The sequence below is a fragment of the Hyla sarda genome, chromosome 10, assembly GCF_029499605.1.
Source record: "Hyla sarda isolate aHylSar1 chromosome 10, aHylSar1.hap1, whole genome shotgun sequence".
In the NCBI taxonomy this organism is placed as follows: domain Eukaryota; kingdom Metazoa; phylum Chordata; class Amphibia; order Anura; family Hylidae; genus Hyla; species Hyla sarda.
The window spans coordinates 9,523,939-9,584,886 of NC_079198.1; the positions used below are offsets into that span (position 1 = coordinate 9,523,939).

A 60,948-nucleotide genomic window follows, 5' to 3' on the forward strand; every position below is an offset into this window, starting at 1 on the left:
CAGTGCTCACGGAATCCGTGCAAAGAATGAACATGTTCTTTCTTTGTGCGGAACAATTTCAGCAGCAGAATTGTCCGCCGCTGAAATTCCGCAGTGTGAACGGGTCTCACGGAGACCAATTCACACTAATTTAAGTTCACACCGTGGAGTTCCGCTCATGGAATTCTGCGGGAATTCCGTAGTGTGAACACACCCTTAGGAGGAATCATTTGATTCCTCATACAGATCAATATGGTTCCATAGAACCATATTGATCTGTGTGCTCTGTGCTCGATTGATAAAGCCCTGGCCCTGCCGCAGCAGCAGGAGAGGTAAGCCCTCCAGCTACCTCCGCTGTGGATCTCGCTGTGGGGGGGCGATCCACCCCACTGGACCACCAGGGAGCGTTTAAATGTCCCTTTAGACGCCGCAGTCAACTTTGAAAGCGGCGATCTAAAAGGTTAATAGCCGGCCGTGTCAGGGTTAATAGGAGCCCACGTCATACAACGGTTGCCGGCTCGTCCTTCGTCAGCAATCGATTAAAGAAGTGTTGCAATATGGTGAAGTCATTCCTGAGAAACCCTTGGTGAGTGTTTGGGCGACCATCATCCTGCTGAGAAATGCCAGTCGCATCTCCTGCCAACGCATGAAACCACAGGAACTGTTAGTGTCCCTCGTATTACTACTAGTAGTGACCATCTTTCTTATGCGATGTCTCAGGTCGGGCAGTGTGTTGCTCCACAGCAAAGATGGAATTGTAGCGCTCACCACCAGGCCTCCATACTCAACCCGGTTGTCATTGGATCCCAAACTTAACTTGAACTTGTTTCTAAAGACAATACAGTTCAAGCCCATGGCAGTCCAGGTTTCTTGTTTGAGACACCACAGCAAACGAAGGTAAAGGCTGTCAATGGCAGGAGAGGTAATGGGCTCTGTTACAGCATAATTCCTTTTGCTAAGCACAAGACAGGGGTGTTTAAAGGGGTACTCCACTTTCCGGCACCAGTTGATTTAAAAAAAATAGTTTTCCAGTGGAGTACCCCTTTAATGCTACCACATTTGCACAGAGCTGTGTCGACCACCGCACAAAGTGGTGGCCGACATTCCCCTCCATGCATCTCTATCGGAGATAAGATGATGATTTATTGTAAAACATATTATTTTATTTAAGAAAAATAGCATGCAATTACAAAATATCAACACATTTATTTAAAAAAAAACATTTATTTATGTTAAGAAACCATTTTAAAAATTAAAAATAGCTAAAAGTTACCTGAGGACCTAAACATGAAAGTGATCTGTTTTTCAATCTGAAAACCATTAAAGTCCCCCAAACAGTTTCCACCTTGTTTGTTTTGGCATGTTTTGCCCCAGAAATACAGTATGTGCGGCAGATTACATTAGGTGGCAAATACATTAGGTGGCAAATATGCCTTTTGACCTAAACACGCCCACTTGTCAGGTCTTTAAGTCTCAGGTCGATGCTGGTTGTCGTGGTAGGCAGGAAATGTGCAAACCACTGTTCCTGTCTACTTGGCGATCTGCCCCAGGCAACGGGCCCCAAACTGGGCGACGTTCCCTACACTGAGGAAGTGTTAGACATAAGATTGGTGAAACAAGAAAGGCAATTATCAGATGTGTCGGGGACAATCTCGGCTGCGGCACCCCAGACATCCAGTGCACGGAGCGAACTTTGCTCTGTTGCGGAGGCTTGTGACGTCACTGTCACGCCCCACTCTTGATTTCACGGCCATGCCCCCTCAATGCAAGTCTATGGGAGGGGGCGTGACGAAGTCACGCCCCCTCCCATAGACTTGCATTGAGGGGGCGTGGCAGTGACTTCACGAGCAGGGTGCGACCATGACGTCACGAGCCTCCAGTGCCGAACCTGACGCTCGAAATGAACGTCGGGTGCCGCACGGAGATTGCGGGGGGTCCCCAGCAGCTCGACCCCCTCGATTAGACATCTTATCCCCTATGCTTTATAGGGGTTAAGATGTCTAGGGGAAGAGTACCCCTTTAAGGTTGCATAGTCCACATTATGTTTATGATCTTGTTGCTTTAAAGGGGTTATCCAGGAAAAAACTTTTTTTTTTTTTTTTTTTTTTATATATCAACTGTTAAACAGATTTTTACATTACTTCTATTAAAAAATGTTAATCCTTTCAGTACTTATGAGCTTCTGAAGTTAAGGTTGTTCTTTTCTGTCTAAGTGCTCTCTGATGACACGGGAACCGCCCAGTTTAGAAGCAAATCCCCATAGCAAATCTCTTTTAAACTGGGCGGTTCCCGAGACAGGTGTCATCAGAGTGCACTTAGACAGAAAGAACAACCTTAACTTCAGAAGCTCATAAGTACTGAAAGGATTAAGATATTTTAATAGAAGTAATTTACAAATCTTTTTAACTTTCTGGAGCCAGTTGATATATATATATATTTAAAAGTTTTTTCCAGGAATACCCCTTTAAACATGGGAGATTTCTTAATATTCAACTTAAATTTTTTTGGCTATGGGACCTGTGAAAAAAGTAACAGTCTACTGAGATGTATGAGAGGATCAGATGGAGCGCTGCGTGGGGCCACAAGATGCCTATAGGCTCAGTTACTGCTAGCCTTTTCCGTAGTCTGGGATAAAATAACCAAGATGAAGAACAAAGGATGTGCTGGCTGAAGAATAAGTATCTTAGATGTGTAACCATCAGTTGTATCATTTGTGATGAGCAGTAGGACCCATCGGGTTCACTTGGGTTGTTCTTAGATAACAAGTCACTTGTGTTCACTGTGGATATCCTCCTGGTGGTTTGTTCTCTGCTGTACAGATCTCACTGATCATACGGATCCTGGTCCACAGAGACAAAGCAGAAGACAAGCTTGGTTGTGGGGCGCGGACTGACAGACGTGGTCAGAAGACAAAGTGATAATAGACAAACACTTAATAGAAAACGTGGACGGCTACTTACTCAACTATTGCTGTAAATAGCACAATTCTCTTTAACATGCACCTTCACTGAAGACCTAAAATAATAATACATATTAGTACAATATATCAGTCTCAAAAGGGGTCAAGGCCATATTCATCTATCTAATCTATCTATCTATCTCATATCTATCTCATATCTATCTATCTATCTATCTATCTATCTCATATCTATCTCATATCTATCTCATATCTATCTATCTAATATCTATTTATCCATCTATCTATCTCATATCTATCTATCTCATATCTATCTCATATCTATTTATCTATCTCATTTCTATCTATCTATCTATCTATCTATCTAGCGATCTCATATCTTTCTCATATCTATCTATCTCATATCTATCTATCTATCTGTCTCATATCTATCTATCTATCTTTCTCATATCTATCTATCTATCTATCTCATATCTATCTATCTATCTCATATCTATCTATGTCATATCTATCTCATATCTATCTATCTATCTCATATCTATCTATCTAATATCTATCTAATATCTATGTATCCATCTATCTATCTATCTCACATCTATCTATCTCTTCTATCTATCTATCTATCTATGTCATATCTATCTATCTATCTATCTCGGATCTATCTGTCTATCTATCTATCTAGACAAAGAATACAGCAGCACACTGCCAGCACAAGGATATAGGTGAAACATGAACATGCAGTTAAAACATGGAGAGCTATACAGCTATGGTGTAATATATGCAAATGTGAAACTATGAAATAGTGAGGCACTTAGCTCGCAAATTTGTCTCCGTCGGCGGTCAAATAGCTTGGACCATCCCACCGCGATAAGGTGGCCTCATTGGGACGGACCCTACACTGTGAATATGCCTCTGTGTGAACAGTTCAATAAGCATGGCAGGGTCCACCTGATAGAGGTGGAGACAAATTTGCAAGCTAAGTGCCTCACTATCTCATAGTTTCACATTTGCATCTATTACACCATAGCTGTATAGTCTCCATGTTTTAACTGCATATTCATGTTTCACCTATATCCTTGTGCTGGCAGTGTGCTGCTGCATTCTTCTGTTGCTAGATAGATAGATATGAGATAGATAGATAGATAGATAGATAGATAGAACCTATATCTTTGTGCTGGCAGTGTGCTGCTGCATTCTTCTGTTGCTGTATATCTAGCCTAGTAGCGTGCACCTGTAGGCCAGGTCCATATAATAGTTTGGTATCAACTAAAGTGCTGTCTGACTTATTCTTTGTCTGTATTGCACATACGGGGGAGGGGCTACCTCCATGTTGGCCTTGCCCCCCACCCACCTCTATCAGGTGTGTATATAAGGTGTCTTGGATGTTCCAGACCCTGCCATGCTTACTGAACTGTTCACACAGAGGCATATTCACAGTGTAGGGTCCGTCCCAATGAGGCCACCTTATCGCGGGGGGACGGTCCAAGCTATTTGACCGCCGGCGGAGACAAATTTGCGAGCTAAGTGCCTCACTATCTCATAGTTTCACATTTGCATCTATTACACCATAGCTGTATAGCTCTCCATGTTTTAACTGCATATTCATGTTTCATCTATATCTTTGTGCTGGCAGTGTGCTGCTGTATTCTTCTGTTGCTGTCTATCTATCTATCTATCTATCTATCTATCTCATATCTATCTATTTATCTATCTATTGCCACATTTGTCTATCAGAGTCTGTCCAGAGTAGGAGTAAATCCCCATAGAAAACCTCTCCTGCTCTGGACAGTTCCTGACATGGACAGAGGTGTCAGCAGAGAGCACTGTGGTCAGACTGTAAAGTACTATACAACTTCCTGTGAAGCATACAGCAGCTGATAAGTACTGGGAGGCTTAAAGTAATTTGAAAATCTGTATAACTTTCAGGCACCAGTGGATTTGAAAACATTCTTCCAGCTTAGCCTGTGATTTGCAGCAGGCTGTCACTGAATCCTGTTTCCAAGAGTAAGGGGAGAGGACGGGTGAGTACCTGCCCCCTTTAAAGGAATTTTTTTTTGGGGGGGGGGGGGGGGGCGGTGTAGTTTAGTCCTCTAGGTTAAGACATCAGATGTCTGACCGCAGGGGTAACGCCACTGGGGACCCCCACAATCTTGCATTCATTCGGCTGCACGCCGCGCTGCCAGCTCACAAGCTGCCGGGTGCCGACAATGGGGCCGGAGTATAGTGATGTCACGACCCCATCCCCGTGTAACGTCCTCTCATAATGCCACCTCATGATTTGATAGCACGACCCCTCAATACAAGTCTATGGGAGGGGATATGGCGGCTGCTACGCCCCCCTCTCATAGACTTGCATTCAGGGGGCGTGACGTGACATCATCTTATGTCCCAACACTTTAATGGGAGTTACAGATACAACCTGAAGAAGAAACTTACATTGATCCCATTGAATCCGGTTGAGTTTTGCGACCACTCTGGATATTTTCATACTGTTTTTGTTCTATTAATGTTTTATCCTTCTCCATTGTGTTCTGATGAAAAAAAAGAGACAACTAAAGACTTAGGTATGTAAGGGCTTGATCATATACTTTATTTCTATCATTATCGCATAATTAGAAGACATTTAGGTCATGTTCACACACAGTAAAAGTGGTCATATTTTTGCAGTAGATGGCTAAAAAGCTGCCTGTTTTGTTTTTGTTTTTTTCTTTTGGACCATTTTGGGCATTTACAGCTCAAGATGAAGCTCAAACACAGAAATTGAACAAAGTTATGTTAGTAATTGACTAGTCTTAGGGTCTATTCACATGGCGGAATTCCTTCTGAAATGAAAGCCCAATATACTTCTATGGGATTCCGCGAGCGGGATTTCTGAAGTGTCAGCAGAAGTGCAGAACCCCATAGGAGTGTATTGGGCTTTCATTTTAGGCGGAATTCTGCTGTGTGAATAGACCCTTAGTCTACAATAATATACAGTGTAAAAGACTTAATAGAGAAGCACTTACACTGGAGAGATTCCCGGCAGCTGTTCTTTGTTTTGGGGACCCCAGACAACGGGAATTGCAGGTTTGTCTATTAAAACAATAAAATAACAAAATACAATACATAGTCAAAAACTTGGGGGTACTCCACTGGAAAACATTATATATATATATACATACATATACATATATATATATACATACATATACATATATATATATACATACATATACATACATATACATATACATACATACATATACATATACATACATACATACATATATATATATATATATATATATATATATATATATATCTCAATCAACTGGTGCCAGAGAATAAAACAGATTTGTAAATTACTTTTATTTAAAAATCTTAACCTTTCCAGTACTTATCAGCTGCTGTATGTTCCAGAGGAAGTTCTTTTCTTTTTGAATTTCCGTTCTGTCTGTCTGACCACAGTGCTCTCTGCTGACACCTCTGTCCATGTCAGGAACTGCCAGAGTACAAGTAAATCCCCATAGGAAACCACTCCTGCTCTGGGCAGTTCCTAAAATGGACAGAGGTGTCAGCAGAGATCACTGTGTTAATAGAAGTAATTTACAAATCTGTTTTACTTTCTGGCACAAGTTGATTTAAGAAAAAAAAAAAGTTCTACCAGGGGAGTACCCCTTTAAAACATAGACTATTCTTATGATAAATCTTATCTCTGTGTCTCTTATTGTCTTTTTTTTAATTTACCGTAAACATAAAATATAGATGGTCAGATTAATAACTAGAAAGAGAATTCCAGCAACCGTCCTCAAAATCAGAGGTAAATTCACTTTATGGCCTGAAACAAAGCAGAAAAATGTATTACATAAAGAGCCTCCAAAAGATTCCTTCATTAGAAATGGTCTCCTGTTTTGTGGATATAACTCCCTTACAGATATAGAAACATTTGATTATTTATTTTTTTGTAATTTTTTTTTTTTTTGCGCTATCAATTGTACTTTGTAATGATACCTTTCATTTTACCATAAAATGTATGGCACAACCAAAAATATGTTATCTGTGGCAGGAAATGTAAAAGAAAAATGCAATTCTGCTAATTTTGGGGGGTTTCGTTTTTACGGAGTGCACTTTACGGTAAAACTGATAATTCAATGGGTAAATACAAAAATCAGCAATTTTGGACTTTGGTATGTTCTTACATTTACACCTATCACCGCACAAGATCGTTAACACCATATTTTAATAGTTTGGATATTCTACATGTGGCAAAAAAGGGTAATTTATTTTTTTATTGGGAGAGGTGCTTAATTATATAAAAAAAAAAATATATATATATATATATATATATATATATATATATATATATATATATATATATAAAAATAAAGTCCCCTCGAGGAACAATTTAGTATAGAAATCCCTCAATTGCTATTACTGTTCAGTGCTATGCACTGACAGCAGACAATACAAGATGATCCTCAAAGAGTGGCATGGAGCAGGTGAGGAGACCTCCGGACGCCATTTTCACTCATTGGACCCCCACCGTTACACTGCGAGGGGTCAGATGAGTGTCAATAAAGCCGTGCAACTGTTTTAGATGCTGTGATCAGAATAGATCATGACATCTAAAGGGTTAATGGTGGGCATCAGTGTGATCGCTGATGTCTGGCGTAGGCAGTGTTGTCACGGGTGCTGATAGCACCAGGCGTCCGCAGCCTATGAAGCAAGCACAACTACTGAATCGAACCCTGATTTATAAGGCTCAGGGTCTCTGACTCCTTCTGTACCCCTGATGACAGCAGGGACAATAATGAGAAGGTTAGTGCTAGCCATTTTGAAGGCTAATGCTAAGCCCTGGCTTAGTAATGGACTCTGTCTATAAGCTGGCTCCATTACTAGGCCAAAAATAAGTAAGAAAAATGACACACACACAGATATATATATATATATATATATATATATATATATAGTAAGTACACTACTTACAGAGACACCATTTCTGGTGTTGGAAGTTTCAAAGGCCATTAGCATTTCACTGAGCATTCTGGGAAAAGGAATATGCAAAGCAGCTCATCACATCATCTTCACAACTTTAAAGGGGTACTCCGGTGGAAAGCAATTTACTTTGAATCAACTGGTGCCAGAAAGTTATACAGATTTGGGAACTGTCCAGAGTTGGAGCAAATCCCCGTAGCAAACCTATGCTGCTCTGGACAGTTCCTGACATGGACAGAGGTGTCAGCAGAGAGCACTGTAGTCAGACAGAAAAGAAATTCCAAAAAGTAAATACAATTCTCTGTAGTAAAAAGCAGCTGATAAGTACTGAAAGGATTAAGATTTTTTAACAGAAGTAATTTACAAATCTGTATAACTTTCTGGCACCAGTTGATTTAAAGGAAATTGTTTTCCACCGGAGTACCCCTTTAAACTTATGAAGGTGATGTGAAGCTGCTTAGCATATTCCTTTTCCCAGAATGCCCAGTGGAGTGCTAATGGCCTTTGAAACTCCACACACCAGAAATGGTGTCTCTGTAAGGAGAGAACTTCTCTCACCAGCCAAGCCAGAACACCCAACTTTGTACTGATGAGGGGCAAGACCCCGAAACAATGTTATCTGCAGATGAGTCCTCTTCCCTTCTGGGAGACTTCTGGCTTGTCATAAACTCCCAAAGAGTTTCTGAAACTCTGTAACTGGAGCTAAAGCTGAGGTTTAGGGAACGCTACAGGGTTTACACTTAGTGAGAGAAGGTCATAAACTCAAGTTGCTGGTAATGTCATCACAAAATTAAAGGGGTACTCCGCCCCTAGACATCTTATCCCCTATCCAATTCGCTCTGCTCGTAATGATGGGCAATACAGGGGCCGGAGCATCGTTACGTCACGTCCCACCCCCTCAATACAAGTCTATGTGAGTGGGCATGGCGGTCGTCACCCCCCCCTGCCATAGACTTGCATTAAGGGGGTGGACCGTGATGTCACGAGGGGCGGAGCCATGACGTCACGCTGCTCCGTCCTCTGTATCGCCCGCCATTACGCACAGAGCGAACTCGCTCTGTGCAGTAATTATAGCGCGGTGCCACAGTGGCGATCCCGGGGGTCCCCAGCAGTGGGACCCCGGCGATCTGACATCTTATCCCCTATCCTTTGGATTGGGGATAAGATGTCTAGGGGCGGAGTACCCCTTTAACTATACATGTTTAGTTTGGAGATGAGAGTGGACACATCTGTAGTTGATCGGCGGAGGTCTCACCCCCACTGATCACCTAGATAGCCTTAATGGGGTTATCCAGGAATAGAAAAACACAGCTACTTTCTTTCAAAAACCACTCCCCGTCTGTCTCCAGGTTGGGTGTGGTTCTGCAGCTCAGTTCCATTGAAGTGAATGGAGCCAAGTGGTAATACCATACCCAACCTGGAGACAGACGTGGAGCTGTTTTTGAAAGAAATTAGCTCTGTTTTTCTATTCCTGGATAACCCCTTTAATCCTATAGATCAGGTTTATTTAGCTAACCTGACCTTCATATGTAAGGACTTATTTTATCTGTACACATTTTTAGCTTATTTTTGCATTTCTTTCTTCTTTTACCTCTAATTTCAGAAAAGACACCGCTGAATTTCAGGCTGGAAAATTCCAAACAGAATTCTGCTTGCAAGAATTCCCTTATTGTTTTCTATGGGATTCTGCAGCACCATTCAAACTGCAGACTTTCAGCATAAAAAAATCCGCTGCAGAAATTAAATATTCCGGACCCACTGAAGGAATGAACATGTTACTTATTTCAGTGGAATTTATTGCCTTCAATGGTGAAGGGGCATGTTCACGTGGACCTAGCCCTGAGGGATTTTGGCAGCATTTGCTGCAGATCATATCTCAACCTGGAATATTTTATATATTAAATTTTTTTTTTTTTAAACAACTGGTGCCAGAAAGTAAAACAGATGTGTAAATGACTTCTATTAAAAAATCTAAATCCTTCCAGTACTTATCAGCTGCTGTATGCTCCACAGGAAGTTCTTTTTTGAATTTATTTTCTGTCTGACCACAGTGCTCTCTGCTGACATCTCTGTCCATTTTAGGAACTGTCCAGAGTAGGAGCAAATCCCAACAGCAAACCTCTCCTGCTCTGGACAGTTCCTAAAATGGACAGATGTGTCAGCAGAGAGCACTGTGGTCAGACTGAAAGGAAATAAAAGAAAAAAACTGAACTTTCTGTGGAGTATACAGCAACTGATAAGTACTGGAAGGATTAAGATTTTTAAATAAAAGTAATTTACAAATCTGTTAAACTTTCTGGCACAAGTTGATAAAAAAATGTTTTCCAGTGGAGTGCCTATTAAAGAGGTACTCCGCTGCTCAGCGATTGGAACAAACTGTTCCTAATGCTGGAGTCGGCGCCAGGAGCTCGTGATGTCATAGCCCTGCCCCCTCATGATGTCACGCCCCCTCCCATAGACTTGCATTGAGGGGGGCGTGATGTCATGAGGGGGCGGGGCTATGACTTCACAAGTTCCCGGCGCCAGCTTCAGCGGTCAAAACAGTTTGTTCCAAATGCTGAGCAGCAGAGTACCCCTTTAACAATGGAACATTCTACAGTGTGGACAGGATCTTACTCCTATCATCACTAACATTTTATACAGATCTCTTCCGAGGAGGAATCTCCAGCCCTGTTGTGGGCGATACATGAATACCGCCCGTAGGTATCGTTACTGTGTAGGGTCATAGTCTTCCCCGTCTCGTTGTGCAATATAGATCCATCCTTCATCCAGGTGTAGTGAGATACATCCGGTCGGCTGCTTAGGAAATCACATGTCAGTTCTGTGAATTTACTTTCATCCTTTACTGTGATGTGAACTCCAGCTGCTGCGTCTACAAAAGGAAGAAAACTATATAAAAATCTATAATAAATGTAAACTACATGAAAAATCTATAATAAATGTAAACTACATGAAAAATCTATAATAAATGTAAACTATATAAAAAATCTATAATAAATATAAACTATATAAAAAATCTATAATAAATATAAACTATATGAAAAATCTATAATAAATATAAACTATATAAAAAATCTATAATAAATGTAAACTACATGAAAAATCTATAATAAATGTAAACTATATGAAAAATCTATAATATATGTAAACTACATGAAAAATCTATAATATATGTAAACTACATGAAAAATCTATAATAAATGTAAACTACATGAAAAATCTATAATAAATGTAAACTATATAAAAAATCTATAATAAATGTAAACTATATGAAAAATCTATAATAAATGTAAACTATATGAAAAATCTATAATAAATGTAAACTATATAAAAAATCTATAATAAATGTAAACTGCATGAAAAATCTATAATAAATGTAAACTATATAAAAAAATCTATTATAAATGTAAACTATGTAAAAAATCTATAATAAATGTAAACTATATGAAAAATCTATAATAAATGTAAACTACATGAAAAATCTATAATAAATGTAAACTACATGAAAAATCTATAATAAATGTAAACTACATTAAAAATCTATAATAAATGTAAACTGCATGAAAAATCTATAATAAATGTAAACTATATAAAAAAATCTATTATAAATGTAAACTATGTAAAAAATCTATAATAAATGTAAACTATATGAAAAATCTATAATAAATGTAAACTACATGAAAAATCTATAATAAATGTAAACTACATGAAAAATCTATAATAAATGTAAACTACATTAAAAATCTATAATAAATGTAAACTATATGAAAAAGCTATAATATATGTAAACTACATGAAAAATCTATAATAAATGTAAACTACATAAAAAATATATGATAAATGTAAACTACATGAAAAATCTATAATAAATGTAAACTACATGAAAAATCTATAAATGTAAACTACATGAAAAATCTATAATAAATGTAAACTATATAAAAAAAATTATAATAGATGTAAACTATGTAAAAAATCTATAATAAATGTAAACTATATGAAAAATCTATAATAAATGTAAACTACATTAAAATCTATAATAAATATAAACTATATAAAAAATCTATAATAAATGTAAACTGCATGAAAGCATGAAAAATCTATAATAACTGTAAACTACATGAAAAATGTATAATAAATGTAAACTATGTAAAAAAATCTATAATAAATGTAAACTATATGAAAAATCTATAATAAATGTAAACTACATGAAAAATCTATAATAAATGTACACTATATGAAAAATCCATAATAATTGTAAACTATATGAAAAATCTATAATAATTGTAAACTATATGAAAAATCTATAATAAATGTAAACTACATGAAAAATCTATAATAAATGTAAACTATATGAAAAATCCATAATAATTGTAAACTACATGAAAAATCTATAATAAAAGTAAACGTCATAAAAAATCTATAAAATGTAAACTTGCAACAAAAACAGCCGCACTTTACTAGAGTTTTGCCCAGACCAATCCTCTCTACATGATAGCTTTAATTGCATTGAGGGGGGGGGGGGTGACCATGACTTCACGACCCCCGCAGCTCTCACCCAGCGTTCGGAACTAAATGAACGCTGGGGCAGTGGAGTACCCCTTTAAAGGAGTACTGCAGCTTTAGTGTCTGATCGCGGGGGGTCAGAACACTGGGACACTCTCGATCTCCTGTACGGGGTTCTGGCTCCTCCCATACAGGAGGTGTGTTGATGGCAGTGTGATGCAGCGGCCGACACGCCCCCTCCATGTATCTCTATGGGCAGAGATGTAGCGTTTGTGCATCCCTACCTCTCTCATGAAGCCGAATAGAGGGGGCATGTCTGTCGACCTCTTAGTGTGGTCAACGACACAAGAATTAGCTGCACAGAGCCGGGGCCCCGTACAGGAGATTGCGAGGGGTCCCAGCAGTCATTCTAGAGCACCCCTCTATAGCACCCCTCTATGGAACCCCTCTCTATATATTGCTATATGGTATTAGTGGTAATGTTACCAAGTTAAATAGTTTTTAAGGTTGAAAAGAGTTAAACCTATATCCCTATTTGATCCAGAGGAAGAACCAGGGGAAAAACCTATAAAGAAAATATCAATTGCTCCAGACTGAGGGAAGATTCCTTCCCGACTTCACATATCAAAAATTAAAATAAATCACTGAATCAATGTTTTATCCCCATAAATCTAGTATTTATCACCTGTAATATTATATTTTCCCAGAAAAACATCCAGGCCACCCCTTTAACTTGTTTATTGAGACATCACAACATCAAGTGGCAGAGAGTTCCATAGTCTCACTGCTCTTACAGTAAAGAATCCTCCATCACAACATCATGTGGCAGAGTGTTCCATAGTCTCACTGCTCTTACAGTAAAGAATCCTCCATTACAACATTACGTGTAGAGAGTTCCATGGTCTCACTGCTCTTACAGTAAAGAATACTCCATTACAACATTACGTGTAGAGAGTTCCATGGTCTCACTGCTCTTACAGTAAAGAATCTCTGTCTGTGATGATGGTGAAACCTTCTTTCCTCTAGATGTAGAGATAAGATAAGACGTCTTTTCTCCAAACTGAATAACCCCCAAGTGATCACCTGTCTTGGTCCTGTAATCCTCCCATATATATCATTATTATCTTTGTCGCCTCCTCTGCACCTTTTCCACTTCAGCCATGTCCTTCTTATATACAGGCATCTTTACTAATACAAATTATTACAGTGTTCTGTTTGTTTAATGTTGGTTATATACATACATAGTACTCGTATCTTCATCAGGGCTGATTCTCCTCTCCCCACAGGATTTATAGCAGCACAGGAATAGGGCTCCATGGGGGAGATTCATAAAAACCCGTCCAGAGGAAAAGTAGCCCAGTTGCCCATAGCAACCAATCAGCTCGCTTCTTTCATTTTTAACATGGCCTCTGCAAAATGAAAGAAGCCATCTGATTGGTTGCTATGGGTAACTGCACCACTCTTCCTCTAAACAGGTTTTGAGAAATCTCCCCTCATGTTCCCGGTCACTTTCCTCACTGTGATCTCCCGTCCTGTATACTCTAATCTGGTTTACTCTTCCCCTTTGTACCATTCATACTCAGATACATCAGGATTGGAGACGCTGTTACACTGTTACTAGAGATGAGCAAACTTACAGTAAATTCGATTCGTCACGAACTTCTCGGCTCGGCAGTTGATGACGTATCCTGCATAAATTAGTTCAGCCTTCAGGTGCTCCGGTGGGCTGGAAAAGGTGGATACAGTCCTAGGAAAGAGTCTCCTAGGACTGTATCCACCTTTTCCAGCCCACCGGAGCACCGGAAAGCTGAACTAATTTATGCAGGATAAGGCATCAACTGCCGAGCCAAGAAGTTTGTGACGAATCGAATTTACTGTAAGTTCACTCATCTCTAATTGTTACATTACATCTCGGTCACTTCCTTCACACAATCCTGAGCTCTACAGGCAGTTATTTCCTCTTCATTACTTAATTTTTGCTCGGATATACATTGTCAGCTGTGAGACCTTATATAGACAGGGCTGTGCCTTCCAAAATTCTCAATTTACCACAGGTGACTCCGATCAAGGTGGAGCAATACATTTCCTTTTACCGTATTTTTCGCCCTATAGGACGCACCGGCGTATAAGACGCACCCAATTTATAGGTGCAGAATCTAAAAAAATAAAGATTCTGAACCCAACAGTGGTCTTCAACCTGCGGACCTCCAGATGTTGCAAAACTACAACTCCCAGCATGCCCGGACAGCCGTTGGCTGTCCGGGCATGCTGGGAGTTGTAGTTTTGCAACATCTGGAGGTCCGCAGGTTGAAGACCACTGTTGGGTTCAGAATCTTTATTTTTTTAGATTCTGCACCTATAAATTGGGTGCGTCTAATACGCCGGTATCTCTATATACTTACATAATACAGGTATCTCTATATACTTACATAATACAGGTATATCTATATACTTACATAATACAGGTATATCTATATACTTACATAATACAGGTATCTCTGTATACTTACATAATACAGGTATCTCTATATACTTACATAATACAGGTATCTCTATATACTTACATAATACAGGTATCTCTATATACTTACATAGTACAGGTATATCTATATACTTACATAGTACAGGTATCTCTATATACTTACATAATACAGGTATCTCTATATATTTACATAATACAGGTATCTCTATATACTTACATAGTACAGGTATCTCTATATACTTACATAATACAGGTATCTCTATATACTTACATAGTACAGGTATCTCTATATACTTACATAATACAGGTATCTCTATATACTTACATAATACAGGTATCTCTATATACTTACATAATACAGGTATCTCTATATACTTACATAGTACAGGTATCTCTATATACTTACATAATACAGGTATCTCTATATACTTACATAATACAGGTATCTCTATATACTTACATAATACAGGTATCTCTATATACTTACATAATACAGGTATCTCTATATACTTACATAATACAAGTATCTCTATATACTTACATAGTACAGGTATCTCTATATACTTACATAATACAGGTATCTCTCTATACTTACATAATACAGGTATCTCTATATACTTACATAGTACAGGTATCTCTATATACTTACATAATACAGGTATCTCTATATACTTACATAATACAGGTATCTCTATATACTTACATAATACATGTATCTCTATATACTTACATAGTACAGGTATCTCTATATACTTACATAATACAGGTATCTCTATATACTTACATAGTACAGGTATCTCTATATACTTACATAATACAGGTATCTCTATATACTTACATAGTACAGGTATCTATATATACTTACATAATACAGGTATCTCTATATCCTTACATAATACAGGTATCTCTATATACTTACATAATACAGGAATCTCTATATACTTACATAGTACAGGTATCTCTATATACTTACATAATACAGGTATCTCTATATACTTACATAGTACAGGTATCTCTATATACTTACATAATACAGGTATCTCTATATACTTACATAGTACAGGTATCTCTATATACTTACATAATACAGGTATCTCTATATACTTACATAATACAGGTATCTCTATATACTTACATAGTACAGATATCTCTATATACTTACATAATACAGGTATCTCTATATACTTACATAATACAGGTATCTCTATATACTTACATAGTACAGGTATCTCTATATACTTACATAGTACAGGTATCTCTATATACTTACATAGTACAGGTATCTCTATATACTTACATAGTACAGGTATCTCTATATACTTACATAGTACAGGTATCTCTATATACTTACATAATACAGGTATCTCTATATACTTACATAATACAGGTATCTCTATATACTTACATAATACAGGTATCTCTATATACTTACATAGTACAGGTATCTCTATATACTCACATAATACAGGTATCTCTATATACTTACATAGTACAGGTATCTCTATATACTTACATAGTACAGGTATCTCTATATACTTACATAGTACAGGTATCTCTATATACTTACATAATACAGGTATCTCTATATACTTACATAGTACAAGTATCTCTATATACTTACATAATACAGGTATCTCTATATACTTACATAATACAGGTATCTCTATATACTTACATAATACAGGTATATCTATATACTTACATAGTACAGGTATCTCCATCAGGGCTGATTCTCCTCTCCCCACTGTATTTATAGCAGCACAGGAATAGGGCTCCATGTTCCCGGTCACTTTCCCCACTATGATCTCCCGTCCTGTATACTCTAATCTGGTTTTCTTTTTCCCTTTGTACCATTCATACTCAGATACATCAGGATTAGATACGCTCTTACACTGTAAAGTCACATCACTTCCTTCCATTACTCCATCCCTCCCAATGACGGTGACGGTCACAGTTTTAGGAGAATCTGTGGAATGAAATGTAAAAGATGCAGCGACACATAAGAATTCTATCAATAAAAAAAAACTGTAGGAAAACAATATTAGTGATTTGCTTATTAAAGTGGTTATTCAGTGAGAGGGTGGAGTTTTGGGAACTATGGGGGTGGGGCACGGAACACGGAAGCCCGCACACAGCGTTCGGAGTAATGAACTTACGGACGCTGCGAGCGGAGCTCCGGAAGGCAGGGCAGTGGAGAACCCCTTTAACAGCTGGCGACGCTTTCTAGTTGTAATACACAATTCTGTGGAGCAAAAAATAAATAAAAGTACCCCCTCCAAAAAACAATGGCAAAATTGTTCTTTTTTATTGTTCCCTCCCCCAAAAAAATAAAAACAATAATGCAACTTACCCAAAATCTCATATGGCTTCAATGAGGGAAACAAAGTTATGACACTGTCCTTAAGCGGTTAACCCCTTAAGGACTCAGCCCATTTTGGCCTTAAGGACTCAGACAATTTAATTTTTACGTTTTCATTTTTTCCTCCTCGCCTTCTAAAAATCATAACTCTTTTATATTTTCATCCACAGACTAGTATGAGGGCTTGTTTTTTGCGCGACCAGTTGTCCTTTGTAATGACATCACTCATTATATCATAAAATGTATGGCGCAACCAAAAAACACTATTTTTGTGGGGAAATTAAAACGAAAAACGCAATTTTGCTAATTTTGGAAGGTTTTGTTTTCACGCCGTACAATTTCTGGTAAAAATGACATGTGTTCTTTATTCTGAGGGTCAATACGATTAAAATGATACCCATTATTATATACTTTTATATTATTGTTGCGCTTAAAAAAAATCACAAACTTTTTAACCAAATTAGTACGTTTATAATCCGTTTATTTTGATGACCTATAACTTTTTTATTTTTCAGTATAAGCGGCGGTATGGGGGCTCATTTTATGCGCCATGATCTGTACTTTTTTTTGATACCACATTTGTATATAAAAAACTTTTAATACATTTTTTATAATTTTTTTTTTAATAAAATGTATTAAAAAAGTAGGAATTTTGGACTTTTTAAATTTTTTTTCGTTCACGCCGTTCACCGTACGGGATCATTAACATTTTATTTTAATAGTTCGGACATTTACGCACGCGGCGATACCAAATATGTCTATAAAAAATGTTTTTTACGCTTTTTGGGGGTAAAATAGGAAAAAACGGACGTTTTACTTTTTTATTGGGGGAGGGGATTTTTCACTTTTTTTTTACTTTTACTTTTACATTTTTTTACATTTTTTTTTACACTTGAATAGTCCCCATAGGGGACTATTCATAGCAATACCATGATTGCTAATACTGATCTGTTCTATGTATAGGACATAGAACAGATCAGTGTTATCGGTCATCTCCTGCTCTGGTCTGCTCGATCACAGACCAGAGCAGGAGACGCCGGGAGCCGCACGGAGGAAGGTGAGGGGACCTCCGTGCGGCGTTATGAATGATCGGATCCCCGCAGCAGCGCTGCGGGCGATCCGATCGTTCATTTTAATCGCGAACTCCCGCAGATGCCGGGATCTGTATTGATCCCGGCACCTGAGGGGTTAATGGCGGACGCCCGCGAGATCGCGGGCGTCGGCCATTGCCGGCGGGTCCCTGGCTGCGATCAGCAGCCGGGATCAGCCGCGCATGACACGGGCATCGCTCCGATGCCCGCGGTTATGCTTAGGACGTAAATGTACGTCCTGGTGCGTTAAGTACCACCTCACCAGGACGTACATTTACGTCCTGCGTCCTTAAGGGGTTAAAGGGTACCCCTCATCAAAAAAAAAAACTTTTGATATATTATAGATTAATGTATGCAGAATAATTTTACAATTGCATGTTATTAAAAAAAATGCTTCTTTCTATTTAATTTTCCCCTTTGAAGAAATGACCACTAGGGGTCTCCCTACCAGTCCTGGCAGCGAGCATTTCAGACTCATGCTGGAGTCCTAAACACTACGAGCTGCCAGTCTGCTTTGTTCACAAAGGAGAACACTCAGAGCTGCCAGCCTGCTTTGTTCACAGCCTGTTTGGCTGTGAACAAAGCAGGCTGGCAGCTCTGAGTGTTTAGGACTCCAGCACGAGTCAGAAATGCTTGGTGACAGGACTGATCGGGAAAAATACAATAGAAAGAAGCATATTTTTCATTAACATGCTATTGGAAAGTTATTCAACATTCATTCATCTAAAATATATCAAAAGTTTATTTGATGAGAGGTCCCCTTTAAATGTTATTGTAGTAAACTATAATACTTACAGGAGATGCTCAGCTTTCTTGATTTTGTTCGTATTCCTCCAGGATATGTCAACGTGCACCGAACATCACTCCCATCATCCACATCTGAAGGGATAAATGTAAGAGATGATTCTTCTCTCCATTGTCCTCTATAAATCTCCTTTGACCGATTTGTAACCTCCCCGGGTTTGTTCCATTGTATAGTAGGAGGACGGGAGCCGCATGTGTGATGTACAGAACATTCTACAATAATCCCCTCTCCACTTTCTTTTCCCGATATATCAATATTTCCTGGAGAACCTAAAAAATGTATCATAAAATATTACATCAAATTAAAAAAAAAAAACTTACTTTCAGTTTAAAGGGATATTCTGAGTTAAATATACCGTATTTTTCGCCCTATAGGACGCACCGGCGTATAAGACGCACCCAATTTATAGGTGCAAAATCAAAAAAAAATTAAAGATTTTGAACAAAATAGTGGTCTTCAACCTGCGTACCTCCAGATGTTGCAAAACTACAACTCCCAGCATGCCCGGACAGCCAACGGCTGTCCGGGCATGCTGGGAGTTGTAGTTTTGCAACATCTGGAGGTCGGCAGATTGAAGACCACTGTATAGGAGGTAATACTCACGTGTCGCCGCCGCTCCGGACCCGTCCCCGCTGCCCTGGATGTCGCTCCATCGCTGTCGCCGTGTCCCCGTCGCTCCGGAACGTCTCTGCTGCCGGCCGGGTATCCTCGCTCTCCGTCGCCGCCATCACGTCGTTACGCACGCCGACACACGTACGTGATGACGAGGAAGGAGAGCGCCGGCCATACAGAGGATCCCTGAACGGAGAAGACACCGAGGAGGCAGGTAAGGTCCCTCCCGGTGTCCTGTAAGCACTAACCCGGCTGTTCAGTCGTGTTTTTCGGGACCGCCGCGGTGAAATCGCGGCGGTCCCGAACAGCCCGACTGAACAGTCGGGTTAGTGTCACTTTCGCTTCAGACGCGGCAGTCAGCTTTGATCGCTGCGTCTGAAGGGTTAATACAGGGCATCACCGCGATCGGTGATGTCCTGTATTAGCTGCGGGTCCCGGCCGTTGATGGCCGCAGGGACCGCCGCGATAGGGGTGTATTCACCGTATAAGACGCACCGACTTTCCCCCCCCCCAGTTTTGGGGAAGAAAAAGTGCGTCTTATACAGCAAAAAATACGGTACTTATCCCCTTTACACAGGATAAGGGATGTTTCAGATTGTAGGGGTCTGACTGCTGGGACCCTCCCCAATCTCCAGATCTTCTCTGTGGGAGCTGCCAGAAGTAGCAGTAGTTGTACTCATAGGGACTTCATCCAACCACATACGGCTTGTGGGTTTTCTGTTTCTTACAAAGAAATCACTTATTAGTATTAATAAAACCTTTACCCTTCACAGAGAGATAAACAATCCCACCGTCTTTTTCATATGCATTTGTGTTTTTATCTTCTGCAATTCCTGGATAATAATGTCTGTTTCCGTCTTCTCTCCTCACAGGGTCTATCCTCAGGGTACAGTCCTGTCCTGGGACCAGTGAGGTTCTACCGCTGTATTCCTCCAGTACTAAAGATGGATACTTGGTGTTTAGGATCTCTGGATAACGTATGGCATTAAATAAGTACCATACAGTGCTGGACGGTCCTGAGGTCCCCGGATCATATGTACAAGGAATCTCCACACAGGAGCCAATCAGAGCAGTGACTTCATCAGGGAACGTCCACCGCTGACCTTCAGAACCCAGATAGAAGCCTGGAGACAATGATAGTGTTGAGCGTAAATATTCAAAATGCTAATTTTTTATGCGAATATCAGCACTTCCCGATTTTGCGAATATTTAGAATAAAGTGATGTATATTCATAATGCCGAATATTTTTTTAGGCGAATATATGCAAATATTCGCGAATATCGGCACTTCCAGTCAGAGGACACTGATCGAATGCGAATTTCCTAACAAATTTTTGCATGGGAAAAAAAAATTAACATAGCGAACATGCGAATTTCGGGAATTTAGGACAAATATTCGTACATATATTTGCGGAATATTGCGAATTTGAATATGGCCTATGCAGCTCATCACTAGACAATGACAGGACATGAGGTCGGGGGTCACAATGTTTCTTTCTATCTGGTTACATTTGCAGAGTTTCTGTTACCTTGAAAGACGATGAGAAGAAACATCTGATTTATTCCAGACATTCTCTACAGCTTGTTGGTGACATCCACATCTATTCATGGACTCATCTCCTGCCAGATCTGAGGAACAAATGTGTCACAATACAGGAGAAAACCTCACATATTACAATGGTTACAATTACTATAAGCTTTGTTATATACAGTACATACAGCATCTATTATCAGAGCCGCCAGGGGAATCATACCAGTTCTGTACATTCTCTACACTAATCACTAGGTATTAAAGGGGTACTCCGCGCCTATCCAAAGGATAGGGGATAATATGTCTGATAGCGGGGGTCCTGCCGCTGGGGACCCCCCACAATCTTGGCTGCGGCACCCCAGACATCCGGCACGCGGAGCAAACTTTGCCTGTGCCAGATGACTGGCGCTGCGGGGCGGAGGTTCGTGACGGCAGGTCACGCCTCGCTCGTGACATCATGACCATGCCCCCACAATGCAAGCTCCCTCCAATAGAATTGCATTGAAGGGGCGGGGCGTGACGCCATGAGGGGGCTGGAACAAAGTTACATGTGTGCACAGACAGAAGCTAGAGTGAAATGGGAAACAGAAAGTCAAATTAGCAGCCAGGGCTGGAAGGCTGAGCAGGTTAGAATTAACCCCTCCTAGCTGCCCGTTGGTCCAGGCCTGTAACTCTTAAATGACCAGAGAGCAACATGAGCAGCCTGGCCAGGTGTGATCATTACAACAACAGATTATTCATTTTATTACTAAACACCCTGCAGCTGGGTTATTCTTTAAATAATGTGATTAAAGGAGAAATGGCGCCCAAAACTTTTATGTCCCCCTGTGCCCGTGCTGCAAAAACTAAAAAAACAAACTGTAACTCACCTTCCTACGTTCCCCCGTTGCGCTGATATCGGCGTCCTGGTCTTCTGGGGCTCCTCAGCTCCCTGCTTTTTAGGCTCAGAACGTCACACTGCACACCACGACACCGCGCTCCTTACATGACAGTGCGCTCAGCCTATCACTGACCGAGGCAGAACATCGCTGCGGCCGACGATACACTGATCGCAGTGTGACAATCCGAGCCTAAGAAGCACGGAGCCGAGCAGCGCCAAAGGATCGGGACGCCGATATCGGCGCAATGGGGAAATGTAGGAAGGTGAGTTAAAGTTTTTTTTGTTTTTGTTTTTGCAGCACGGGCACAGAGGAACTTAAAGGGGTACTTGAGTGGAAAAAAATGTGTTCAAACCAACTGGTGCCAGAAAGTTATCCATATTTGTAAATTACTTCTATCTAAAATCTTAACCCTTCTGGTACTTATTAGTTGCTGTATGCTACAGATATACTACTCAGGAACTTGTGTAGTTCTTTCCAGTCTGACCACAGTGCTCTCTGCTGACACCTCTGTCCAGGTCAGGAACTGCCCGGAGCAGGAGAGGTTTTCTATTGGGATTTGCTCCTGCTCTGGACAGTTCCTGACACGAACCGAGGTGTCAGCAGAGAGCACTGTGGTCAGACTGGAAAGAACTTCACAAATTTCTCTGTAGTATACAGCAGCTGGTAATTACTGGAATGATTCAAATTTTACTAATCTTTACAAAACTTTCTGGCACCAGTTGATTTGAAAACATTTGTTTTCCACTTGTTTCCATGAAAGTTCCCCTTTAAAAGTTTTGGCCCGCATGTCTCCTTTAAAGGGGAACTCCAGTACATAAGTACTAATCCCATATCCACAGGATAGGGGATAAGTGTCTGATCGCGGGGGGGGGGGGGGGGGGGTCCCAGCCATCATACCTGCCCATCCCCGATCACACACATATCCCCTATCCTGAAGATCTCCTGCCCGACACCCTGGCTCCCCCCAGGCACAGAGCGACCTCCCCTCTGTGGATGGATTATTGTCGACCATCGCACGAAACACGCCCCTCCATGTATCTCTATGGAAAAATGTTAAGAGACATGAACACTGAATCTCTGGCTCAGGAGGGGGATGCAGTTGCTAAATATAATTGATTTAATTGAAGTTTAAATTTAATTAAAAATTTAAGTAAAAAAAATGCATGTGTTTACCCTATTTTTTGATAACCAGCCAGATACAAACCAAGCAGTAACAGACTGGTGCACAGCAAGAAACGTTTTTCTGCTCTTGGTTGGAAGACCCCGTAAATGTTGGAAATTGGCAGCAGGGAAAAACTTTCATATTTAACAGTAACTAGAAGACAGACAGGAGGATGGGAGAGGGGGAGGAGGGGGATGCAATTTGCTAAATATCATTGATTTAAAGTTTAAATGTCATTAAAAATTAAAGCTATAAAACAACATGATCTTATTACTTACATGTCGTGTCTCTCACTGTGATTTCTAAGAAAGCAGTAAAGTAAGACGCTGCTCTCTTCTCTATTTGGCATTTTGGGAAGTGAAGATATGAATTTAAGGAAGTGAAATTTGTGACACTTACCTTCTGCAAGTTGATGTATTTTTTTTACCTTGATAAGACGACTGTTATTGTGGTGAGCATTTTAAATCTTCAGAGGTGAAAACTCTGCCCCTTTTTTGGTTTTCCCTTTATCACACATTGTTTTAAAGCAAAACAAGTAAGGGGGTGCAAGCTAAGCAAAAAACAAATACAAAATATTATCTCAAAGACTGAAAGGCGGCCAACACCACTGTGCTACACATCCACACATCCAAAATCAGCTCAGGATACCGGACCCAGGTGTGTCAATCTGGCAATGGCGAGGTGGCGCTACACGCCTAAGAATTCACAGCAATTAATGTGACATCCCACAAAAAGAGAAAAATAAGCGGAGCACTCACCGTTCCAATTGCGGGCAGACCAGCTTCAGGAATCCGCAGACCACATCGGTCCAAGCAGGGAGGAGACAGATGGATCCGGGGGGGGGTTCAGGCGTCAAGCCACGGACCGTATCACGCCCCTTGGCGCTTCGTCAGGCCGCTAAGAGCGGCCTGACGAAGCGCCTAGGGGCGTGATACGGTCCGTGGCCCGACGTCTGAACTCCCCCCGGATCCATCTTCCGCCTCCCTGCTTGGATCGATATGGTCTGCGAATTCCTGAAGCTTGTCTGCCCGCAATTGGAGCGGTGAGTGCTCCGTTTTTTTCTCTCTTTGTGTGGGATGAAAAAACAAATACAGTTTGTAAAAGATTATAAAACTCGTGGTCATCTTGTATAAGCCATTTATGCAATGTGCATTAGACATGGGTAAATCAACACTTTGCAGGTGAATAGTGTCATTCAATGCCCAAATTCTTGGTGTGACTTGGTGGCCAGTTTATACATTCAGATCAATAGGGTTCTAGAGTTCCCAGATAAGTAGTGTCCTATGTTTCCCTGATTCTTTGAGTCATACTGTTCCTAGACCAATAGTGTTTAAAACTGATTAAAGATCAAACAAGCAATTTGGTTCCCAGATTAATCAATCATACAGTACGCAGATCATAAGTGTCCTATAGTGCCCAGATATATAGTGTATTGCAGTTCCCAGATTAATAGTGCTATATAGTGCCCAAATCAATACCTTTACCCACTGCCCAGATAACTGTGTATATATCTATTTATTGTGTTATATACAGTGCCCTAATATTGTTATTTATTGCCATCAAGAGGCATAAATTACTGAAATCAATATTGGCATCTGGTGCCCAGATTAATGGTGTAATACAGTGCCCAGATTCATGGCATAATACAGTGCCCAGATCAACAGTTGTACAGTTCCAAAAGTATCATATGGTCCATGACAACTGACGATTAAAGACCAAAGAGAACTTTTTCGAAAACAAGTTGTTTAAAAAGAGTTGTTTAAAGGGAAATGCAGTCCAATCTGCAGGCATCATGGTGTAGAGAATACAAGGATTAGGAAGGAAAAACGGGGCAATGCCAGGTACTCAGCTACTTGGTTTATTTAAAAAAAAAAAAAAAAGCCAATTAACCTATCACACACCAACGCTATACAAAGTGTTCAACAATAAATACACATTTACATACCACAATGAGGAGCCCAAAACTCAACAACACATCTAAAAGCAGTCCCCTGTACATATAAAACAGTGAACACAATAACTAAAGCCTAAAAAGGGGGGGGGGGGTAAAGTTTTTTTTTTATATATATATAAATATATTTAAACAAAAATGCATGTGGTTACCCATTTTTTCATAACCAGCCAGATACAAACCAAGCAGTAGCAGCCTGGTGCACAGCAATAAATATTTTCTGCTCTTGGTTGGGCGACCCCGTAAATGTTGGAAATTGGCGGCAGGGAAAGCTTGCTGTGTAGTATGGGTGGGGAGTTACTGGACCATGGGAATCTATTTTAATAAGCTGGTGATGCATATAGCATCCCTAGCTTACTGTATGTAAGCACTTTTTAGGCCGAAGCAAACCTGCCAATGTTTGACTTTGTTTGGAATATTTCTCAAAATACTGACCAAGCCTAGATTCTATGGGCAAGTTCACTCAACAGTATTCCCTAGAGTACATAATTTAAAAGGGTATTCCGGCTTTATACATCTTATCCCTATCCAAAAGATAGGGGATAAGATGTATGATTGCAGGGGTCCCGCCGTTGTGCACAGAATGCCGGGGGCTGCACCGAGATCATGGGGGTCCCCATCGGTGGGACCCCTGTGATCATACATCTTATCCCCCCTATCCTTTGGATAGGGGATAAGATATATAACCCCAGAATACCCCTTTAAGTTGTTTCTATGAGCCAATATGATGCCTTCCCAATGTGCACTGCTTGTTCAATAAACAAAAATTGTGTAAATGGCTTCAAGGAATTCATAGGTCAAAGGGAACTGCAGTGTCCCCATTGTGGAAAAGCGGAACAGCAGCCTGAGCACTAATGAGAAAGGAGAAGGAAGTCAACCACAGAAGAAAATTAATAGAAGATAAACAGTAGTTATGCATTTCTCACGTGACTAATGCTGTAATTGTGATTTGTGACTATTATTTTTTTTATACTCATTTACAAAATAAATACCAGACCAAAAAGAAGTTGTTAAATAGACAATTAAAAAGGAAGAAATTTTCTCCAAAGTCAGGCGCTTGTCCCAATAAAAAGTTATCTTTATTCCGTCAGGAAAGACATAAAAAGTAGGTATAAAAAGCACTTTCAACGCTTTTCTAGCTCGGACTGAGCTCTTTATCAAGACGTGCAAAGAAGAAGTTGTTGGACTCTAATGAAACTTTCTATGTGTGAATGTAATAATGATATATGAAAGTGATTATGATTTTAAACTAAAAATCTTAAACTAAATCCATAGCCCATCCTTTCCCTTTCGCCAACCTATTTATTTGTCTAAATATCATTCATTAGCTATATAGAGCAGTTCCCCACTTTCAGCTGTCACTTACATGCAGGGAGTGAGAGAAAGATGTCCTAATCTGATCCTGCTTGTCTTTGTGTAAACCCCTCACTGAGACCTAGCCCCCACCCTCCTGGAAGACAAACACCATGTGATTTCTGTCTTCACAGCCACAGCTCCTCTCCCCCTCCCCCTCCCCCTCCCTCTTCCTCTTCCTGTGTAAGGGACTTGCTGGCAGAGAAACAGCCCAGTGTCTCCTCGGCACATAACACTGCTCTTTTTCTGCTGTAGATCTTATTACTGACTGCTGCCATTCAGAGCATAGCATGATTTATTGCTGTGGGGAAGGATAGTTTGAAAGAAAAGACATGTACAGTGTGTGCTGCTCCCTGTGTGTTTAGAAAAACACAGCATGTACACAGATAGTAAAAGAAATTGGGTGACAGCCATTACACAGAGCTGCACTGACTGCTGGGAGTTGTATTCTGGGCTACAAGCAAGGAAAAAGAATGTTTAGGAGACAACAGGGGCCAAATGAACTGGAAAAGCACAAGGATAAATACAGGGGACACAGAACAGGTATTGTGGGGGCTGTGGGGCATTTCTATTTTTCTTAACTTCCCCGAAGCCCCCATTTAATGGGGAAAACTCTTCAATAGAAAAAAGGCTCTAGTGCCCTGTTGGGCACCTCTAGCCTTGATGCAAGATAAGATACAGTTGGTCATGGAAGCATAAATGTTCTATATGCCATCCTACAACAAATTTGCCCACAGATATCACTGCTGAGCTTGTAAATCCTGCCCAATCGTAAGTTGCCGATGCTGGCATTAGTGCTGGTCCAATAATAATACGGGGGGGAGATTTATCAAAACCTGTCCAGAGGAAAAGTTGCTCAGTTGTCCATAGAAACCAACCAGATCGCTTCTTTCATTTTTAACAAGGCCTCTGCAAAATGAAAGAAGTGATCTGATTGGTTGCTATGGGCAACTCAGCAACTTTTCCTCTGGACAGATTTTGATAAATCTCCCTTATGGTGATTTGGCAGATCAAGAGAGTGTTGCAATTTGGTGGAGACAATTCTGAGAAGCCAACTGTGGGCGACCATTATCCTGCTGAAAAATGCCAGTTGCATATCCTGCCAACACTTGCAACCACATAAACTGTTAGTGTCCTTCATATCACTACTAGGAATGACCAACTGTCTTAAAGGAGCCTTCTGCCCCTAGACACCTTATCCAAAGGATAGAGGATAATATATCTGATCGCGGGGGTCCCGCAGCTGGGGCCCCCGCAATTTCTGTGCAGCACCCGTCGTTCATTTAGAACGCTGGGTGTGAGCAGCGGGGGTAGTGACATCATGGCCATGCCCCTTGTGACGTCACACCATGCTCCTTAATGCGGCCACCACACCCCCTCTCATAGACTTACATTGAGGGGCTCTGGTGTGACATCACAAGGGGTGTGGCCGTGACGTGACGCTTGGGAAGTGGAGTACCCCTTTAAACAATGTCTCAGGTCGGGCATTGTGTCCTCACCACCAGGTCTTCATACTTGACCCTACTGTTGTCTTGCCCCAAACAGAACCTGAATTTGTTGCTAAAGATAATATAGTTCCAGCCCATAGCAGCCAAGGTTTCTTGTTCATGATATCACTGCAAAAGAAGTCAACGGTGGCTTTCTGTTAATGGCAGGACAGCTAAGGAGCAAAATAAACCTTTATACATCTTATTCCCCCTATCCAAAGGATAGGGGATAAGATGTATGATCACAGGGGTCCCACCGCTGGGGACCCCCGCGATCTCGGTGGAGCCACTGAAATTCTGTGTAGAGCGCTACCTCCGAGACGGGGACGTGATGTCACGCCACGCCCCCTCCATTCATGTCTATGGGAGGGGGCGTGGTGGCCGTCATGCCCCCTCCCATAGACATGAATGGAGGGGGCGTGGCGTGAGGGTGACATCATGTCCCCATCTCAGAGGTAGCGCCCAGCACAGAATACCGGGGGCTGCACCGAGATTGCAGGGGTCCCCAGCGGCGGGACTCTGCGATCATACATCTTATCCCCTATCGTTTGGATAGGGGATAAGATGCATAAAGCCGAAATACCCCTTGACATCTAAATATATAATATTTTGTATAATTATTTTTAAACTCTTCCTCCAACACACTTTTTACCCCTAAGGTAGCTTATAGTCATGGGCCTATTACACCTACGGGTAAATCTGGCCTTGGCCACAACAGAACAGTCAATTATTACATTTGCTTTTCCAGGAAATGGAATCAGTTTTTGGGGTGGGAGTAGGGAGGTTTCTTGAGTTTATAGAGAACAAACATAACATTCCTTTTTTACTTTTATTTTTTTATTAAGTAAATTAATTAAGCAAATGATTGGACGGTTTTCCCATTTTTCTTATGCGTGTTCTCATGTTGGTTTCCTGCACCCACATGTCCTCCCATGGCGACATATTTGGAGTTCATAGGCTGTAACAGAAGATATAAGGAATTTATTTTGATTTGCATTACACAATAACATCACTGATCACAATGCAGTAGAATAATAGATAATGTATACCAAAGATCTGGTTAGATTTCGATATGTTTTTTTTTATTTTTATTAATTGTTTTATGTTAATTTTTGTTATTCTCTTGCTTATGCCCAATTTTATATTCCACTGTTCTTTTTTTCCACCCTTGATGAGTTGTGAATATGTGATATGTTTAGCCAAGGAAGGGCAAAGGTTATCTAAGGAGCAAAATGCACCTACTACATGTGCAGCCTCAGGTATTGGATCCATTGCTGGGCACTGTATGAGATAGATGGGTAATCTGTGGGTTTCCTACAAGTCCCTCAGTCAATGCTTGACTGTATAATAACATATTGTTATAATTGGAGCGATTGTCTCATGAAGTAGTACATCCTATTATTACATTTGCATGCGTAATGATCATCTGATCGCTAGACTTTCTTCAAACTTTCACCCCTTAACCCCTTAATGACCAAGCCCATTTTCACCTCAAGGACCAGGCCAATTTTATTTTAGCGTTTTCGTTTTTTTCCTCCTCGCCTTCTAAAATCCATAACTCCTTTATATTTCCATCTACAGACCCATATAAGGGCTTGTTTTTTGCGTGACCAATTGTACTTTGTAATGAAACCTCTCATTTTACCATAAAATGTATTGCGAACCCAAAAAAAAAAAAATTTTAGGGAGGAAATTTAAATGAAAACCAAAATTTTGCACATTTTGGAGGGTTTTGTTTTCACACTGTAAACTTACGGTAAAAATGATATGTGTTCTTTATTCTGTGGGTCAATGCGATTAAAATGATACCCATGGCTAGATACTTTTATATTTTTGTACCGCTTAAAAAAAATCAAAAACTTTTTGTACAAAATCAGTAATCTAAAATTGACCTATTTTGGCCACCTATAACTTTTTCACTTTTCCGTATATAGGGCGGTATGAGGACTAATTTTTTGCGCCGTCATCTGTACTTTTTTTAAATATCACACTTGCATATATAAAACTTTTAGATAATTTTTCATAAATAATTTTTTTTATAAAATGTGACAAAAAAGCAGGATTTGTGGACCTTTAAAATTGTTTACGTTTACGCCATTCACCGTACGGGATCATTAACATTATATTTTGATAGTTCGGACATTTACGCACGCGACGATACCAAATATGTTTATAAAAAAAAATCTTTACACTTTTTGGGGGTAAAATGGGAAAAACTGACAATTTTCATTTTTATTGGGGAGGGGATTTTTCTAATTTTTTTTATTTTTTTTTTTTAAATTTTTCAACTTTTTTTTTACACTTTTTATGTCCCCATAGGAGACTATCTATAGCAATCGTTTGATTGCTAATACTGTGCAGTGCTATGCATAGGACACAGCACTGCTCAGTATTATCGGTGATCTTCTGCTCTGGTCTGCTCGATCGCAGACCAGAGCAGAAGACCCCGGGAGACAGCGGGAGCTAGGTAAGGGGACCTCCGGCTGTCATGCTGGGTGATCGGTTCCCCGCGGCAGCGCTGCGGGCGATCCAATCATCCAATCAAAGTGCCGCAGATGCCGTGATCTGTATTGATCACGGCATCGGAGGGGTTAATGGCGGACATCCGCGCGATCGCGGATGTCGGCCATTACCGCCGGGTCCCCGGCTGCTGCTAGCAGCCGGAACCTGCCGTGTATGATCCGTGTATGCATCGGAAGGGTGCTCGCGGTCATACACAGGACGTAAATGTACGTCCTGGTGCGGGAAGTCCCGCCAAGCCAGGACGTACATTTACGTCCGTGGTCGTTAAGGGGTTAAGGACGGACCCATTTTTTACCTTAAAGGAAATCTGTCAGTAGTATCACCCGCACTAAACCTGTTACACAGACTTGTAGTGCAGGTGATGCTGATTCAAACATTAATCACACTGTTTAGATTCGCCCAGCTGTTCCTCCACAAATGGCATTTTTCTATATATGCTAATGAGGCCCTTGGGGCATGGGCGGAGCTCCCATCTGAGGTTCGGGCACCCTGAAGTCATCTTCGCCGGGCGGACACTGCACCCGGCTCATGAATATTTATAAACCCCCCTCCCTGCTCCTTCGGCCGTGTTATAGTACTGCGCATGCGTCGCTTATTGTGTCCTCCCGGAAGCGCCGTTCCCTCGGCATCACAGCTGCAGACGTTGTTGCACTGTAAGCAACGCATGCGCAGTACTATAACGCGGCCGGAGGAGCAGAGAGGGGGTTTATGAATATTAATGAGCCAAGTGCATTGGCCATCCGGCGAAGATCAGAGCTCCACCCATGCCCCATTAGCATATATCGAAAAACCCAATATGTGGCGGAACGGCTGGGCGAATCTACACAATGTGAGTAACGTTTTAATCAGCATCAGCCGCACTACAAGCCTGTGTAACAGATTTACTGCGGGTGATACTACTGACAGATTTCTTTTAATGACCAGGCTCTTTTTTTATTTTATTTTTTATTTGACATGTGTCTTTTTCAATGGTAATAACTTTAGAACGCTTTTTCTGAGCGGAGCAATTCTGAGTTTGTTTTTTCGGGACATATTGTACTTTATATAAGTGGTGCATTTTTGCTGACATTTTTGCATTTTTTGTGGGTCATTACGATTACGGTGATACCATTTTATATGGCTTTCTATGTTCTTTTTCCTTTTCTGAGCAAAATTATTTTTCTGCCATTCATTTTCCAACAGAATGTTTTTTTTTTTTTTTTTCGTCCGACGCCATTGAGCGAGGGCTTATTTCTTGCGGGATGAGCTGTACTTTTTAGTGGTATCATTTTTTGCAACATGTGCTACCTTTTTATCTTTTTTATTCCACTTTTTGTACCAAAATTGGTGAATTTTGCTCTTTTATTTTTATTTTTTTTCACGGCGTTCACCGTGCAGGATAATTTACATTATAGTTTTATAGTACACATATGTATATGTCCTATAGCAGGAAGGGGTTAAGAATGTAAGGTGATAAAATTCTGCCATCTGGACTGATGTAAAGACTCCATCAAGAGACTGACTATTGGCATCAATATATTCCCTATTTATTTGGCTACGGCAGTAGAGTGAGGGTTCTTCAGTTCCACACAAGTCACATGTTATATTTTTACACGTACCCTTAATTCTTCATAATCTTCTGCAATATCGTTTTTCACAAGATCAGAATATGTTGCATCTGGAGACTCAACAACCTAAAAAAATAAAAAATAAAAGGCATGCATATGTGGCCAGTATTAAATGGGCACTATCATTAAAACAAAATTTTGCTATTGCAATCCTTATGGTAAATAAAAAAAAAAATTCTATGTTTTATTTATGTTTAAAAAAAATCTGCCACTAGGTGTCCCCCTACTTGTCCGGAGCACATTCCCCCCCCCCCCCCCCCCCCCATCTCTTGCTCAGACTTTGAACTCCTGCTGACCTGGCAGAAGTCCAAAGTCAGGAAATGAAGTCTGGAGTCCTGAGGGGTGTGTGTGTGCAGCCTTGGCCAATCATAGCTCATTTCACACTGAACTGCTCTGGGCTGTGTGTAGCAGAGTGAGGGAGGAAGTTCTCCCCTGTATGGCTTCAGATGATGTCACAGCCTGCTGTGGAGCCCATTGTGTACCTATAACATTCTAAAACAAAACTCTGGTTTTGGATGGCCCAATAAAAAGGAAAGGACTTTTTTCACCCTCTAAATGGAGTATCCATTCGGTGGTCTCTTCTTCGTCTTGTAAATGGGGGCATGGAGAGGTCCATGTAATCCCTCTAAGCCAATCAGCTAAGGGAGCAACACTAATAAGAATACAGTGGTCCCTCAAGTTACAATATTAATCGGTTCCAGGGCGACCATTGTATGTTGAGACCATTGTATGTTGAGACCAGAACTCTATGGAAACCTGGAAATTGGTTCTGAAGCCACCAAAATGTCATCCAAATATAGGAAAAAGTGAGGATTAAAGAAAAATAAGTAAATAACTAATAGAGATATAGCAAATCCTTACATATAAAAGTAAGAAAGATCTGCTGGGATCTGTAATCACTGTCTATGTCAGTGTTTCCCAACCAGGGTGCCTCCAGCTGTTGCAAAACTACAACTCCCAGCATGCCCGGACAGCCGTTGGCTGTCCGGGCATGCTGGGAGTTGTAGTTTTGCAAAAGCTGGAGGCACCCTGGTTGGGAAACAATGATTTATGTAGAGGACAGAAGCTTCTTCAGGGTCCCAGATGGAGCCACCATTACTTGGTGTCCAAAAGGAGCAGCTAACCCTGGCACAGGTAAGGAGTAGTACAGAACTTGTAGTTCCTCCCTGTACTGTAGGGGGTGCTACCAGACACCAGTCAGTGCATACACTTCAGTAATACAGGTAAAGAGTACAGAACATGTAATACCTCCCAGTACTGTAGGGGGCGCTACCAGACAGCCAGTCAGTGCATACACTTCAGTAATACAGGTAAAGAGTACAGAACATGTAATACCTCCCTATACTATAGGGGGCGCTACCAGACACCAGTCAGTGCATGCACTTCAGTAATACAGGTAAAGAGTACAGAACATGTAATACCACCCTGTACTGTAGGGGGTGCTACCAGACACCAGTCAGTGCATACACTTCAGTAATACAGGTAAAGAGTACAGAACATGTAATACCTCCCTGTACTGTAGTGGGCACTACCAGACACCAGTCAGTGCATACACTTCAGTAATACAGGTAAAGAGTACAGAACATGTAATACCTCCCTGTACTGTAGGGGGCGCTACCAGACACCAGTCAGTACATACACTTCAGTAATAGAGGTAAAGAGTACAGAACATGTAATACCTCCCTGTACTGTAGGGGGCGCTACCAGACACCAGTCAGTACATACACTTCAGTAATAGAGGTGGTTTACCAGTGAATGCCCATTCTAATTGGTCAGTTCCTCCAGATCTGGATGGTCTGTATATTGTATGTTGAGTCTGGTTTCAAGTTACAATGGTCCAGAAAAGACCATTGTATGTTGAAACTATTGTATGTTGAGGCCATTGTAAGTTGAGGGATCACTGTACAATGGTTGGCTGGTTGTGACCTCCCCTGCCCCCATCCTCCTCCTATCCGGGTCACCGTGTGTAGACCTTATAATCTGTTCTCTAATTTATCATTTTAAAACATATTATGTAATATATAAACCATTTTAGGGTCACTTACCTCCCTGCTTGTCCCTTTCCGGCATCTTTTTCTATTAAAGAAAAAAAAATGTAAATTCTTAAAGCTAATACATTCTGTAATTGATTGAAAGCAAGAAGAAAAGAAGAAGGAAACATAATGGCCCCGATTTACTATTGTAAACCCCGACCTGTTTTGCCGGGTTGGGCACAATAATTTGGTACATTGTGCCCCAAATTGTGTCTGCGCCCGAATTTGTGCCAAAATATTTACAAACCCGTCCAACTCTTCATTTTACTCTGAAAACCCCAAAAGGGGCGCGGCTGCCGGGAAAGGGGCGTGGTCATCTGGAAAAGGAAGGTTTAAAAATAAACATATTTATTGTAGGGTCACATGTAGAGATGAGCGAACTTACAGTAAATTCGATTCGTCACGAACTTCTCGGCTCGGCAGTTGATGACTTTTCCTGCGTAAATTAGTTCAGCTTTCAGGTGCTCCGGTGGACTGGAAAAGGTGGATACATTCCTAGGAAAGAGTCTCCTAGGACTGTATCCACCTTTTCCAGCCCACCGGAGCACCGGAAAGCTGAACTAATTTATGCAGGAAAAGTTATCAACTGCCGAGCCGAGAAGTTCGTGACGAATCGAATTTACTGTAAGTTCGCTCATCTCTAGTCACATGTAACAGATGACCTGACCCATACTGTGACCCGACCCATAGCTGTGACTAAAAGCTCCGCCCCCTGGCCTGCTCGCAGCAACAATCCGCTCACCGCACGTACTCGGAGCAGCCACGATGTCTGAGTATACTGTACATTGGCGCAGCGACTCACAGGCCCTGTGTTGCTGCTCTGAGCGGTGGATCACTGCGAGCAGGTCAGGGGGCAGTAGGGAGGAGCTCGGAGCTTTAAGTCACAGCTGGAGGCACACTATGGGTCACATCACTGGTGATTTCGCAGCATGAAATACGCTGCGGATTCCTTACGTGTGACCATACGCTTACTAAGGTTCCACAGAAAATGCGGTAGATTTGTGCTCTGAGAAAACAGCTCAGAGCATATGTAAAAAAAAAAGTTCAAAACGTAGCGAATGTAGTAAATATCGTGGGAAAAAACCTGTAGGGAATAAAAATCCACAAAGATTTTTATTAATGTATTATATTTATTATATGACATTATTTATGATATATTTATTAATGTATTAATTATTTCCCTGGCATTTCTTCCAGCAGATGGCGCTGCATGAATACAACACAATGCCAGTGTCAAGAATGCGTCTCTATCAGAACTGTGGGTGCTGAAGTAGGAGTCCCAATCCGTAATAATATGTGAGAGAAGACTTAGCACACCAAACATTTCATCTGCATTTATTCAATAAAGTTTGGTGAGCTAAGTCTTCTCTTCAGGGGCGAACATATCGGCTTTGCAGCCAGTTTAGCTGCACAGGGGCCCAGCGTGTGAGGGGGCTTGCCGCCCTTTCCAGGGCTGGCCCTACAATGGGACCCAGTGGAACCATTGGCACTTTGCTGCCCCTTTTTTTTTTAGTAGGTTCATGGGTCAGGGCCGGCCCTGCCACTGCACATAATAGCGCAGTGAGACAGTGAGTCTGCAGTCGGCCAACTCGGGTCTGACGAGGGACGTCGCATAAGTGACGTACCTCCGCAAACCCGCGCAGGATGACGCCAGTGACATCACTCGTCAGGCCACCACTGGAGAGGAGAAGTGCTGCGCAGGCCAGGTAAGTGTGTCTATGTGTGTGTCTGTGTGCGTGTGTGTTTGTGTGTTTGTGTGTTGGGGGGACGGCTATGCTACCTAATGTGAGGAACTATGCTACCTAATGTGGGGAAACTATGGTGCCTAATGTGGGGAAACTATGCTACCTAATGTGGGGGGAACTGATACCTAATGTGGGGAACCTATGCTACCTAATGTGGGGGGAACTGCCGCATACCTAATGATGCAGATTAATGTGAGTTGCAGTGCAATTGTATGGCATAGTACTTTTTTATCTTCTTTCTTTCTTTTTTTTTTGGGGGGGGGCAGCATTTCACTCTTTGACCCAGGCAGCACAAGGTCTTGGGCCGTCCCTGGCCCTTTCATACTAGTGAGTTCTTCTGGAAGCGCTCACTTATATGCAGGAGGGGCGGTCTCCTCCCTGGTCTCCTCCAGACTGACTGAGTGCAGCGCGCACTATAACCTGACGCTGTACGCAGTCAGGTCATGTGACTGTGCAGCGCGGGTTGTTGGAGACTGTCAGGGAAGGTGCTCACTTCAGGACACACGGCGGACATGGAGAGCAGCGGAGCAGGTCTGTCACTGTCTCAGAGCATCGATTAGAGGGGCCTGAATGAGCTGCAGCATATGGGGGGAATAATAAATAATTATTAGGGGGGGGGGTCCTCCTGAGCAACTGATATGGTTGGGGACCCCCCTGAGCAAGTGACATATGGTGGCTCACCTGAGTAAGTGACATGTGAAGGGGGGGAGGGTTCCTGAACAAGCACATTCTTTGCACAGGGCCCCTCTGAGGTCTGTGTCCGCCCCTGCTTCTCTTACATATAACACAATGCCATACACATGTAACAATACTCATGAAGTTAATGTGGTGTCCCGGTACCGTATTGCATACCGTACCTTGGTTAGGGGTCCCCAAAGTCAGAGTTCCTAGAAACTGTGGGCTTCCGCTTCTCTAGTCATCCCCTAGTCACCCCTCAAATAGTTAATATATTTCTAAAATAAATGTAAATACTGTATAGAAAGTGTATACTTACCTTGCATAGCGTCGCAGGACCTGCGGGTCATGTGATTGTGGTTTAGTCTCTATGGTAGGTAAAAGGACCTTTGGAGGTTCTGGGTGATGTAATACCCACAATGCCTTGTAAAGCTGATTGACAGATGGTGTGGACCAATCCTAAAACGGCCAGCCCCTGCCCATATAAGGGAGCTGCAGCCAATGATCGCTCTCTTGTTCCTGTACTGCCAAGCAAGCAGCATCTCTTGGGTTGCTGACACTCCATGGGGTAGGACCTCCGCAACTTGCAAAGACAAATACTAGGCCACAGCCTGCCGGCCTTGACCTGAAGCTAAACAGTGAGTTCTTACAACTTCCCTGCTTATGCTAGCGAGACCTCTGGACCTAAACATAACCTTAAATCCAGCAGATCTGCGCAAACTAAATCCTACTAAGCTAAAGAACTTACAAAAGTCCCAACCATACGTCAATCTCAGCTAAGCTGTACATAGACTCTGTTATAAAGACTGTCCCTGTATTCGCATGTTACAGAAAATCTTCAGTAAAGTTTACGTAAGTTTTCAGCAAAGCTCTGGTTGTGGACAATACTTTATTCTGCATCTACCTATCGCTATTGGGAAGGGTGGCGATAGGCCAAGCCATACAGCATTTAACCCTCGCCCTGGCGTCACGACTGACAAGAGTTAATTATAACCGTGATATACCTCACAGCAACACCCCAATAAATAAAATAAAATAATAAAATATGACATTTAGCAGTGATCTCAAACTGTGGCCCTTCAAATGTTGCAAAACTTCAACTCTCAGCATGAAAAGACAGCCAACAGTGTTGTGTGAGAAGAGATGAGAGTTGAGTCTAGGAGTTTGGGAGCTGAGGAATAGTGTGGAGAAGTCTGAGGAGGCCTAAGGAGAAGAAACCTAAAATCTGCAGCCACACAAATCTAAGGAAACTCCTTCGCTCAGGTGAAGTTCAAGCCTGGCGGTAAGCACCACGCTACAGGGGAAAAACTATCTTTAGTCAGCCCGTCAGTCTAAAGTCTCTAATTCAGTGTGGGCTGTCATTAATCTCAAGTCTGCAGTTTCAGCAACTACAAGTCCTAGCAAGGCAACAGGTTTCCCGGGCTCAGTCTGAACGTCTGCACAAATCTGTACTGTGAAGGCTGTAACAACATCTTTGCCTTAGTAAAGATAGTTTTCTGTAACCTAGCATCGGGGTCATCATTGTCCCCGCACTTTGCTCAGGAGGGCTATCTCATCCTCAGAACGTGAAGGTTAACATTGCTCTGGCATCACGAATTGTGCATTACATCCACATCTCACCCGTAGACACCACAGGTTTGAACATCAAAACTTTGAACATGTCACTAGGACAATGCCCATTCAAAGATTTTTTTTTAGCCCTGTTTTGGAAAACTTCTTTTAAGTCCCCTGCGGCACCCCAGACATCCGGTGCACGCAGCACAGAGATCGCGGTGGTCCCCATCGGCAGGACACCCGTGATCAGACATCTTATCCCCTATCCTCTTACCCCTTTAAAGCATCGACCAGCACATTGTTCTATGCTATATTTGTTGTTTGTTGATCCTACCTCCAGTATAAGTAGACAACCAGTAGGAGCAGCAATGGGCCGACTGTTCCGATCGTTGCTAGAAGGATCACATTACTCTTAGATTCTGTAAAAGAATAACTGGATCCTTCACCTGTAACGATATATCATAAATATATTGCGTGAAAATAGGATCCAGAAAAAGAAGCAAGGTATAGAACATTTCTTTAAAGTTTTTTGTTCCAGCTGAGCCCCCAATTCTGTACAGAGAGCTGCCCCAGTGATTAGGGGTCCTACAAATGGTGGGAAGCTGGAGGAGGAAGGTGTTACGGATGTGATCATCAAGTTCATTATAACTCTGCCATCCACATAATGGCGTGCCAGCACTGGATATCCCCATAATACCTCTCCCTGCAGTAATGTAACTCAGATCGCCACCTGGAGGAGAACGGAGGCGGTCCAACTGCTGATGTCCTTCCCAGAAGAAGAGGTAAGTATATATATATATTTTTTTAAATTATATTTGCTTCTGGGTGGGGGGTTCTGACTATTAGTGAGGGAAATTAATGCCTATTGGGGGGGAATAATGCCTGTGTTTAAGGTAAATAAATGAAGGGGATAAAAGCCTGTCGTGTAATTACTGCCTATTGGTGGGAATTACTGTCTTGTGTGTGGGGGAGGGGGGTGCTGTCTATTGGAGGGTGGAAGGGGGTACTTACTGCTGATTAGGGGGGATTAATGCATATTGGGGAGGAATTACTGCCCATTGGGAGATTACTGGCTACTGGGGGAGATTACCGGCTATTGGAGGTAATTACTGGTTACTGGGAAGTGGATAACTGGAGGGGCTACCTGGTTAATTAGGAGGATTATCTGAATACTGGGTTGATTATTTGCCTATGGGAGTGGCGCTACCTGGCTAATTGGGGAATTGCCTTCTGCTGTTTTTCCTACATAAAGGGGGCTGCTGCTGCAACACACTTATCGATCCATTCTACTGTGTGATAAACTAAGGGGTTATTATTACTGTATAGAACACTAAAGCTGCTGGAAAAGTGCGGAGCCTAAAATGTTTGTCTGGCAGGTTCTGTGGAGTCGAGTTGGGGCTGGAAGAAATCGTCATGATGGTCTGGGCTGGAGGGAGAAGAAAAAGGAGAGAAGTCATCACCTGCACGTCTCCTGATGTAACTGTATGTGCTCACTGATATGGTCTGTAGAGCCTGTGTAGAGCTGGGGTCTACACTGTCTGCAGAGAGGTTTTTGTTCAGTATCAGTATGGTGGTATTATCCAGTCTCTATATGATGGTAATGTGTAGTCATGGTGAGCAGTATTTTTTGTCCCTTGTAAAGTGGTGTTATTGGTGATACTGGTCTGGGTATAGTGGTTTTATTCAGTATCAGTATGGCGGTATTATCTCATCACTTAAGGATGGTAGTGGTCATGGTGTGATACAATTATTTCTTTCTTGTATAGTGGTGATATTGGTCTCTGTATAGTGTTTTTTTTTATATTAATAACAGTATGATGGTATTAGTCACTGCAGTAGTAATATGTTGTCCTGGTTTGGAGGTATTATTTTATGTTTCTAAACCCTTACCCTTATAAAAATGTCTGTGTGCTCCCCGGATTAGAGTCAAAGCATACACTGTATACACCACCATTCTCTAAAATTCAAAGGCCCGGGGTTGTGAGGGGTCTCATGATCAAGTTTTACCTAAAGCCTCAAAGTCTAAAGCCGCTTATGTAGTAGATGGAATACTACATCCACAAATAAACTAACTATATGAGCAAACTAGAGTTGGAAGGTGGATTTTGTTTGTAATCATGTGATGGCGGCCACTTTGAGAGAAAATGTAGTCTTTCAGCATTCCAGCAAGTCAGAGGACATACAGGGAAGAAGTTACAAGAATCTACTTAAAACAATCCAGCAGCAGCTGAGATAGACCTGCTGGCAAGTTGGAGAGATCAGAACTGATTCCACTACAGCCTGTGTGAGCAGAGAGAGAAACTGAATCTGGACTGACCCGATTACTATCAGTGTAAGGGTAAGCCTGAAGCCCTACTTCCCTGTCCGTCAACAGGGCACCCTGTCTTCCTACACAGAGTAAAGGCCTTGAGGTCTGGCGGCAAACATTTACAGAGTTCAGCCTAATCCAGCTGATGCTGCAGGCAGGACTTTGTAAGGACCCCTCCTCTTGTGTGTACCAATAACCATTAGGGCGAAGATCAGGGTGGGGCCCCAGGTGTGTGTGTGTGTGGGTATGGGAAATCTATATCCACATTGCTCTGTCTGACTCTGTGCTATACCATTTCCTATTGTGTGATGTTATGCATGTTTGTTTATTTTCTTCCTGCAATATAAAGTTAGATTAAAGAGGTACTCCACTGGACAGCATTCTGAACATTTAGTTCTGAATGCTGTGTGCACGCTGCGGGGATCGATCACGCCCCCTCAATGCAAGTCTATGGGAGGTGGCGTGGCGTGGCGTGACGTCATGAGGAGGCATGGCCGACCCCCGCAGCATGCACACAGCATTCAGAACTAAATGTTCCGAACTCTGGCCAGTGGAGTACCCCTTTAAGTTAGGTTGTACCAGTTTCATTATATCTAGGATGTTCCCTGCGGGATTTCACATCCCTGCCCCAGATACTGGGTGGAGGCACTGCCGCAGAGATGTACCCCAGCTCCAAGGAGTGGAGTTCCAGGATCTGCCTGTCAGGCACAGAGACGTAACAAGGGACACCAGAGACACTGGTAGGCACCCCCAAAACTCCATTACACTTACATAGTACCGGTATCTTCATCAGGGCTGATTCTCCTCTACCCACTGTATTTATAGCAGCACAGGAATATGGCTCCATGTCCCTGGTTACATTGTGTACTGTCATCTTCCATCTGGTATATGGTAATAATGTTCTGTTTTCTCCCTTGTACCATTCATACATATTGACTTCAGGCTTAGAGATGGAGATGCACATCAAATTCACATCACTCCCTTCCAGTATTTCACCTTTCTCGATGATGGTGGCTGTGACGTGTTTTGGTGCAACTGCAGAATATAAAAAAAAAAAAAATATATATATATATATATATATATATAAATACAAATGTAATATACAATGAAGAGGGAGAGGGTTTGTGTTTGACCGAGGGGTAGCTACAACAAGGCCTCTACTCCACACTGCTCTTCAATAGTAGCAATATACCTGTATACATGAGGCAAAATGGCTTATAATGGTGCAGACTTTCTTAGTCTTAGTCAACCAAGAAGGTGATATCGTAGTAATTCATGATTTTAACCTATCTTTCCAAAAAATAAAGCAGGATATTGATGGGTGCCGATCACATCCAGGGCTGCTATAATGGCGGTGCTGGGGTACTATTGTCATGGTCAGCAGACACTACCATAACGTACATCAATTCTGTAGACAATAATATGCAAACTCTATCGTCTTATGGGTGTATCCGGCACTGTTACTGCACAAATCGCTGTATAGCTGGAATCCTCTGGCTGCTAGACCTTTCCGGTGCTCATATAGAAAGTAGAAGATGTATCCAATATAGATATGTAAATGAATGGAGCACAGGAACAGGTGAGGTGGGGGAGTGGTTTGGGCGACGGTCCGTATCGCGCAATCAGTGCTTCGTCAGGCCCCTCGGGGCCTGACGAAGCGCTGATTGCGCGATACGGACCGTCGCCCAAACCACTCCCCCACCTCACCTGTTCCTGTCCGCTCCCCCGCATGGGATACTATGCACTACATATCGTGATACAATAAAGAAACCTGTTTCACAAGTCAAGACCGGTGAGTGCTCCATTCTTTTACATATTTATGTTGGATACAAATAATATGCAAACCTTGATCTTTATCATTTCCCAGCCCCAAATAATCTTCTGTCCTCCTACCAAATGTGTGGTATAGGTATAAAAAGACACCTAAAGCTCATATTCTTTAATTATTCTCTCCCACTAAGAGGGGGATTTATCGAGAACGGCATCTCGAATGCAGGTCCATATTAATCCCCCGCCAGTGCACAGGCTTGCTAGATTTATGTGGAGCCTCACAACCCATAGACATGGAAAAAAAATAGACTGAAGTTGTCCAATTTGACTTCTATGGAAGAGATTTCTGGGCATGCTGTGTGACCTGTGCATAAGTGAGTGAGCAGGGAGGGGGAGGAGAGGAGATGTGACCTTGGTCTAGTCCCATCTTATCTATATGCTGCTGTCAGTAGGTGTGATCAGAGGCCCAAGAGGTGTACAGCCCGGGGCTCGGGGACTAGTTCTGAATGCCGCACCGCCCAGGGGACTACTTTCTCATTATTTCCATTTTTTATCAACTTTGTCAGCATCCAGCCAGCAAGGAGTTAAAATGAGTAAAAATGCTGATAAGTTCCCTTTAAAAAAAATAAAAAAAATAACATAAAAATGTTATTTGGTAAGTGATTGTATCTCAGTCTAGAAGCTATTTCTATGCTACACTATAGGCACCTCCAGGAACTGTCTTTTGAGTAGGTCTGTGTGTTCCAAAAAGAAAAGAATTTCCTCTGTAGTATTCAGCAGCTAATAAGTACTGAAAGGATTAAGATTTTTTTTAATAGAAGTCATTTACAAATCTGTTTAACTTTATGGCATCAGTTGATTTAAAAAAAAGTTACGGTGGAGAATTTTTTTTTTTTTCGTGTGGGGGGAGGGAAATGGGGGGGGTAAAACTATTTTCATGTGTATTGTATAGCAGTAATATGTTCAAGGTCTAAGCTTTGTATAATTGTTTAATTGATTGATATAAATCAAATTTAAATAAAAAAAAAGTCTAAGTTTAATTGACTTGTAATACATACAAAGGATTCTCAGTTCTGCTGATCTCTGAGCGTTTTGTCCATTAGGATATGTCGCCGTGCACTGAACACGACTCCCATCATCCACATAGAAGGGAATATAGGTGAGTTTTGATTCTTCTGTCCACCCTTCCCAAGTGGGTGTTGAATACTTTGTGATCTGACCGGGTTTGTTCCATCGTATAGTAGGAGGACTGGAGCCGCATGTGTGCTCTACAGAGCATCGTATGGTGGTGGCGTTTTCTTCCGTTAGATTTGCAGACACATGAACCTGAAGTCCTCTTGGAGAACCTGAGGGATCACAATATGACAATTACAGGTAGTCATTTTTCATCTATGCCCGAGGTGTCCAACCTGCAGCCTTCAGCTGCTGCAAAACTACAACTCCTAGCATGCTGAGAATTATAGTTCTGCAAGCTGGAGGGCCGTGGGTTGGACGCCTAGGATCTACACCATGAAGAAAGACTGAGGGATATTGTATGAGATTCACCTGTAGTTGAGGCATCTCTCTCTATATTAGAATGGTTTAAAGGGGTACTCCGACCCTAAGGCTTCTCATCTCCTATCCAAAGGATAGGGGATAAGATGTCTGATTGCGGGGGTCCAGCTGCTGGGGACCCCTGCAATCCAGCATGCAGCACCCACCCGTGAGCACTGCAGGAAGCGCTGGAGGCTCCAAGTCTTATGCCTCCCGACCACTGGATGGAGTATCATGATGACGCGACTTCGCCCTCGTGTGATGTCATGCCCCACCCCCTCAATGCAAGTCTATGGGAGGGGGCGTGACGGCTGTCACGCCCCCTCCCATAGACTTGCATTGAGGGGGCGGGGCGTGACGTCACACGAGGGCGAAGTCGCGTCATCATGATACTCCATCCAGTGGTCGGGAGGCATAAGACTTGGAGCCTCCAGCACTTCCTGCAGTGCTCACAGGTGGGTGCTGCATACTGGATTGGTCCCCAGCGGTAAGGCCCCCCGCGATCAGGGGGATAATCCTTTGGATAGGGGATAAGATGTCTTAGGGCCGGAGTTCCCTTTTATGAATATTACCTGAACCAGGAAAGAGAAAAGAGAGGAAGAGATAGATGGGAAATGACCCTAAAAGAATTGGACATGTTTCATTAGTTCCCATTGTTCTCTATCTCCTAAATATTTACCTGTGACATAAAGGTGTGTACCATCATATTTAGAATACCGCCTGTAAGAGTCCTGTGGCGTTATATCATCTGAACTCCTTGAATAATAATCATTACCGTCTTCTCTCCTCACAGGGTCTATCCTCAGGGTACAGCTCTTCTCTCCTGGTACCAGTGAGGTTCTGTTTCTGTATTCCTCCAGTACTGATGATGAGTTCTTTGTGTTTAATATCTCTTTATTTCCAGCGTACCATACAACACCGGACATTTCTGGGCTGTCACCGAACCTATGTGCACAAGGGAGCTCAACACAGGATCCAAGTAAAGCTCTGACTATATATCGAGTCCTCTGCCCCCAGCATACAAAGCCCAGATGAAAACCTAGAAAACATACAGGAAGCTGGAGATAACACGTTTCATTGTATCTTCTCAAATATTTACGGACAGACCGGTATTACCTTGAAAAACGATGAGGAGAAAAATCAGCTTCATACCCATTGTGTACTGTGTTCTTTGATGACTACAACAGCAAACTAGTGCATGGACACAGCTCAGTCATGGACACAGCTCAGTCATGGACACAGCTCAGTCATGGACACAGCTCAGTCATGGACACAGCTCAGTCATGGACACAGCTCAGTCATGGGCACAGCTCAGTCATGGACACAGCTCAGTCATGTCATGGACACAGCTCCTTCCAGTTATATAAAGAAAATAACACAGTAAACAGGAATTAATCAGCATCTTCCACATTCATAAAAATATTCCTATCATATAAGTACATTTAAAGCATTACTGTCATTTAAATTAACTTTTAAGATACGTTTAAGATACGTCAGTGCTGGGACCTCCAACGATCATTAGTTATAAACCGACTACAGTGATCCCATAACTTACAATGGCCTCAGGTTACAATATTTTAGATCTTTTACAGACTATTATAACTTGAAACCAGACTCAACATACAATGCTACAGAGAGTCCAGATCTGCGATATGCATCAATGGCTGGAAGAACCGACCAATCAGAATGGGCATTCACTGAAAAACCCCTGTATTAGTGAAGTGTATGCACTGAATTCTTGTCTGGTAGCGCCACCTACAGTACAGGGAGGTACTACATGTTCTGCACTACTCATTACCTGGGCCACAGTTAGCTGCTCCTTTGGACACCAGGTGAGGGCGGCTCCATGTTACTTTTTTAGGACATTGTGTGTACTGTACAGGACCTTGAAGAAGCTCCTGTCCTCTATATGGACCGTGATTTACAGCTTCCAGCAGATCTTTTTTACTTTTATATGTAAGAGTGGCAGAGGGGTGTGATGAGGGCAGATGTTGTTATCCTAGGGGCAGATGGCATTAACCCATTGTATTCATGACGCCAGGGCGTGGTTTAGCCTATAACCATCATAAGTTATACCGCTGAATCCTGGGCTGGACACGGGGGGCAATAAAGACTCTGATGCCAATGGACAACGGTAGCTTTACTGAGGGTAGACAGTTGGTAAAGTCTATACAGTTCAGCCAGGGCCCAGGGAGGTGACCAGTGATGCAGAAACCTTAAAGTGTACCCATCAAATCCAACAAAAAACATTTTTTTCAATATATCACTCAGTACCTAATCCTGACCATGTACATCGAATTTTTATGTGTCTAGCACCTTTATTAATTTTTTTATTACCCTTTTAATTTAGCTCACTAGTCTGAATTCCTCTCAAAGGGAGGGGGTGTGACCTCATTGTGCAGGTCTCCGCCCCCTCCCTCAGTATATTGTCTGCTGACATCTCCCCTAGCATTAGCAAAACTACAACTCCCAGCTTGTCCTCCCTGACAGTAGCGGGACACAAGATGACAGTGGGAGGATTTTTTCCCACAGCTCTGAGCCCTGCGCTCACAGCTGTCAATCAAGGAAGTGTGTCCATGACATATGTGATGATGCATGGACACAGCAGGAGTAGTATGTGTCCAAGTAGGCAGGGGGGGGCAGTTGTTTGACTGGCTGTTACAGTATGAAATACTGAAAATTTTCTAATGAAAGCAATTGCAAAACCTATTGGTTATACATGCTTTACAACATATCAAAAGTTTTTGTATCTGACAGTGCCCATTTAAGGACTTGCTGGGACTTGTAGTAGGACTGGACAATTGAATGCAGACCACGATGACTTGACAGATGACAGGGACTGACTTGACTTTGAGGTCTCGAACACTCTGGACACACATACTAGACAAGCCTGCACTGCACCTCAGCAAGAAGAGAGAGAGAGCGAAGCTCCACCCAGGGCTTATATGGGGGGAGACTAGCAGGGAGCCCATAGGTCACTCTTGGGGTCACCTGTCACTGGTACCTCCTGTGTAACAATCACATGACATATCATATGGTATAACTCTTAAACATACAACACATTTCATAATACAATACACTGCAGAACATATGTACAGGGGAGAATAGGTGCAAGGGGCCCTGCGGACACTGAAGGAGGCTGCCTGACAGGACAGAAAGGGTACGGGGTAACATCTCCCATACTCGGCCACCACATAAGGACTTGCTTTATCTGCATTTGGTATCTATTTATTTTTCTTTGATGCTCACTTTTTCCTATTTTTGGATGACATTTTGGGGCTTAAGAACTAATACCAGGTTTCCATAGAGTTCAGGTCTAAACATTTAATGTTAGTCCTGGACCAAATTCATATTGTAACTTGAGGGACCATTGTATAGGCTATAGTAGTGCCTGTCTGCTGTAATCAGTGGGACTGCTCACCAAGCTGGGGAGTGAAGCGCACAGCAGCCCACTTCACCCAGCTTTAAGCAACGATCGGAGGAGGTCTCAGCACTTTTTTTAAACTTGGCGAAATGTCCAAAGTAAATTTAAATTATAGTAATGTTTTCATATCATAGGCCTTTACCAGTTCTTAATCTTTACTTTTTTTTTCAACTAATTTCATCTACAGGCACTCCAAAGAGACAATTGTATTTTATTTATTTATTTTATTTTTTTTTGCATTTTGTGTCAATGCAAGAGATAAAACAACAAAACTCTGTATCAGAAAAATTGTTCAATAGTTAATTTTGCACTTAAAAACAATGTGAAGTTTTTTGCTTTTTTTCTTAACTCGTCATTTTGCATATACAGTAAAACTGTAGAGACCATGGCGAGCATTTGTGTTTTCTGTTACAGTGGTATATCATTCAAACATATCATAATACACAGTATCATTTACAGTCATAGCCTTAGATATAGATAGTTGGTCAGTAGATTTCTTCTCCTTTTACTGGTAAAAAAAAGTTTTAACACAGGAAACCAGCTACAATGTAAAAAAAGAAACATGAAGATATGATCAAAGGGAAGCTGTGGCCAAGACTGAAGGGTGATGTGTTCTTCTTGCTTTTGGGGAGATTGGTCCCCCATATTTTTGGTTGGTACAAACAACTGAATAGCAGGAACACCCCACAAGGCCGGCTGCTCTGGAGATGTCCTGATCCAGTCATCTAGACATCAGAGTTGGGCCATTGTCATAGTCATTCTCATCCATACTCTTGTCCACTTCTTCTGCTTCCAACATCAACTTGTTGGACACTTTTCTGTATACTGAGGACAAGCAGGACTCTCTGTATTGTCATGTATCAAAAGAGGCATGGACTCAAGGGACAGGGACATAATACTACCCCTCTATAAAGCATTGGTACGGCCTCACCTGGAATATGCTGTTCAGTTTTGGGCACCAGTCCATAAAAGGGACACTGCGGAGTTGGAAAGGTGCAGAGACGCGCGACTAAACTAATATGGGGCATGGAACATCTTAGCTACGAGGGAAGGTTAAAAGAATTATGTTTGTTTAGTCTTGAGAAGAGACGTTTAGGGGGGTATGATCAATGAATATAAGTATATAAATGGCCCATACAAAAAATATGGAGAAAAACTTTTCCAGGTTAAACCCCTCAAAGGACGAGGGGGCACTCCCTCCGTCTGGAGAAGAAAAGGTATGGTCTAAAGGGGCGACACGCCTTCTTTACCATAAGAACTGGGAACTGGATTGTGGAAACGGTGGGAGCCGCTCATGCTTGTCTACTGGTGGTCTGTCTGTAGTGCCTAGAGCCCGTTTGTCATTTGTGTGTTCCCTTACACAACCACTGCTCCCAACAGATTGATCAGAACAGCCTAGATGGTGGGTAATTCATGAAAACAACCATCCTGCTTCTCTCAATCCAATGATGCACCACATGTCTAAGCCCATAAAAAGGGGTACATTTACTTCACGTACATCAGAGAGGCGTGGCTAGTCACCAACCACTCACAAGAGATACACTATCCCAAAGTACCCCTTGAGAGCTTTCTCTAGGCCATCAGGAGGAAGCAGTTTTACCCCTTCTTGAGCCCATGATCATAGACCCCACCTGTAATTATTTACATATCTGCCTGAGACATAACCGCACACATATTATTGCCATTTTGTCTGTGATTTTACATTTTCAGTTCAGCATTATTAAGCAATTTTCACAGAATCCACCATCCAGAGATCACATGATTTGTAAATAAAGTATCTACTTCCTCTATGGGAAATGCAGTTGTGATTTCCAAACAGTTCCAAAATCTGCAGACATTTAGATACACCATATTTACCCGGTCCAACATCTTAATAAGTCTGGGGCTACATGGTGTTTTGGGTAATTACGAGGGGTCGCGCAAGCAACAATCACTGTGTTGCGGTATAGTGATCGTACTGTAATGGGGCTAATGTAACTGAATGGGGTTGTATTGTGACTCACAAGCGGTCATGGCGTCACGAGCATCTGCAGCTGCATCAGACACTCTAAACAAATGAGATTGCTGGGGTTCCCATTGGCTGGATCCCCGTGATCAGACATCTTATCCTCTATGCTTTGGATAGGGGATAAGATGTCTAGGGTCGGAGTACCCCTTTAAAATGGATTACATAAATAAATGTTTTATGCATGTCTTTCTGCCCTACGTCAATATTTGCACCACCAATGGCTAGTACTGGTCTTTATCATACACACAAAGAATAGAAACAAAAGTAGTGAAAAAAATATAAAACAATAAAGAGAATAAAACTTTGCATAAACAAATGCTTTGACACTGACAGATAATTTTCAGAAAACCAACTGGACGATAAACTTACAATATTACTCTGACACTTTATGATGTTTTACTCCAAATGCTTTCGAAGGGAGATAGTAAGTTCCAATATAAAGTAAAATGAGTGATTACTTACATACCGCACCTATTGTCCCGACACTTCAGAAGTGAGTGCAAATCTCAATCACAGATTTTTCTGGAGGAAGTGACTTGTCCTGGTTACTTCCTGAAAATTAGTGTGAAACATATTTTCTTTCACTTATAGAAATGGTTTTTAAAGAGTACCTGTCATCAAATACAACTTTTGATATGTTGTTCTTCATTTAAATTAATAACTCTTTATAATTTATTCTCATGAAAAAAAAATCTCTCTTTCTATGTTATTTTTTCCATTGAAGTTTTGACCAGTAGGGGTCTCTGTTCTCTCCCTCCCCATACTGTGCGCATAGACTTTGGACTTGTGGTGGACTGGCACAAGTCCAAAGTCTGGAAGTGCAGGTGGGTTTGGGACACCGGCACAGCCCTGCAAAGCTCTCGCTCCCTGCCTGTCAATCAGGGTTAGGACACAGGCTCTTGTCCCCACCCCCCTGCCTATATGGCAGGCAGGGCGATTCTGATCTCCCACCTCTCTGTATGCCTCGTGCTTTGCATAACAGAGAGGAGGGGAATTACAGCCTGCATGCCGTGATTGGCTCCTTGTTCTATGCGCGCTCCCGATCCTGAGCGCAGCATAGAACAGGGAAGAGCGGAAAAGTTACCAAGCAGGTTTCAGCTGATGTCACATCTGCTGGGTAATGTCCCCTTCAGCCAGAGAAAGCACATGGGCAGTGAGCAAGTATAATCTGGGGATAATATAAGAACTCCTGAGCGAATTTAGAAAATAAGAACAGCAGGGGACAGGTAATGAAGAGGGGGATATATCAGGAGCAGAAAAAAAGAAATTGACATGGTGGCAGGTACTGTCACCTTTGATATTTTTGTACATTTTTGCAGGGGTGACTACTACTGGAGACCGGAATTAACCCCAACTTTGGGGTTTTCTCATCTCACCAAAATTTTAGAACTTTTACCAGTTCAGTTCGTGCAAACTAGTAAAAGCGTAAAAACACATTAAAAAAAGCATGGCATTTTTGTGCCCAAAGGAAAAGGAAGGACCAGTGGGCATTAGCATAACATCAGGGTGACCAGCAGATTACATGATAACCCCAGTTATTATATGATTTGCTGGTTTAGTTGTCAATCAGCTAAAAGGCCAATAGACAGTAAGGGGGAGGAGAGTTTTACACAGCTATAGCCTAACAAGTCAGTCTGAGTGCATAGTCTAAGCACAGAAAGAGTAGGTGGCATTACACAGACAGAGAGAAAAAGAAAGAAAGAAAGAGATAGGATAGACATTGTGTGTGAACAGGAGCCACAATCCTTATCCTTGAGGCAGAAGCCTCATTCTAACTTTAAAGGGGTTATCCAGGCCAAAACTTTTTTTTTATATATCAACTGGCTCCGGAAAGTTAAACAGATTTGTAAATTACTTCTATTAAAAAATCTTAATCCTTCCAATAGTTATTAGCTTCTGAAGTTGAGTTGCTGTTTTCTGTCTAACTGCTTTCTGATGAGTCACGTTCCGGGAGCTGTCCAGCTCCAATGGGGATATTCTCCCATCATGCACAGCTCCCGGGACGTGACATCATCATTGAGCAGTTAGACAGAAAACTTCAGAAGCTAATAACTATTGGAAGGATTAAGATTTTTTAATAGAAGTAATTTACAAATCTGTTTAACTTTCCGGAGTCAGTTGATATATAAAAAAAAGTTTTTGCCTGGAATACACCTTTAACATCCGCAGTGCACAAATTCTAAAAGGGTTCTACAAATATCCACAGCAAAAAGGTGATCCTTCCCAGCCTCTGTGTGTGGGCTCATCATAGAGAGACCTCCTGTGAATTCCTACACAAACCTAGTTTCTGACTACAAAGACCAGCAAGCGTTTGTCAAGGCTCATAGAAATAAAAAAAGACCAGAACAAGCACTAAACAGAGAAAAGCTGTGCTGTGGAAGACCTGTCTGCTAGCAATCCCTACGCAAAGTGCCCTAAATCCAGCATAGCGCCTTTACGTACATATACAGGGACTAATCTTAAAAACAGTATACCTACAGGTTGTAACATAGTAGTGAACTAAAAAGCCTGTGCAAGTAAAACACCACTGTACGTTAATTTTCCTAGTTCAATGAAACACACATTATGGCCCTCATTTACTATTGCAAACCTGACATGTTTTGTCGAGTTGTGCACCACATTCTGTCGCATTGCGCCAGAAATTCTGTCTGTGACAGATCTGTCTGTGAGAGAATTTGCGCCAGAATTGAAAAACCCCCTACTAACTCTCCATTTTGCTAAGAAAACCCGAAAAAGGGGCGTGGCTGCCGGGAAAAGGGGGCATGTTCTCTGAAAGGGGGCGTGTTCCTGACATTTTCACAAAAACCCAACATATTTACTAAGGTTTCCACATAAAATGAGGTGGATTTGAACTGAGGATAACCAGACAGATCAGAGCAGGTGTAAAAAAAGCAAAATGTAGGGAAAGTGGAAAATGTAGGGAAACCTTAGTAAATACAGTGGAAAATAAATTGTAGGGAATTAAAACCCACAAAGAAACCTAGACTTCACCCTTAGTAAATGAGGGCCTATATCTTCCTAGTTGTTAAAAAGCAGAGTCAAAAGAGAAGTCAAAAGTATATATGCATGTAATACGAATCTGCCCTGTTAACACAGTTTTCGTGAATACCATAGGTTTCCAAGAAACACCGATTATATTTTTAGTTGTGTGATAGCAGCAAAGTAAAACCCTCCAGCAAGTGAAATGCATTTGCCCTGTTAATACATTTTCCTGCATACTATAAGTAAATCACCTGCAAATGACACTCATCAACTTTAATCGTGGTGTCTAATGGCTTCATGCCGGACATCGGCCCAATCAAAGATGTCTGGCATTAACCATGGGTCCTGGCTGCTGATCGGGACTCGCCAGGTATGAATCAGGCTAAACTCGTGAGCACACTTCAAACTGCAGGAACGGGACCAGGGTGTACAGGTACACCCCTGGTCCTTGAGAGGTTAATAGTTCAGACATTTCCACACGTGGCAATAACAAATATATTTGTTCATTTTATATATACTTTTTTTTATTGATAAAATGGTAAAAAGGGTGATTTCTTATTTATTTGGGGAGGAGCTAATTTATATTTTTTCAGACTTTTTCTTACTTAAATTTTTTAATTTTTTTTTTAGCACCATGCATTTATTGCCATTACTGTTAAGTGCTATGCATAGGCATAGCACTGATCAGAATTACTGATGATCTACTTTTACAGTCTGTCTGACAGAGCACACTATACAGGAAGTTCCCCTGAGAACGGCGTGAAGCAGGTGACGAGAACTTTGGCCACTATCTTCATTCGCAAACATGTGGGTGGTCAGATAAGTGTCCCCAAAGCCCCATAACTGCTTTAGATGCTGTGATCAGCATTGGTCATAGCATCTTAAGGGTTAATGGTAGACAGCAGCATGAGGCAAGCTGGTTGGGAAACACAATAAAATAACAAAACAAAAATTGAAGAAACTAGCAGTACCCAAATACGGCCACCGGATGTCCCCACAACACCTCAGATACTAAAGGTATTAATTAGGCTGATTCGGAATTGAAGTCACTGTTGTGAGATTCTATGTTTATATTAGATGAGCACTCTCAGAGTCAAAACTATTTTTGGTATGTTGTACATCTTTGCAAAATTTACTTCTAATATACTTAATAAAATTATCTTCATATTGAAATCATGGCTTATAAAAAAAAAAAAGACCACTAAGGGTCCTCATACCATAAAGAACTTAATCCAGTCCAGCTGAAGCACAGGATGGGACAAAGCCCAGTAAGTGAGGGCAGGACTAGCACTCCTCTGTGCCCACTTCTGTCCTATCAGACTGCAGCATTAAAACAGAGAGGAGGGGGTTACAGAGCAGCCTGTAGTGATTGGATGAAGAAACCCAGCACAGCATAGCAGACTCAGGGAGGAAGTGAATATATAATGAGGCCACTCACCCTGGGGCTGGCAGTGGGCGGCCTGTGCTCAGTCCCCGACCTGACCCGTTCTTATAGATCGGAGCTCGGTCGGGCCGCCCATGCACACTTACATACAAGGGCCTGATACTAGTATCAGGACCTTGTATGCAGCCAGGGCCGCTATTAGGGGGGTACAGCCAGTACTCCAGTAAGGGGCCCGGGCCCCCGCAGCACCCCCCTGCAGATGCCGCAGCACAGAAGCAGGGGATCGCTGTATACACAGCAGTCTCCTGCTTCCATGGCCGGTCCAGGACGCATTGAACTATAAGCACGTCTGTATAGTTCAATGCAGCGCTCGGGCTCGGCTGATTGACAGAGCGAAAAGCCATTGGCTCCTCACCCTGTCAATCACTCTTGTGGGCCGCCCACATTGTGCAGGCGCCAACAAGAGGCCCGGGCTTCCGTCCTCTGCGCTCCGGCACATGAATGACATCATCATCATGTGCCGGATCACAGACTGAAAGACAGAAGAGAAGAGGCCATGGATCGCGCGGGAGCCAGGTAAATATGTTTTATTTTCTTCTATTCCTTCCTAAAGGGGGTAATTATAACAACCTAAAGGGGGCACTGCTGGCTATCGCTACCTAAAGGGGGCACTGCTGGCTATCACTATCTAAAGGGGGCACTGCTGGCTATCGCTACCTAAAGGGGGCACTGCATGCTATCATTACCTAAAGGGGGCACTGCTGGCTATCACTACCTAAAGGGGGTTTCTGCTGGCTATCACTACCTAAAGGGGGCACTGCTGGCTATCACTACCTAAAGGGGGCACTGCTGGCTATCACTATCTAAAGGGGGCACTGCTGGCTATCACTACCTAAAGGGGGCACTGCTGGCTATCACTATTTAATGGGGGCACTGCTGTCTATCACTACCTATAGGGGGCACTGCTGGCTATAACTACCTAAAGGTGACTGCTGATGGCTATAACTACCTAAAAGGGGTCTGCTGCTGGCTATGACTACCAAAAGGGGGCTGCTGTTGGCTATCACTACCTAAAGGGGGCTGCTGTTGGCTATCACTACCTAAAGGGGGCTGCTGCTGGCTATCACTACCTAAAGGGGGCTGCTGTTGGCTATCACTACCTAAAGGGGGCTGCTGCTGGCTATCACTACCTAAAGGGGGCTGCTGCTGACTATCACTACCTAAAGGGGGCTGCTGCTGGCTATCACTACCTAAAGGGGGCTGCTGCTGGCTATCACTACCTAAAGGGGGATGCTGCTGGCTATTACTACCTAAAGGGGGCTGCTGCTGGCTATCACTACCTAAAGGGGGATGCTGCTGGCTATTACTACCTAAAGGGGGCTGCTGCTAACACCTAAAGGGGAGGATAATATGGTATATGGGGCACTGAAACTATATACAGTGGGATCTACATACAGGGAGTAACCCCTACTTATAGGGGGCTGCTACTGCATACAGGGTGTAGCTATCTACAGGGGGCAGCTATCTATATGGGGACCTACTATTATTGGTAATATTGGTCTCAGTATACAGGATTTGGTGAGTAACAGTATGATGGTAATATGTGTGGTGATAATATTCCTCTTTGTATACTGATATTATTGGTAATATTGGTCTCAGTATACAGGATTTGGTCAGTAGCAGTATGATGGTAATATGTGTGCTGATAATATTTCCTCCGTCTTTCTCCATTTTCTCCATTGAACTAAAGGGCTCTTGTTTTTCCTGTCCTGTGGTTTACATGTTTTTTTTATTGATAATTGGGAAAATAGCGGGCAAGCCCTTGGGGGGGGGGGGTGGAGTCAAGTGGAGGTGCCCATGCCTTAAGCTGATTAAGGGGCCCCAAAATTTCTGATGGCAGCCCTGCCTGCGGCTGCCACAGTGCCGCAATGCTGTGGGGCTGATAGGAAATTATTTCCAGGGCTGCTTTTTATCCCCAGTCCGGCCCTGGTAGCGGGTCCACAACCCTGGTGATGGTCCCTTCCTAAATAAGTGATGGGTGTCACAAAATAATAAACTACAAAACTGAGAAAAGGTTGGGACAGGCTGGAGGCACACTAATTAACAGAAAACAAACCTAACCACGCACACACAAAAATATGTAGTCAGAGAGCTGAGTCTAAACCAAGAGAGCACAAAGTACAGAAACAGAGTATAAAAGGGAAGTCAAAAGTCGAGCCAAGAGTCACAAAACCAGAATAAACAGAAAGAGTACAGAGATTGCTAAACCAGTTGATGTGACTTTAAATACAACAAAAATATTCCTTGCTATAAAAAACTAAGAACCCCAAGAAGGTTTATTTTATTCTTTCTGTATAAGGCTTCGATCTTTTTTATCAAGTTGTAATTTTTTTTTAATGCTGATGTTACGCCGAGCGCTCCGGGTCCCCGTTCCTCCCCGGAGCGCTCGCCTCATCCCCGTTGCTGCAGCGCCCCGGTCAGATCCACTGACCGGGTGCGCTGCGGTCCCGCCTCCTGCCGGGGTGCGATTCGCGATGCGGGTGGCGCCCGCTCGCGATGCGCACCCCGGTCCCCGTACCTGACTCGCTCTCCGTCGGTCCTGTCCCGGCGCGCGCGGCCCCGCTCCCTAGGGCGCGCGCGCGCCGGGTCTCTGCAACTTAAAGGGCCAGTGCACCAATGATTGGTGCCTGGCCCAATTAGCTTAATTGGCTCCCACCTGGTCCCTGACTATATCTACCTCCTCCCTTGCACTTCCTTGCCGGATCTTGTTGCCTTAGTGCCTAGTGAAAGCGTTCCCTTGTCTGTTCCTAGCCCGTGTTCCTGACCTCCTGCCGTTGCCCCCGACTACGATCCTTGCTGCCTGCCTCGACCTTCTGCTACGTCCGACCTTGCTTCTGCCTACTCCCTTGTACCTCGCCTATCTTCAGCAGCCAGAGAGGTGAGCCGTTGCTAGTGGATACGACCTGGTCACTACCGCCGCAGCAAGACCATCCCGCTTTGCGGCGGGCTCTGGTGAAAACCAGTAGTGTCTTAGAACCGGTCCACTAGCACGGTCCTCGCTATCCCTCTCTGGCACAGAGGATCCACCTCCTGCCAGCCGGCATCGTGACAGTAGATCCGGCCATGGATCCCGCTGAAGTTCCTCTGCCAGTTGTCGCTGACCTCCCTACGCTGGTCGCCCAGCAAGCTCGTCAGATCGCTCAGCAGTCGCAACAGATAGCGCAACGAGATCAACAGCTGGCATACTTGACCTCCGAGGCACTGCATATTCAGTCACAGATACAGCAGCTGCAGCCGCAGATACAGCAACAGCTACAGCTGCAACTACCTTCTCCGCCGCCGGCTCCTGCAACTCCTCCGCAGCAACCGGCCGTTCCTAACCCCTGCTTGTCCCTGCCGGACAAATTTGGCGTAAAGATCGCCCAACGAGATCAACAGCTGGCATACTTGATCTCCGAGACACAGCATCTTCAGTCACAGTTACAGCAGCTGCTGCCGCAGATACAGCAACTTCAGTCACAGCAGCTGCTGCCGCAGATACAGCAACTTCAGTCACAGCTACAGCTGCAACAACCATCTCCTCCGCCGGCTCCTGCAACTCCTCCGCAGCAACCGGCCGTTCCTAACCCCTGCTTGTCCCTGCCGGACAAGTTTGATGGGGACCGCAATGATTCTGCCACAGCCACAGTCCAGTCCTTCTTCGCTGAGGTCCGTGGTGTCTTCGAGGAGCCTGCCCGAGCTTCTTCTGCCGAGATTGCCCTGCTGAACCTGGAACAGGGTGTTTCTTCCATTGCCGAGTACGCCATTCAGTTCCGTGCTCTTGCTTACGAGTTGTCCTGGAATAGTGAGGTTCTCTGCGCGACCTTTAAAAAAGGCCTATCCAGCAACATTAAAGATGTTCTGGCCGCACGAGAGACTCCTGCTGACCTACATGAACTCATTCATCTTGCCACTCGCATTGACATGCGTTCTTCCGGATGGCGTCTGGAGCTCCGCCTGGATATGGACTTTGTTCGCACGAAGCGTTTTTTCTCCCCGGCTCCTCTCTCCTCTGGTCCTCTGCAATCCGTTCCTGTGCTTCCCGCCGCGGAGGCTATGCAAGTTGACCGGTCTCGCTTGACACCTCAAGAGAGGACACGACGCTGCATGGAGAATCTTTGCCTGTACTATGCCGGTACCGAACACTTCCTGAAGGATTGTCCTATCCGTCCTCCCCGCCTGGAAAGACGTACGCTGACTCCGCACAAAGGTGACACAGTTCTTGATGTCAACTCCGCTTCTCCACGCCTTACTGTGCCTGTGCGGATATCTGCCTCTACCTTCTCCTTCTCTACTATGGTCTCCTTGGATTCCGGATCTGCAGGAAAAATTTTTTTGGCCTCTCTTATCAACAGGTTCTACGTCCCTGTGACCAGTCTCGCCAGACCCCTCTACATCTATTGTATTAACAATAAAAGATTGGACTGTCTCATGCGTTTCCGCACAGAACCCCTCCGAATGTGCATCGGACCTCATCACGGAAAAATTGACTTTTTTTTCCTCAGGTTCTTTGGCCCCAAGAAGAGGGGGAGACCCAAGGGGGGGGTACTGTTACGCCGAGCGCTCCGGGTCCCCGTTCCTCCCCGGAGCGCTCGCCTCATCCCCGTTGCTGCAGCGCCCCGGTCAGATCCACTGACCGGGTGCGCTGCGGTCCCGCCTCCTGCCGGGGTGCGATTCGCGATGCGGGTGGCGCCCGCTCGCGATGCGCACCCCGGTCCCCGTACCTGACTCGCTCTCCGTCGGTCCTGTCCCGGCGCGCGCGGCCCCGCTCCCTAGGGCGCGCGCGCGCCGGGTCTCTGCAACTTAAAGGGCCAGTGCACCAATGATTGGTGCCTGGCCCAATTAGCTTAATTGGCTCCCACCTGGTCCCTGACTATATCTACCTCCTCCCTTGCACTTCCTTGCCGGATCTTGTTGCCTTAGTGCCTAGTGAAAGCGTTCCCTTGTCTGTTCCTAGCCCGTGTTCCTGACCTCCTGCCGTTGCCCCCGACTACGATCCTTGCTGCCTGCCTCGACCTTCTGCTACGTCCGACCTTGCTTCTGCCTACTCCCTTGTACCTCGCCTATCTTCAGTATCTTCAGCAGCCAGAGAGGTGAGCCGTTGCTAGTGGATACGACCTGGTCACTACCGCCGCAGCAAGACCATCCCGCTTTGCGGCGGGCTCTGGTGAAAACCAGTAGTGTCTTAGAACCGGTCCACTAGCACGGTCCTCGCTATCCCTCTCTGGCACAGAGGATCCACCTCCTGCCAGCCGGCATCGTGACAGCTGATTTGGTTATTTATGTGTTAGTCATTTGTTTTTATTTATTTACTTCTATATTTATTTACCGTATTTTTCGTCCTATAGGACGCACCGGCGTATAAGACGCACCCAATTTTTAGGGGCAAAATCTAAAAAAATAAAGATTTTAAACCCAATAGTGGTCTTCAACCTGCGGACCTCCAGATGTTGCAAAACTACAACTACATTTCGGATGGGGCCCTAAAACTCATTTCATTCACCTCTGCTGGGCATACAGCCTCTGACTGGGTGACATGCTGGATCCACTATCGATTAAAAAAAAAACTCCTTTTTTTTTTTTCTCTTTTTGATAGATATATATCTATATATCTAAAATATTTTTTTTTTAAATTTTTTTTTATCAGTAAACCTGTGTAGCAACCTAGGCAATATGTGGTTGTTTCCTAATTTACCCCTTTTTGTTTTTTAGGTACCCTACAACATTTTTTGATTTTACACGAATGTCAATTTCTTCTTTTGACAATTTGTTCAGCATCTTGAGGTCCTCGTTGACTCCTCTGAAGACCTAAAGGAAGAGGCCAATTCTACCTGTGGTTAGGTTCCTGATCACATTAAGGTATGTATTATTTTAACCCCTTTTTTAATGTGTTTGCTTAAATATGTACTCCGCTGGAAATACATTTTTTGCAAATCAACTGTTGCACGAAAGTGAACCATATTTCTAACTTGATGTTAAACTCCTAATACATGCAGTAATTAGCATCTGATGTATGCTCCACAGGAATTTGTATAGTTCTTAAAGGGGTACTCTGCTGCTTAACGTTTGGCACAAACTGTTCCGAGCGCTGGAGTCGGCGTCGGGAGCTTGTGATGTCATAGCCCCGCCCCCTCATCATGTCACACCCTGCCCCCTCAATGCAAGTCTATGGGAGGAGGCATGACGGCTGTTGCATTGAGGGGGCGGACATGATGTCATTAGGGGATGGGGATATGACGTCACAAGCTCCTGGCGCCGGCTCCAGCGTTCGGAACAGTTTGTGCCAAACGCTGAGAAGCGGTGTACCCCTTTAACATTCTGAACCCATTGCTCTCTGCTGACACCTGTGTGTGTGTCTGGAACTGTTTGGTGCAGTATAGGTTTATGTTGAGTTTTTATTGCTCTGGACATTTTGCGACACAGACACAGGGGGCAGCAGAGAGCACTGTGGTCTGACTTAAAAATACCCAAGTTCCTGGGGAGCATACAGCAGGTGATCATTTTTTTTCAGTTATAAGATTACCAAATATGACAATCTTTTGTTGCAAAGATGTTTGTATTTTTTTTCTTTTTTTTTATCAACTGGTGCCAGAAAGTTAAACAGATTTGTAAATTACTTCAATGAAAACATCTTAATCCTTCCAGTACTTATTAGCTGCTGAATGCTACAGAGGAAATTCTTTTCTTTTTGGTACACAGCGCTCTCTGCTGACATCATGAGCACAGTGCTCTCTGCTGGCATCTCTGTCCATTTTAGGAACTGTCCAAAGCAGCATATGTTTTCTATGGGGATTTTCTCCTACTCTGGACAGTTCTTAAAATGGACAGAGATGTCAGCAGAGAGCACTGTGCTCATGATGTCAGCAGAGAGCTCTGTGTTCCAAAAAGAAAATAATTTCCTCTGTAGCATTCAGCAGCTAATAAGAACTGGAAGGATTAAGATTTTTTTAATAGAAGTCATTTACAAATCTGTTTAATTTTCTGGCACCAGTTGAGTAAAAAAACATTCCCCTTTAATGTTTGATGTATTTCTTGGACTGATTTAAAAAAAAAATGTTTTCTCTTTTAGATTCCTGGCAACTGGAGAATCTTTTTCGTCTCTGCAGTTCCATTTTTTTTGTTGGCAAAACTACAATAGCCGATATAGTAAAGGAGACATGTGCTCTGGTTTGGGAGGAGTTGGGCCCCTTGTGATGCTTTTAAACCCCCAAATCTGGACAACCTCTCTAGAGGCATTGATGTGGGTGTACAGAAGTATTACATGGGCACTATATGG

At 42.7% G+C, this 60,948-nt stretch overlaps 2 protein-coding genes across 2 annotated transcripts; both read right to left on the reverse strand.

The window, feature by feature from the left end:
- Positions 1–2,395: 2,395 nt before the first annotated feature.
- LOC130294682 (B-cell receptor CD22-like) lies at positions 2,396–23,629 on the reverse strand. The gene is made up of 11 exons (XM_056544879.1): positions 23,575–23,629; positions 21,252–21,351; positions 20,487–20,846; positions 19,101–19,379; positions 16,558–16,821; positions 10,503–10,742; positions 6,623–6,713; positions 5,902–5,968; positions 5,333–5,427; positions 2,940–2,994; positions 2,396–2,819 (listed from the first exon to the last, which is right to left on the reverse strand). Exons 2-10 carry the CDS (start codon positions 21,292–21,294, stop codon positions 2,940–2,942), a joined length of 1,494 nt encoding a protein of 497 aa, XP_056400854.1. The 5' UTR covers positions 21,295–21,351; positions 23,575–23,629; the 3' UTR covers positions 2,396–2,819.
- A 5,199-nt stretch (positions 23,630–28,828) lies between these two features.
- LOC130294683 (B-cell receptor CD22-like) lies at positions 28,829–49,751 on the reverse strand. The gene is made up of 9 exons (XM_056544880.1): positions 49,730–49,751; positions 44,952–45,187; positions 44,515–44,874; positions 43,361–43,648; positions 41,304–41,567; positions 38,559–38,670; positions 34,263–34,293; positions 32,209–32,283; positions 28,829–29,045 (listed from the first exon to the last, which is right to left on the reverse strand). The coding sequence occupies exons 2-9, from the start codon at positions 44,989–44,991 to the stop codon at positions 28,941–28,943; spliced, it is 1,275 nt and encodes a 424-aa protein (XP_056400855.1). The 5' UTR covers positions 44,992–45,187; positions 49,730–49,751; the 3' UTR covers positions 28,829–28,940.
- Between the last annotated feature and the right edge of the window lie 11,197 nt (positions 49,752–60,948).

Bases quoted from the DNA above. Each gene is read 5' to 3' on its own strand.
- LOC130294682 (XM_056544879.1), bottom strand. From the start codon at position 21,294: ATGTCTGGAATAAATCAGATGTTTCTTCTCATCGTCTTTCAAG. The intron at 19,380-20,486 runs GTAAAGGTTTTA...TACATTTTTTAG, and splicing joins TGTTTATCTCTCTGTGAAGG to GTTCTCCAGGAAATATTGAT. The intron at 5,969-6,622 runs GTAAATTAAAAA...TTGTTTTAATAG, and splicing joins ATCTATATTTTATGTTTACG to ACAAACCTGCAATTCCCGTT.
- LOC130294683 (XM_056544880.1), bottom strand. From the start codon at position 44,991: ATGGGTATGAAGCTGATTTTTCTCCTCATCGTTTTTCAAG. The intron at 43,649-44,514 runs GTAAATATTTAG...GTGATCCCTCAG, and splicing joins TACACACCTTTATGTCACAG to GTTCTCCAAGAGGACTTCAG. The intron at 38,671-41,303 runs GTAAGTGTAATG...ATATCGTTACAG, and splicing joins GATGAAGATACCGGTACTAT to GTGAAGGATCCAGTTATTCT.